Below are 71,148 nucleotides of genomic sequence, written 5' to 3' on the forward strand. Positions count from 1 at the left end.
AATCAGAAGCAGGCTCCAGGCTCTGAGCTGTAAGCACAGAGCCCGAACGCAGGCTGCAAACCCATGAGCTGTGAGATCATGTCCTGAGCCGAAGTTGGACACTCCACCAATGGAGCCCCCCAGGTGCCCCAATAGAACAACCTAGTTTGAATAATACTGGCTTAATTTTAATAGTATAAACACTCTTCATATTTAATGCTGACCTTCCCCCTTCACATTGTTATGGTCATAGATCACACATTTATGTTTTATGCCCACTAAGAGACTTATGATTATTATTTTATGCAGTTGAATATCAAATCATGTAGGAAAAATTACAAACCGTAACAGAAGTGAAGTAATACTATCTTTTATAGTTACCTATTTACTTTTACTAGTGTTCTTTATTTTTTCCTATGGCTTTGATTTACTGTGCAATGTACTTTCATTTCAGCCTGAAAAGCATTTTTTTTTTTCAAAAAATTTTTAACGTTTATTTATTTTTGAGACAGGGAGAGACAGCATGAATGGGGGAGGGTCAGAGAGAGAGAGGGAGACGCAGAATCTGAAACAGGCTACAGCCTCTAAGCTGTCAGCACAGAGCCTGACGCGGGGCTCGAACTCACAGACCACGAGATCATGACCTGAGCCGAAGTCGGACGCCTAACTGACTGAGTCACCCAGGTGCCTCCTGAAAAGTATTTTTTGTAGAGCAGGTGTACTGTTAATGAGCTCTGTCAACTTTCCTCCCTCCTACCCACCCTTCCTTCCTTCCTTCCTTCCTTCTTTCCTTCCTTCCTTCCTTCCTTCCTTCCTTCCTTCTTTCCTCTCCCTAAAAGTTATTAGACCTCCAGAATTTCTAAACAATTCATTTCCTTTTTTTTTTTTTAATGTTTGTTTATTTTTGAGACAGAGAGAGACAGAGCATGAATGGGGGAGGGTCATAGAGAGAGGGAGACACAGAATCTGAAGCAGGCTCCAGGCTCTGAGCTGTCAGAGCAGAGCCCGACGTGGGGCTCGAACTCACGGACCGTGAGATCATGACCTGAGCTGAAGTTGGACACTTAACTGACTGAGCCACCCAGGCGCCCCATCATTTCCTTTTTTTTTTTTTTTTTTTTTTAAGTATATTCATTTATTTTGAGAGAGAAAGTGCAAATGGGGGAGGGACAGAGAGATGGAGAGAGAATCCCAAGCAGTCCCCCACACTGTCAGCATGGAGCCTGATGTGGGCCCCGAACCCACAAACCATGAGATCATGACCTGAGCTGAAGTCGGACACAACCAACTGAGCCATCCAGGTGCTCCTTTATGTGGAAATGTCTTCATTTCACCTTCATTCTTGAAGGATAGTTTTTTTGGATATTGAATTCTTGGTTGACAACTTTGTTCCTTTCAAGTTTATTAATACCCCCCCACCCCCCACCCCTCCACTGCCTTCTGGCTTCAGAGAAATCAGTTGTTAATCCTACTGAGGCTCCTTTGTGCATGTGGAATTGTTTCTCTGTTGCTTCTTTCAACATTTTCATTATCTTTGGGTTTTGGCAATTTGACTATAATGTGTCTCAGTGTGGGTCTCTTTTAGTTTATCCTGTTCGGAGTTCACTGAATTTCTTAGACAAGTATTTTCATGTCTCCTCAGATTTTGAAGTTTCTAGCCATTATTTCTTCAAATACCTTTTTCTGCTCCTTTCTGTCCTTTCCTTCTTGGAATTGTATAATGTGTACTTTGGTACTTTTGATCACATTACATAGGTTTCTTGGATCTGTTTTTCTTCATTATGTTTTCTTTCTGCTTCTCATACTGGGTAATTTCAGTTGCCCTTTCTTCAAATTCACTGATCCTTTTTTCTGCCTGTTCAAATCTGTTGAACTGCCCCAGTGAGTTTTTCATTTTAGTTATTGTAGTTTCAGCTCCAGAATTTGTTTGGTTTCTTTTTATAAGTTATGTCTCTTTATTAATATTCATATATCATTTTATTGATTTCCTTTAGTTTTTTTCTCTAGAGCTTCTTTTAGCATATTCAACATATTTAATACCATTAATTTAAAATCCTTGACTAATAATTCCAGTGTCTGGACTTCCTCAGGAGGGTTTTCTGTCAAGTTATTTTTTTTCTCTGTGAATGGGCCATACTTTACTGTTTCTTTGTATATTTTGTAATATTTTTTGTTGAGAACTGGACATTTTGAGCATTCTGAAATTCTGAGTCTCCCAACTCTCAGAGATTGATGAATCTTGCTTGTTGATGGCTAGAGCCATCTGTGACTTTTTCAATTTATTTTTTTGCAAAGTGTTTATTCTTTGATGTGTGTGGTTCCTGATGTTTCTGTTCTGTTCTGCTATGTGCGTGGTCATCCAGCATCCTGAAAAAGATTTTGTTAGGTGTCTGTCTCCCAAAAATGGAAGAAACAAGCATTATCTCTAATCTTTCTACTCTCTCCCAGAAACTATTTCAGCATTTAAAACAATGGCAGCTAAACCTATGCCAGCCCCTCAGTGATTGAAAAAATGGCAATAAACCATCAAAACACACAACCCTGATATTTGGAGGATCAGGCCCTTATTGTCCATACTGGCTCTAGCAAGCCACACCAGGAATTCAGACTGCTATCCACATGGCTGCATGCCATGGGATAAGAGGTGGGCATGGTAGGTGGAATTTCACTGAAATCTGCTGAAATTTACTACCGTCTTCATCAGGTTCACTCCTGGAAGCTGCACATAAGTGTTTGACTAGACTCTGGTGTTCCAGAATAGTTACTTCAGACAATTCTTGTCAGCCAAATAGCTGTTTAGGTGGAGGGATGGATTCCTGCATGACATGGACACTGATGTACATAAGCAGGGTGGCTGACCCAATATACCATGTCACCAGCACTGAATCATTGTAAACATTTATCTTCTGTGTCAGGATGTAAACTTGAGCAGAGCATGTCTGAGTTCCACACATCCCCCCTGTACAGGATATTGTAATTTTAACCTCTGCTTGCTAATTAAATAGGCATGACTTTGGCTGGTGTTGCATTTGATTACTCAGGAAACCTGTATTTCTCTGTGTTGGTTTTTATAGGAACCATCTCTCCTTTCATATCTTCTGCCCTGTCGCTGCTTGTGGCCCAGATGTTTTCTCATTGGGTTGTTTGTTAAGAACCCCTGTTCTGGGGGTCCTTCCTCCCATCAGTGTCAATGTCCTCTAAACCAGTGGCATCCCCAAAGGATTGTGGCCTGGAAGGGAGCATTAAAGCTCTGGGTGGGAGGGCTAGTGGGGCCAGGGAGGTGTGGTGAGGCAGTGTAGTCTGAAGAAGCATATTTAATGGAAATGCCTGGAAAAAAAAAAAAAAAGATGCTGGTGGTTTTCATTGTGCAAAACTAGAGAACATTTGGTTTGACAAGTTCTCTTGGCTGTTTGGTTTTGGCTTAAGAGGGCTGGCAACATGAATTGGTGACACATTTTCACAGGGGCCAAGTGTCAAGCCCATCTAAGAATGAGAGGGAGTGCAGGCAAAGGGACTCATTGGTTCTGGATGTTTCCACTGGGCCATTTGTACAGTCATGCCTGGGTGTCTGGTGGGTTAACTCCTTGCAGGTGTCCTATTGCCTCCTCAGCTCACAGGATTAGAAACTGAGTTGTCAGCCTGCTGATGGCAAAGGGCCTTTGGGAACAATGTCATTTCAGACCACAGGGTGATTATTAATAATTGTCAATAGCTCTGGGCAGTTATCAGGGAGATGAACTACTGGTGTCAGAGGATCAGACAGCTGAGGACCCTGGCCTGTTAGGGAAGACTTGAGTCAGTATCCCCAGGTAAAATAGGTAATAGCACCTAACCCAGAGGTCATGGTAAGTCTGGGTAAGGTTATGCTCACAGTGTGCATGTGTGGTACCCATGCCCACACCTTTGTGGGTGGCCCTGTACATACCCCTAAGGCAGAAGGACCCAGGCAGGGCATCAGATCTGAGCCAGAGGGCCACTGATAGCTGGATCTGGGCCCTCCCACCCTTCCTCAAGGGCTGGACCAGTCTGCAGGTGCCCCCTGAGTTTAGTGACCTCTAGGCTGTCCATGAGTCCCTGCTGGAGGTGGCCGTGTGGCCTTTCATGCTGAGGAGGGAAATGAGTCCTCGCTCGGTACCAGCTGTGCCCTACCCTGCCTCAGCTTGTTTCCTGCACGCATTGCATGACTGTGGGCTGAGCTTCTCCATGATCACTTAGGGTTGGGGAGCATTTCTGTCTCCTTGTGGTGGGTGAGCAGCTCCCCTAGCCTGTTGCTCTCTGTGGTCCCCTGCCTCCCATGATAGCTGCACCTGTTCAGAGTTGTACTAACTGCCAATACAGACTAGACAGAACTGAATGCTAGGCTGGTCTTCCTGTAGATTTCATTTAATTTTCAAGGTAGCCCTGTCACGTGGATGGTGATATTCTCATCTACATGTCAGAAGCCAAGGCTAAGGAAGGGATGTAATTGGATCAAGGTCACAGAACAGACAGAAGTGGGCCCAGGATAAGACCCACTTGTGCAGAAAGGATTAACTTGACACCAAGAGAGGGGTAGCCTTTGCCCTAGGATTCTGGGGGGCTGGAGTGTCCTCCCTGAGTGTTTTTGTTTACTCAGAGCCAGTCTATGGTAACATTATGGTTTATGGTAGGCGCTTTTGGCCATGTGGCATCTACTCAATCTGTGGAGAGGCTGGAGATCAAGGTCAGTCGTGCAGGTGGTCATGTGTGTCAGTGTCACCAAGCCCCAGTAAAAACTCTCAATGCTAAGGTTCAGGTGAGCCTCCCTTCTTGGCAATACCCCATGCACATTGTCACACATCAGTGCCAGGGAAGTAATACTGCCCATGACTTTGCAGAAGCTCAACATTTGGTATTTTTCCTGGATTCTATCCCTGTGCAATCCCTTGTCTGAATTTAATGTGTGTCTGTCACTTGTAATACACTGTGACCATGTGTATATCAGGTTTCAAGGTGAGTTCTAGGAGTCTTTGTAGCAAATTACTGAACTTGAGGGTGATCTTGGGAATCCCCAAATTTGTTATTGGTGTCAGAGGGGTGGGCAGTCTTGGGGACCCCTGTACTTCACGTGCATTTCTTAGCTCAGGAACTTTTATGCATGAAACCAGTGTTCCCCAAACTCACCCAGATGGGCCAGAGTAATGCTGTCCCCACCAACTGGTGGTTTTTCCTCTGCTCTAGGGCAAACCCAACTCCTAGGAAAGATCCTCTTGGGCCTTTACTACTAGCCCCTCTATACAGAGTGGCCTGAGCTTCCCCAACATGTCCTCCAGGAGTGCTCCTGCCTCCCTTAGGGCCACCTCTGGACTGCCCGGCCTCAGCCAAGCTGGGTCCTGGTGTGCAGTCACCTTCCTGCAGAGAAGTGATGGATCATGCAATTATGCCCCCACACTTGACCAGGTTGTCATCAATGCACGAACACACCCATCTCAATATACCTTCATAGCTCTGTATTACAGGATCTTTCCTAATTGATCAGGAAGAGGTGACATGGTTTTGTTTGAAATTGGTGTGCTTTAGCCTTTTTCAAGCTTTCCCCATTGTATTTCCCCTTATTGGGAACAGCTGACTCATGCCCTCTGCCCACTGATTTGTAGTTGATCCTTATGCCAAAATTACTGATCTTCCTTCACCCACAAGTAGGTGTTCTAGTCACTTCTTTTTTATTGGAAAATATGTCTGATTATACACAGTACACAGAAATAAAGTTCCAGGTGTTTTCTAAGTAACAGAAAACTTGAGAACTGTTAAATTCTTGGTAGCAGTAAGGAGAAATAAGATAAAAGTTTAAATGCATAAAATGGAAAAACTTCTAAATAAAAATAAAAAAAATCCAAAGTAAGTGTGGAATACTGTTAACCAGTCAGGGGTGGGAGGTAATGGCGATTAACAGGGTGAAGGGACCCCAAAGTCATTCTGGTGCCTGATACCACTTCCAAAAAAAGGGAGACTGACCATATGTTCTGGCAGGTTATATACTACCTCCTGGTCCTTGGAGAGGTGAGTGGCAAAAACGCATGGCCCAGGCATCCTCCCCAGGAAGAAGGGCACTGAAGCCACCTCCCAGCTGCAGAGACACTTGAGCCTTATAGTCACCAGTGGGCAATGGCGGCTGATAGCAAGCAAAGGCAGAATGATATTAAATTCACTTCATTTAAGAAGGTAAAAAAGCCAACTATATATTTTGATCCCCCTGAAAACCCTAGGTTTGGGTTTAGTGATCCAGAACGATCTGTACTGTGTAATTTATGTTGTCCTGTGACACACAGCGTCTTCCCAAACAAGTATTTCTGTACATTGTATTTAACTGAACTCCTGTTCTCATCTTGACTGGAATATGCCTATTTCTTTTTTTTTTTTTTTTTTTTTAACGTTTTATTTATTTTTGAGACAGAGAGAGACAGAGCATGAATGGGGGAGGGGCAGAGAGAGAGGGAGACACAGAATCGGAAGCAGGCTCCAGGCTCCGAGCCATCAGCCCAGAGCCCGACGCGGGGCTCGAACTCACGGACCGCGAGATCGTGACCTGAGCTGAAGTCGGCCACTCAACCGACTGAGCCACCCAGGCGCCCCTGCCTATTTCTTATTCTAACTCTTCCACATGATTAGGAATTGTACCCCGGGTAGTGGTGGGCTCTGAGGGGCAGCCACTGAGTCAGATGCCAGCTAGGAACTCAACCAGCACGGGGCGGAAGCTTCCCTCTGTGGGAATTTATGAGCTAGCCCCTCACTGGTCTCAGCTCCTCTTAAGTAATGCTTCTGTGAACTCTATTGATCTGGAGTTTCATCTTAGTGATTTCAGCTACTGTCTGCAGTAACATCTGAGGGACTTCAGCTTCCCTGAAGGGACACTGTTGCTCTCTCCTCTGAAGTAACCACCCAGTGATCAGCTCCTCTGAACTGCCCCATGACCTCAGACTCCACTAGTCTCTCCTCGGGGGTTTCAGCCATCTCTGAAGAAACACCTGTGTGATCTCATCTCCTAACATACGCCTCAGTGACCCCAACTGCTCTGCAGTACGTGTTAGTGACATCAGTCCCTTTCAGAAGGAGCCTATCTCCTCGCTGAGGTAACACCGGCTACTTCAACTTCCAGAGTTTCACCTGTGATGTTATCTTCTCAGCAGTATCACAGCGAGGGGAAAAGGAGCTTTTATCAGTGTCAGTGTGTTGCCGTGCCCTCGAGGATCAACTCTGGTCCTTCATTTCTCCTGAGAGGCTTGAGAGAGAGAGAGAACTTAAAAATTATGAATAAACTAGATTCATTTTAGTATATGATAATGTATACCAGAGTCTTCTTGGCATGTAAAAAAATAAAAACCTCAAACACAGGAATGAAAATTTTAGATCATAAAAAATATGTATCAAAGAACGGTCTTTTCAGTAAAACTTTTGGGAAACACCACAATGTGTAAAGAGGCACCCAGCTGGTGTAGCAGCTATAAGGTCTGGGCTCTGAGGGCAAAGCTCCCTTCCTACCCACATGGGGTCCAGAGACCCAAGACGTCCTATGAGTTCCAGAGCGTAAGGTCTGTAAGTCAGAAGGGTGGGTTTTGAGGCAAACATCCATTTTTGAGTTGAATTTTCACTAAAAAGTTAGGACATCCCTTCTCATCTTGAATAAAGTTCAAACACCAGATGAAGTGTTTTCTCACTAATATTTAGACTTTTTCTTTTTTTCATACAAAACAAGTGGTTCCACACACTTAGCATTTCTAGCCATATTACATCATGATACTTGATGACAATCTTTTTTTATATCATTTTATCCACACACTTTAGTGTTTTCACAGAATACCGCACATAATCCAATTCTAATTTTAGAGGAAATAATTAGAATAGTTACTGTTTTTAGGAAAGGCATGTAATATTCTAAGAAAAATCTTTATTTAGAATGTAAGCAAGTTTCATTGTGATAGTAATCCCTAGGTCTTCAATTCCTTCAGTTTCTTCCAATAAACTTTCTAATGTTAAAGAATTATGGGTGTCTTTACCAAAATTTACCATAGTTGTGTCATTTACTCTTCAATATAACTTCAAGATGTGGAGAAAAACAAAACAGGCATGCTCTATCATTCTTCCATGGGAACATGCTCAGTGCTTCTCTTTGGAGTTACTTGTGACACTAAATGACCAAACAATGGCATCCCACGGAGCTACCAGAACCTTCTCCTGGGCTGGGGGGGCGGGGGAGGGGAGTTCTCCTACTGGCAGAGGAGGTCACAGCTTCCTGTGCACCTTCTGGTGCTGGATCAGGTGCCCGTGCTGGTTGAAGGCGCGCCCGCACTCCCCGCACTCGTAGGGCCTCTCGCCCGTGTGGATCCTCTGGTGCTGGATGAGCACGGAGTACTGGCTGAAGGCCTTGCCACAGCGGCTGCACTCGTAGGGCCGCTCCCCAGTGTGGGTCCGCAGGTGCACGATCAGTGTTGCTTTTAGGCTGAAGGCCTTGCCACACTGCGCACAGCGGAAGGGCCTCTCGCCCGTGTGGATCCTCTCGTGCTGGACCAGAGACCTGCGGGCGCTGAAGGCGTGTCCACACTCGCCGCACACGTAGGGCTTCTCCCCGGTGTGCACCCGCTGGTGCTGGGTCAGGTGAGAGTGCTGCACGAAGGCCTTCCCGCACGCATAGCACCCGTAGGGCTTCTCCTCTGTGTGGATGCGCTCGTGGTTCATCAGTGTGGAGCGGTGGCTGAAGGCCTTCCCACACTCGCCGCACTCGTAGGGCTTCTCCCCAGTGTGCACGTTGTGGTGCTGGATGAGGACGGAGCGGTCGCTGAAGGCCCGGCCGCACTCGCTGCAGGTGTAGGGCTTCTCCCCGGTGTGCACCCGCTGGTGCTGGAGCAGCGTCCTCTTCACGCTGAAGGCGCGGCCGCACTGTGCGCACTCGTGCGGCTTCTCCCCGGTGTGCACCCGCTGGTGGCTGCGCAGGACGGTGCTGTGGTTGAACGCCTTCCCGCACAGTGGGCACACGTAGGGTCTTTCTCCCGTGTGGATCCGCTGGTGCTGAATAAGATGCGAGAGCTGAGTGAAGGACTTCCGACACTCAAGACACTCATGTGGCTTCTCTCCCGTGTGTATCTTGTGATGCTGAGCAAGATCTGAGCTCACTCGAAAGGCCTTTCCACATTCGTTACACTCGTAGGGCTTCTCGCCGGTGTGGATTCTCCTATGTTTACTGAGGACAGAGCTCTGGCTGAAGGCCTTCCCACACACACCACACACATAGGGCTTCTCTCCAGTGTGTGTTCTCTGATGCTGGAGGAGATGGGAGCTCCGACCAAAGCATTTCCCACACTCGGTGCACTTGTAGGGTCTCTCCCCACTAGGAACAGCCTGATTCTGAGAGAGAGGCACACTCTGGCTCAAGACCTGAACTTCAGGTGGGCCAACAGGGCTTGGACTCACACAGAAACTCTGCTCAGGTTCGTAACTTTTTGGATCAGTCCACCCTTTGGGTGCTTTCCCCAGGATCACCGATATTTCCTCTGAAATAAATGGCTTCCGACTCACGTCCCTATTTTGGTTCTCTCCCTTGTTTTCATATTCTGAAACAACAAAACCAAAGTAAAAATGTTAACTCAAATGTCAACCCACTCAAAACAGCAGAGCAAAGTGCAACCTGAAGGTGTTTAGCTGACAAGAGGTGGCCACCAGGGGTGCGGTCCCTGAATGCCCATGGCTACACATTTTCCGCAGTGCAGAAAAATCACAACTGTGTCCAATATTTACAAATGTGCCCAGGCTCACAGGGCAGTTTAAGGGACAGGTGTGACCTGTAGTCTTGAGTCATCCCCGCCCCCCACCGCGTGAAGTGCACGTGTCACACAGCAGCAGGGCTACAGCCCATTACCACCTGAGTCCCGCCTTCCTTGGAGTCCTTGTGGTAGGAATAAGCGTAGGACCCCACCCATGACTGCAAGGAGCTTTGTGGGGCTGACAGCAACACAGGAACAGAGAAGCCTAGTGTCAGGCTGGTAGATGTGTGAACTCTCGTGTGCATGTCCAACAGACACAGGACCAGAAGACTTATACACGGGGGACTGTGACCTCTTCTTTGTGGAGAAGGCACTGGGGGGCAAGATGAAACAGAGACACAATGGGAGTCTTGCCATGTCTAGGCTGGAGAGGAGTCCTGTAGGGCAGCAGTGAGCATTGCAGAGAAGACTAGGGTAGAGGTTTGTTAGTACCAGGTTGGGGGATCTACAGGATGTGCTGATAACTTTTTAAAAAAAATTTTTTAACATATTTATTTTTGAGAGACAGAGCATGAGCAGGGGAGGGGCAGAAAAGGAGACACAGAATCCAAAGCAGGCTCCAGGCTCTGAGCAGGTGTTCAGCACAGAGCCCGATGTGGGGCTCAAACCCACAAAGCATGAGATCATAACCTGAACTGAAGTTGGACACTTAACTGACTGAGCCACCCAGGCACCCCAATTTTTTTTAAGAAAGCTCTACGCCCAATGTGGGGCTTCAACTCACTACCCCAAGACCAAGGATTACGTGCTCTACCGACTAAGCCAGCCAGGTGCCCCTGAGAACAGGTTTCTTAGATCTTGGAAACCAAACCGTTGAGATGACAAGATGCCACTCAAAGACCCAAAACTTCTCAGGGGTGTGAGAAGAATGACTTTTTCACTGGTTCATGTGGGTAAGAACTGGGTATTCTCAGCTTAGACAGGGGCCTGGGTATTCTCACAAGACAGGGGCCTGTGTAAGTCCTTCCCTACCTGAATCTGGTGGCAAGTATGCTTCATTCCGGGGTTCTTTACCAGAAATGATGTGGACCAGCAACGATTTTCCAATTGTGTCCTATCTGTAATAAGGATATTTTCAAGTCCAATAAGCCCCCCACCTTGCTGGTAACAGCATTACTGGGATATAAGCTTCACTTTTTAGTAAGTTCCTAACTTGGTCTGGGAAGACATATGCTATATAGTGGGTCACCTGGTACCCCAAGCCAAGGGACCTTCTAAAACGACTTCTGACTGATGTTTAGAAAAAGATTTGGGCCAAGGTGGCCCATAAATTAAATATGCTTGGGGTGCCTGGGTGGCTCAACTGGTTAAGTGTCAAACTCTTGATTTCGGCTCAGGTCACTATTTCATGATCATGAGATCGAGTCCCATGTCAGGCTCTGCGCTGCGCATGGAGTCTGCTTAAGATTCTGTCTCCCTCTTCCTCTGCCTCTCCCCTGCTCATGCGGTCTCTCTCTCTCAAAAATAAATAAACTTACAAAAAAAAAATAGGACTACAAGAAATTAAATAAAAAAAATACACTTGTTTTAATTTATGTTGCCTTTTGACAGACAAGGAATGGTTACCTTGGAGGGACAAAGACATACCAAATGTTAATACTTCTTCTAGAAGTTGGAAGCAGCCAGACTGAAGCAAACCCTCAGCAGAGGGTCATCTGAGAAGAGGCAGGAGTGGGAAGTTGGGAGATTCCCAAGTGTGAGGGGCCTTGTAGAGGCTGGGGTCCCACTCCAGGCTAGATTAACCTGCTCTCCACACCCACCCCAAATTCAGCAGCATTCTGGACACAGATACTCAGAGTTCTTCACCTCGACACGGGGGCTCATGTCCATGGTCTTCCCCCTAGGGGCTAGATCCAGAGGAAGCCTCCTTTGGTGGCTCAGGACTGCAAGAGGAGAGCACAAGCACCCACCTGAACCCTTCTCCTCGACAGAATGAAAGCTGCAAGTCACTGGGCAAAGGAAAGCAAACTTCTCATTCTAGGGCACAGACAAACATCCCAATGGCTGGGAAGGGAAAACTACCCTTTACTCCTGAGGGAGGGGCAGGAAAATGATCATGAGCCCAGACATTGAGAAGTCTGCTTCAACTAGGGGAAGGGCTGTGACCCAAGAATACAACACCTGCCTAAAATTGAGGATAGATCAGAACAGTGGAGCACGCGGTCATCTCCTCCTGCTCCTATCGAAAAGGCCAGCAAGCACTGAGTAACAAGCAACAGAAGACTTCTGCTGGGGGTGGGGGGTGCCGGTGGCCAGAGCACAGAGGAAAAACCTCTCTTGCAGGCACACCTGGAAGACTGAAAGTCCCCACCCTATGCACAAGGAAATGCCAGAAGAACGGGAATCCAGTGGTATACTGAAGGCAACTATGGGAACAGAACCCAGCCAAACTCCTGACTCAGGCTTTCACACTAACCACCTAGTAGGAGGGGCTATGTTCCCAGACAGATATACTATTTACTTCTATTTCTCCTGTCTTAATTAATGATAGGTGACATTCAATAAAATATTATAAGACACCCAAGAGAAAGGAAAAAGACTGCTTGTGTGTACACACACACAGAGTCAAGAGAATAAGTGACCAACAGAACCAGAATTAGAGATGACCCATACGTTGAACAATGTGAATGATCAGATGGGGAACCTCAGCAGATAGATTCTGTAAGAAAGGACTGGAAATGCTAGATGTAGAAAATATAGCAACATATGAACGCCTCTGATAGGCTCATTGCGGACTCAACCCAGATGAGGAAAAGACCAGTGGGCTTGAAAATAGGTCAACAGAAATTACCCAAAAAGAAACGCAAAGACAAAAATGTATGAAACATAAAAATAAAATTGATATGGATCAATATCAAACGGCCTAACCTGCATGTAGTTGGAATTGCAGAAGAGAAAGAGAACAGGGAAGTAAAAATATCTGAAAAGATAATGGCTGAGATTTTCCTAAAAATAACGGAAGACATCATAACACAGATTCAAGATATTAGTGTCACACATTTTGTTTTGTTTTTAATATGAGAGAGAGAGAGAGCGAGAGCGCAAGTGCAAGTGGGGGAGACAGGTAGGGGGAGGAGAAGAGAGAGAAAGAAAATCTTAAGCAGGCTCCATGCTGCCATGGGACTCAATTCCCAAGCCCTGGGATCATGACCTGAGCCGCAATCAAGAGTGGAATGCTCAATCAACTCTGCCACCCAGGCGCCCTACAAACATGTTTTTAAAAAAAAAAAAAAATTTTTTTTTTTAACATTTATTTATTTTTGAGACAGAGAGAGACAGAGCATGAACGGGGGAGGGGCAGAGAGAGAGGGAGACACAGAATCAGAAGCAGGCTCCAGGCTCTGAGCCATCAGCCCAGAGCCTGACGCAGGGCTCGAACTCACGGACCGTGAGATCGTGACCTGAGCTGAAGTCAGACGCTTAACCGACTGAGCCACCCAGGTGCCCCCAAACATGTTTTTAAAATACCAACTAGAGGGGCGCCTGGGTGGCTCAAGTCAGTTGAGCATATGACTTCACCTCAGGCCATGATCTCACAGGTCCGTAAGTTTGAGCCCCACATCAGGCTTTGTACTGACAGCTCAGAGCCTGGAGCCTGCTTTGGATTCTGTGTCTCCCTCTCTTTCTGCCCCTCTCCCGCTCATGCTCTGTCTCTGTCTCCCTCAAAAATAAACATTAAAAAAAAAAAAAAAAGAAAAAAACCTGACTAGATACATCATATTCAAACTGCCAAAAACCAAAGAGACCATCTTAGAGGTAGAGGAAAAACACATACAACACAGAGGAACAAATGTAAGAATTACAGTAGACTCCTCATCAGAAACAAGTCAGAAAACAATGGACTGACACCCTTGAAGGGCAGAAAAAGAAAAAACAAGTCAATTTACAAACACCAATGGAGAGAACATCCAACAATCAAATCCAAACTAATGTTAAAGGAAATTCTTCAGGCTGCAGAAATATACCCGACAAAGCTGGATTTATACAAGAAATGAAGGCTTTTGGAATAAAATGAAGGTAAATATAAAAGACTATGTAAAACGGTTTTCTAAATCACTCTAAGAGAATTGTCCAAAGCAAAAATGATTACACACTAGAGCACCTGGCTGGTTCAGTTGGAAGAGCATGGGACTCTTACTCTTGGGGTCATGACTTCAAGCACAATGTTGAGTGTAGAGATTACTTAAATAAACCTGAAAAAAATAGTTGTAATGGAGCAAATGTTTGTGTCTCTCCCCGCAAATTCACATGTTGAAGCCCTAACCCCCAATGTGATGGTATGTGGTGGTGGGGACTTTGGGAGGTAATTGAGAGTTAGATGAGGTCACAAGGGTGGGGCCCCCATGATGGCATTACTGCCCTCTAAGAAAAGACCTCAGTGAGCTTACTCACTTTCCCCCCACAGGCACACAGAGGCCATGTGAACACACAGAAAGTGGCCATACTGCAAGCCAGGAATAGAGCCCTCACCAAATTCTCACTTTTTTAATTTTTTAGCATTTATTTATTTTGGAGACAGAGAGAGACAGAGCATGAACGGGGGAGGGTCAGAGAGAGAGGGAGACACAGAATCTGAAACAGGCTCCAGGCTCTGAGCAGTCAGCACAGAGCCTGACACGGGGCTCGAACTCACGGACCGCGAGATCACGACCTGAGCCGAAGTCGGATGCTTAACCGACTGAGCCACCCGGGCACCCCAACTCACTCTTGTCTTGGACCTCCAGCCTAGGGAACTGTGAGAATGAAATTTTTCATGTTTAAGTCACTCAACCCATGGCATGGCATGGTTATGGCAGCCTGAACGGACCAATAAACAAGTATGCTACCCCAACAGTCTTCTAACACATATGAAACGGTGTTTGCGTTCTTTGAATGTTTGGAGATGTATATTGTGAACCCTAGGGCAGCCACTAACCATCTGTTTTGTTCCCTCTTCTTTCTCCCTTTAAAAAAATTAAGTTACTTCTCATGATTCTATCTTATCTCCTTTGTTGGCTTCTTAGCTTTAACACTTCTTTTGATTATGATATAGCTTAGTGATTTTATTCAAGTTTATTATGTAAGGGGTTCATTGGAGTTTCTTAGATCTGTGAGTTTATGGTTTTCATCACATTTGGAAAGTTTTCAACCATCATTTCCTAGAATATTTTTTCTGATGCTCCCACCTCTGCTTTATTGGCTTCAGCTATATATATTAGGCAATTTCAGATTGTCCCACAGCTCACTAATGTCCTGTGGTCTTTTTTTCCTTCCTTTTCCTTTTCAGTAGTTTCTAGGATTTTTGTTTTCACTAATCCTTTCTTATGCAATATCTAACCTGTCACTAATTTTACCCAGTAAACTCTTCATCTCATGCATTGTTTTCATCTCTAGAGATCAGAACTGGGCCTTTCATGTATCTTCCAAGACTCTACTTAACATGCTGAATATTCCCTCTAGTCCTTGAACATACAGAATAAATTTATTTTGTTTTCATGTCCTGGTCTTCCAAATCTTTTTATTTTTTTAATATTTATTTTTGAGAAGACAGCATGTGAGCAGGGGAGGGGCAGAGAGAAAGAGAGAGAGAGAGAGAGAGAGAGAGAGAAAGAGAGAGAAAGATATAGAAACCAAAGTAGGCTCCAGGCTCTGAGCTGTTAGCACACAGCCCAAAGCGGGGCTCGAACTCACTGACCATGGGATCATGACCTGAGTCTAAGTCAGATGCCTAACGGACTGAGCCACCCAGGTACTCCTCCTGGTCTTCCAATTCTATCACTGATGTCACTTCTGGTCCGTTTAACAGGACTGTTTTTTCTTCTAATTATGGTTTTCTTACTTCTTTGAATGCTTGATAATTTTTTATTAATGCCAGATATTATGAATTTTACCTTGCTTCATGTTGGATATTTTTTATTTCTAGAAATTGTCTTGAACTTAAGTATTCTTGGTTAAGTTACTTGGAAGTAGCATGTATGGTTCTTGCCTTTGAACTTTGCTAGACCAGAACAGAATAGTGCTTAGGGCTCTTTCACCAGCCCTCCCCCTACTCCCCCCCCCAACACACACACACACGTTAGTTCTCTAATTGAGGATTCCCTGTGAGTTACAAGTTTCCCACTCTTGCCGTTGGGAGCAGATAGCATTCCCAGCCTTATGTGAGCATTGGGCACTGTATTTACCAGCCTATAGCTCTGCAGGCTAGAATTCCATATGGGTTCTCTGCTCAGTGTATCACAAGGCTGAAAAATAAAGTGTTAGACTGAATACTCATGTGGAGGCTCAGGGAGTAAATGCATTTCAAAGTTCATTCTTACTGTTGTCAAAATTTAGCCCCTTGTAGCTATAGGACTAAGAGGACTGTTTCCTTTGCCACCCTCACCTCCTGATTGCTACCTGCATTCCTTGCCATGTGGCCCCCTCCACCTTCAAGGCAGCAATGGTGCATCAAATCCTTCTTCCCATTCTTTGAATCTGGCTTCGGTCTCCAACCCCCAGACCCCCCAGACCCCGATTTAAAGAGTTCTCCATTCCTTAAAGGCAAAAGCTTAACGTAACATAATCACGAGAATAAAATCCACATTCACAGTCTTGGGGATTATGCAGGCAGGGCAGGTCCTGTGCTGAGAGAGAGAGCTCCGGTCTTTCTTCCTCTTCTAAGAACACTAATCATAGCAAATCAAGGTCCTACCCTTACGAGGTCACTTAATTACTTCCATAAAGCCTCCATCACCAATACATTTACACTGGGGTCAGGGCTTCAACATATGAATGGGGGAGGGGCACAAACATTCATTCTATTATGAGGACCATCTTAAATCCTGGTTACCACAGCTACTACTCCTTCTAAAGAGGCAGCTCTTTCCTGGCTTTGGATTTCCTTGCTAATACTCAAGAAGTCTTCCTGCAGATCTCCAGAATTCTTTGTCAAACAGACTCCCCTGTGGGACTTCTGGCCTCCCTGGCATCTCGGGACTCCTGGCAATAATGTCCTCAAGTCTGGGACACCACTGGGCTCTGCCAGGGTTCCCCTCCTTGCACTGGGATCTTCTCCAAGTGGTGAGCTGGGACAATTGTAGGGATCATCCCTTTGTTTCCTGTCTTTTGGGAATTACTTTCCTTCACTGACTGACTTCCACCGAGAGAATGATGTCCAACATCTTGAGAGCCGAGGTTTCATATACATTGTCCAGTTTTTCAGTTGTTTCAAGTGAGAGGGTAACTACCATCTCTGTTTACTCCATCTTGGCTGGAAATAGAAGCCCTTGTTGTTGCTGGGTTTTTTAATAGTTTTATATTAAAGGTTGGATCTCTAACCAATAACTTAATTAGGCATATTTCTGAGATTTCTAGAATTTTGTGTTACCTGGTGTTCTGCAACTTAATTTCCTCTCAAGACTGTGTTCCTGATCCGTTATATTGTTCTACAACAGTTATCAAATCCCTTTCACTACAGTACATTCTGTTCTATTACAACACCATAGCTTATTTATCTGTCTAGCCTACTGCTGATGAACACTTGGGTCATTTCCAGATTTTTCTATCTTGAAACATGCTTCTTTGAAGATTCTTGTACATGTTTCTTGGGGTTTACACACAAACGTCCTTACTGTACACTTAAGAGTGGAACATCTGCCATAGGGATCCAAATTTTCAACGTCATTTGATAATGGCACACTGGTTTCCAAAGTGAATGTGCACGTTTACATCATCATTAGCTGCCTTATATTCTCAACCAAACTTGATAATGTCAGATCTATTTTTTTTTGATACTGAAGGTCTAACACGGTATATCACAGCAGTTTTAATTTCCATGTCACTGATAAATAATGAGGCTGAGCACGTTCTCACATTTATTAGCCCTTTGATTTCCTCCTCTATAGAACTTGTTCAAGTTTTGTGCCCACTTTTCTTATTTGATATTTCTGCATTTTTAAAATTCTCTTCAGAGCAATTATTAAGTGTATATACTGTTTTGAAAAATGGCAATACCAATAAGTTCTTCATTTAAAAAATCTGGGTTTATGGCCAACAAAATTTTTACACACCTCATTTTTTAGAAGTTATACTATATGTTTTTTAAACTGGAGAACACATGGTTTAGTTTGTTTTTTTTTTTTACTTAAGAAGACTCATCTTCATAAAGTTAGCAAGCCAAAGAAATAATTACCCATTTCCATTGAAAAGTATTTCTTCTATTGTTTGAAGCTTCCTAAATAGGTAGTGTCTTTCCTGATGCCAAAGTAACGAGATGAGCAAAATGACTTTAATAAATAATTGTACAAAAGGTTACTCAATCATCCATGGCATAAAAGCAACACATGACCAAACTTGCAAGAGCAGAGCCCTCACTTTCAGAACAATACAGCTTCAGCTGTTGTTTCAAGTACAGACTAGGAAGAATGTTTTACAGTGGACAAAACAAAGGAAAAAAAAATTCCACTGAAACAAAATTTTAATTTAAAAAACCCCTCTCCATGATTTTGTATAGAGTGTATGTACTGTATAACAAGAGCATACATTCTGCATCAGAGAACCCCAGGAATTTCTTTACGTTCTGGTGAATCATCAGCATTAACACCTTCAGGGATTGTACTGGGTTAAAAAGATAAGACATACACCTACCCCATGGACAGGGTGAACTGTCTTGCTGCCTACAAGCTGCCATGTGGTCACGTTTGGAGTTATCTGCAAAAAGAAAAGAGAGTTAAGAGAGAACAAAACAGTTTTTAAGAGTAGGAACTCCTGGGGCACCTGGGTGGCTTACTGGGTTAAGTGATCGACTTCAGCTCAGGTCATGATCTCACAGCTTGTGAGTTCGAGCCCCGCGTTGGGCTCTGTGCTGATAGCTCAGAGCCTGAAGCCTACTTAGGATTCTGTGTCTCCCTCTCTCTCTGTCCCTACCCTGCTTGCACTCTATTTCTCTCTCTCTCAAAAATAAACAAACATAAAAAAAAAAAAAAAAGAGCAGGAACTTCCTCCACTGGCTGTTACAGCAGGTAAGTGCAATTCACAAAGTTAAGACCACAGGCTCCTCGGGCAGAAGAGGCCCCAGGTGGAAGCTACTCTTGCTCTCTGTCACCTGTCAGTGTGCACAGCTGCCAGGAACTGATCAGTCCAACTGAAGGAGAGCCAGCTCCCTTCACTCACCTGAATGGCCAATGCCCAAGCCCCCAGTCTCCTCAGCCCCTTGCCCATCCAGGACCCATGGCTCTTCTCCTCGCTCCAGCTGACAGATCACGTTGGGCTTTGATCCTGGAAGTCCTGCTCATGGGGAAGGAAGGCCTTTTGTCAGCACAACATCTGTGAACACCCCTACCCCACCTGAGTGATCTGTAGGCATGAGACAGAGAGGTGTGATGTCCCTCTAGAGCTGTAACACCTGGAGGCAACCCCAAACCCCCCACCCCAGGTCCCTGCCCTTGGCCAAGCACAGAGACACAGAAGAGGCCTGCTGAGGGGCCATACCCAGTGACACCACGTTGCCATAGGTCTCCATCATCACGTGTCGGTAGAGGCCCCGCTGAGCAGGGCCCAGGCGGTCCCACTCCTCCTGGGAGAGGAGCACAGCCACATCCTCAAAGGTCACCTTGGCCTGGAATGACAGGGGCTGCTGAAGGTTGGATTGAGTCTCCATGTCTGAGATGGAGCAATGTGGGTGGGGGGAGTGAAGATGCCCTGGGTCGGGGGGAAGGGAAACACATGCGAGCAGATGGGTGGTATCAGGAAGGGGCCACATTGTTCAGGAGATACAGTGACACTCAGGCTGTCACCCAGAACCCTGGACATGGGAGGGTTGTGAGGAAATCCAGGGGTGCAACAAAGGCCCTGGAGGCAGCTCACCTGGGGTCCTGCTGGTGGTGGTAGGAGCCTGGCTGCTGCCATCGCGTGATCCCTTGAGGTTTCCAAGGAAGATGGAAGTCAGAGGAGCCTGTGGGGCTGAGGAAGAGGAGGGAGCACATGAGGGGCCCACCCTTGCCCCCACAGACCCTGAGTTCTGAGGGAGTCCAGCCCCCACTGTGAACTCTTCCCATGGGCCCAGCCACAAGGTTTTGCTCTCCAGACCTGGGGTCTTTATGATCAGCTAGGGAGCTAGCAAGGACTCTGAGGCACCTGCTCAGGCCCACAGTCTAGGCACAAGGGCCCATGCCAGAGCATTCACAGAGGTGTGAAATGTTCATCAGGTCTGGTGTGGGTGCCAGGCCAGGCTGCCTCCACAGACAATCTCCCAGTGAAGACAGGCTTTCCTCAAGGTCCACACTCCTGTGGGGGCCTCACCCCAGGTCCGGCATGCTTGGCTTGACCGTAACTCCTGTGGCCCCACTGATGCCTCAGTCTCATGTGGTTGTGCCCCAGTTGCCCTGATGCTCCACTGAGGCTGGGGTCATCAGCCTGGTGGTGGCTCCACCAGGGACTGGGAACGGAGGCAGGACAAATAGTTGATTCTGGAGGATTAAGTACAGAGTCACCCAGGGATTTGGTCTGAACACCTGATGTGGAGGCCTGGGGGTGAGCAGGTTCTGGGGACTTATCAGGCTAAATTAAGCTGAGATGTCTATCATACTCAAAATACGGGGGAAAAAAGGGGGACCAAAGGCTCTCCTAATGGGGGAATGGGGTTCACATCTTTTGGAGTGCCAAAGGGTGTCTATAACAGGGACACAGAAGCCAAGTGGGCAGACAACTCTACGAAAAATGGTACAAGATGGTGATCAACCTTCTCATGCATGCAGCTCAGCAGGTACCTCAACAAACAGGGTGCTTCATCTGTTTGTTTGATTTCTTTGTAGAATATCAGATGTATGTGTAAGTTTGCATGGACAACTTTTGGGAATACAAATCCTGAACTCCCAACTGCAGCTGCCTCTGCGGAGCACAATGGTAGACTTATTCACCAAGAATGTCCATTCCCCCCAAATCTGTGTGTGCTTGTGTCAGTGCAACTCTAATTAGGATTCCAACAGGTGCCTTTTAAAGGAGTAAAACTACCTTGAATTCACATGAACGATAGATGCTGGATAATAGATTAAGAATAAAATTTGAAAAAAATGGGTGTGAGGCAGGGTGGGCCTGCCTCACCAGATCTCAGAACAAAGATGAGGAAGCCATTTCCACCACCCACTCCACCTCCTGCCCTCTTGGCAGTGTATCCAACACCCACATCCACTCGACCAGCCCACAGACTTGCCATCTCTCATTGTCAGTCATCTTCCCCATGGTCTCGTCCAGATACCTCTCCATGAGTGGTCTCCGTACCCCCACCCCACCAGAAAGTGGCCCTGGTCAGGGTCTCCCATGACTTCCATGTGGTCAGATCCTTGCCCCTTGTTGACAGGATGACACTGGTCTCTTGTGCTCCTGCAAGTTGGTCTCTACCAAGTCTCCTGGACATTGCTCCCTCAGCCAAGGCCTCCAGCCATCCTCACCTGTTTGAGAATTTGACCTTCATGTATAATACAGCTCTGGTCCTATGGGAACCTGGCAGAAGTAGTCATTGGCACTATGGCCCCACTGCAACTAGGCCAGGATCCAACGATAAACACCAATAGGAACCTCGTTCAGGGCCTTCCCAGTGGGTACAGATGACACAGGAGGCATGTGGCACATGTGGCCATAAGGCCTTAAGCCAGACCAACTCCTGCTCCTGCCCGTGCTTCTTCCTGCCCCACATCCTGCACATATCTGGCACTGGCCATGGTTATCCTACAATCCTGAATGTTCAGTGGAGCCTAGGGTCTCCTTTTTGGTGCAGTTGAACTGGCAATCCCCTTCCCTCCAACTCAACATCTTCATGGAGATGTTCTTTGGCATCTCAGACACTTAACATCTAACACTAGGCTCCTATTTCTGCCCCCAGCTTGGTCTGGGCACCTCTACCCAAGACTTGATCCTGAAACTACCTTTCCTCCTCATTCTTTCACACTCTACTCCAAATCCACTCTCCTAGTGCACCCAGAACCTGGCCCTGTTACAGCAGGGTCATGCATCTGCCTTCCATGGGAATAGCGACTGTCCTTGGCTTCAACTAACTTCCTGGCCCCTCCATGGCTATGAGGCTGCTCAGAACCCTGCTTGAACCTCCCCTCTGCCAGGGAGGCTCCCTCCCTTTAGCTGGTGCTTGGCCACATCACCTTCTCATTGAGGCCCTTCCTGACCCCTTATCTTGAGGGCCTCTGCCTTGCCCAGTCCTCCTTCTCCCTTCCTGTCCCAGCAAAGCAGCCATCAGGCCAATGTTTGCTGAGTAAGTGAATGAAATTAAAAAATCGACGAGACCATACTTTACACCCTGTCTCAGAAAAGCCACCTAACAGTTACGTAGATGAACCAGACATGCCATTAGACAGTGGGAACTCCGCTGGAATGGATGCAGGCCCGAGGATGGTGTGACTGCCAACCCACAGTCCTTTCACACACAGGTCACAGACCCACTAAGAGAAAGATTTAGGTTGTGCTAGATAGACGACAGGTAAATGACACCGTGGGACACAGAGAGCATGTCCAAAATGTTCCTCTTTCAGAAACAATGACTCCAGGGCCATGAAGGGTATGTGTGTGCTTTGTCCTCACCCGTAAAACAGGAAGATCACATCCCTCCTCTGTGGGCCTCAAGAGGAGACAGTGCTCAGAACCACTGGGCGCAGAGTCAGATGCCGCTGGACCAAGTGTTATCTCATCCGATTAGACTAACTCCAAACAACCAGGCTGTCAACACGAGTGAGAAACAGAGGTGGGTGGAGAGGGCAAAGGAAAAGATTCCTACCTGGCGGGGGGAGTCCTAGAAAAGCACAAAAACAAAGGATCTCTACCTAGATGACCTTCACACATTACCAAGTTAAAAAAAAAAAGCATATCACATAGTATGTGTTATACTATCACACAGTATTTTTACTACGATCTGAAGATTTGTGTCCTTTCAACATTCATAAGGTGAAATCCTAATGCCCAGTAGGATGGTGTTAGGAGGTGAGGCCTTTGGGAAGTGCTTAGGTCATGAGTCTGGAGTCCTCATGATGGGATTAGTGCCCTTGTAAGAAGAGACTCCCACAGAGCTTTCTCACTCCTTCCACCACGTGAGGTCACAGCAAGAAGTCTGCAACCTGAAGGGGGCCTTCCCCTGACCGTGCTGGCACCCTAATTTGGACTTCCAGCCTCCAGAACTTTGAGAAATGTCTGTTGTTTTATAGGCTACCCAGTCGACAGTAATTTGCTCTGGAAGCCCAAAGGAACTAAAATGACTGTATTCTTTTGTTTTTTTTAAATTTTTTTAATGTTTATTTATTTCTGACAGAGAGCACATCAGCGGAGGAGGGGCAAGACAGAGGGAGACCCAGAATCTGAAGCAGGCTCCAACCTGTCAGCACAGAGCCCGACGCGGGGCTCAAACTCACGGACCGCGAGATCACGACCTGAGCCAAAGTTGGATGCTCAGCCGACTGAGCCACCCAGGTGCCCCGACTGTATTCTGATTAAAAAAAAAAAAAAAAAAAGAACAAAATAAACACAAGAAGTGATACTAATTTTGAACAAGTCTGTGACTTCAAGCAAAGACGTACAAAACACTGTGCATCTCAAAACCAACAACTGTCAGGCAGGAAAACAGAGTCATCCAGGGTACCCAAACTGGCTTTTAACAAGCCGCCCTCTCCCCAACCCTGACCTCCATGATTCTGATGCCCTGTGATGCTCTGTGAGAAAAACACAGTTTAGACAAGAAGACAGAACAGGTGGGCACGACAAGTCCTGTTTGGATGACCCCCCAAGCCAGAATCACCACCACCGAGTCCCCTAACAGACTGTGAGCAAGGCCATGCCACCCCCACAAAGGGCAAGCACAGAGAGCACCGCCCATCCACCAATCACAGTCATTCTTCAGATGCAGGAATTCCATTTTTGGAAATCTCCTCAGGGAATAACCCAAACAAAACCAGAACACATCCGTGTTCTCAGCAGCCCTGGATGCTTAATGGGACAGAAGCCACACTGCAGTGAGACACTCAGCCAAACAGAATCTAGCTCTCACGATGACTGAGCAGCCAGCTACGTGGACAGGAACTAAAGAAGGGGCTGCAGAGATGCAAAGAGCTTAGAGTTTAAAGTTTACTATTATTGTTTTGTTTTGTAAGCTAAGCTTTAGGAACTTACCACCCTTGTTGGAATCCCTGATAGATCTGACGTAAAAGAACACACATGTCTGTCCAAAGAGCTCGCGCACAGTGACAGGCTGGCATGGGCATACTAGACGTGCGTGGTCTGGGGTGAGAGGCTCCCAGGATCTTCTTCCCTCAGTCTTCACCATCCTCACCCACAGGCTTTCCTGGTGGAGTGCCCTGCCCCGCCTCCACGGTGGAAGCATCTTCACAAAGGGCAGCTCCAAGCCATTTGCGAACACAAAGCACAACCCTGCGATCTTCCATAGTGAGTGATCAAGCATCCAAACCAACAGCTTTCTTATACACTGGCAACACCTAGTCAGAAAACGTATAGGGGGCAAAGTTCTGTTCATAAATGGCAACAAGGAACAAGCTTAAAATGAACTTTAGAAATGTGATGTTAATTCTGCCCACCGTATCCACAAAACCAAGGTGCCTAGAGCCAGTGGGCCTGGAGGAAAAGCAGTGGCTACAGAACCGGGCAGAGCAGGGCCAAGTCTGTATAAACAAATGGAGAACAGATGAGACAATTCAAATTGCTCAGGAAAGATGATTCAATAAATGGTGTGAAGACAAGATTTTTTAAATGCTTTAGGAAAAGCAAAATTAAGCCTTTACATAAAATTCAACAAATCTCCCAGAAAGTAGAGGGAGGCAAAGAGATTTAAACAAACAAACAAACAAACAAATTTGGCCAGAAAAAATTAGATCATCTCAGTCTAATAAATCCACTAGGCTAACTAATGAGTAAGAGTTGAAATTTTAGATCACATTTTAAGGACTTGAATACAAGTATAGATACATTTGTATTATTTTAGGTGGGAAGGGCTGTTCTAAGCAAAATAGCAAAAGCAGAAACCTGCTGGGCAGAGACTCCCACATTTGCTGCATGAAAATTAATACCTTATGCACATCAAAGCCACCAAATTCCAGAATGGGCCCAAAGACATGTAAGAATTTAATGCATGACAAAGTTGGTTTTCCAAATCAATGGAAAGATGAATTATTCAGTAGGTAGTGTTAGAAATAGCATAGAAGGAAAAAAATGAAGCTGGATTCCCAACTCACCCACACCAAAATAAATTCCAGATGGATCCAGCATTGCACAAGTACCAGAGAAAAACAAGAGTCTATTTTAAAAATAATCTTGGCGTGTGGAAAGCCTTTTAAGACACAGCAAAGCTCAAAAGCCTTCGGAGTAAATATGTTACGATTAAAAACTTGAAATCTCTTCAAAAAACCCCAAACCAGAGCAAAGCACCATAACTGGAGTCAAATGTCAGTTTGTGAAGAGTGTTTTCAACATATACGGAAAAGAGTATGAGCTGGCAGATCACAAAGGAAATACAAAGGAAAACAAAAAAGGAAATACAAAGGCACACGAACAGTTTCAACCTCACCAGTCATCGGGGAACGGAAATTAAAACATTCATGTGACAACAATGCGGGGCGGGCGGTCTTAAGGCCCCAACCTCCCCCTCACTCCGCCTCCGAGTCCACCCTGCACACACCGGGTGTGGAAAACCGACGGAACGCACCGCCACGAAGGCAGTTTGCAAGTGAAAAATCTAACAAGTATCGACCGATAGAGCATGGCCACCCCTCTGCCCCGCGAGCTTCCCTTTTAGGTGAATAACAGAAAACAGCGCACGCAAAATCCAGAAAGGGTACAAAGGAAACCAGCCAGTGCTGCCTCTGCGCACACTGGCAGACTGTTCCCAACGACGATTTCCAGTTTTTCTATTTTTCTCACACGTTCACATTTTAAAAAATGCATGTTATTTTCTATTGAAATCTTAAAAAGCAAATAATAAACTAGGGATATATTTGCAAACCATGTTAGAAAAGGTTGGTCTCGTTCACTAAAAAGGGGCTCTTACAAGGTAGTAAGGAGAAGAGCACGGATAGAAACATGGAGAAAGGATGTAAAATTAGGAAAGTACTTTGAGCCAACGAGATACCAGCGCCGTTCGGACGCGGAGAAACGGCTTACTGCGAACGGCACAGGCGCTCCTGCCGCCGCGGGGTCCGGATGGGCTTCTCAGCCTCTGGTTCTGTATTTTGGGGAGACCTTGGGCGAGCCGGGGACTCGCGGGTCGCTGACCACCCTTCCCGGGGCAATCGCGCCGCCGTTCTCTTCGCCGCGGCCCCGCCGCAAACCTCCACCTCCTGCCAGCGCTCGCCGTCCGCGGGGGAGGGGGCCCGGGAGGGTCGGAGGGGGGCGATGAGGTGTCTCAGGGCCTGGGGTGGGGGTTGGATTCCGGGCGTGGCAGGGCCGGAGGGCTGAGGGCCCGGAGACTGGGTCGCAGGCAGCCTGGTGTGTGTCAAGGGTAAGGGGAGAGGGTTCTGGGGCGTGGCAGGGGCCGAGGGGCGGGGGTCGGGAGAAGCCCGGGTGTGAGGAGCGGAGAGAGGACTGGGATGCGGCAAAACGCTGGGGGAGAGGGGGCTCAGAGTGGGGTCCGAGGAGGGGAAGGAGCCCACCGCGCGCCCGCAGGAGGAACCCGGCAGGAGGGGCGGAAGCGGAGCGTGCCCGCGGGGAAGTGCCCTGTCCGTGAGGACGACCCGGCTCCAGCGCGCGTGCTGGCAGAAGGGCCCGGGCGCCAGTGCCCACGCGCACCCCCAACTCACCTTCCACGCCGCAGCCTCACGCGCGAAGGGACGGATGCCCGCAACGCACTCAGACAAAGGGGACGCCCCGCCTGGTCTGCGCATCCGCCAATCCCTGGGGGCCCCGCCTCCTCAGTCCCCGCCCACGCCCCCGGTCACCAGTCCTGGAGCGGACACCTCCCAGTCGTCCCCGCCTTCCCCGCCGGCGCCATTTTCCTGACTGACAGCGAGGCCGCTTTCTGCGGAGCCACCGAGAGGCGAGATCTCCCGCGCGCCTAGAGAGGCCATACCGCGTTCCGTCCTCGCATTTACCGCACTTCCGGCGGTCCTGTGGAAAGTTCTAGTGAAGCTTCCGAGCATCGGACCCACGGGCCACCTAGTGCCTGTAGAGTCGGGTTTCAGGCTTGTGGCCAGGGGGGTACCTTTTCCGCTCCTAGCCGGGTGCCACCCCCTCTGAACGTGCCTCCTCGTTGCTGTGCCCTGGGACCCGCCGAGGACCTAGCGGTGGTCGTCACGTGTGACAGTGACCGCCTCCTCAACCACCTGCACAGCTGTTCACGGACTTTTTTGGGGCCGGCGGGGGGGGGGGTGGGGTGGGGGGGGTCCGTGAAGCCTCCGTCCGTGAGGGCGTTGCACGGTGCGGTAGCAACTCCCGGGAGAGGAGGCTGAGACAGCCACGGCTGGAATGCTTAGTCGTGTTCTAGAAAAACTAGAACGGTGAGGGCTTTCTTGGAGGAGCGGTTGGGGAGCCGGAGGAAGAGTTGGCCATCTCGCCTTTTCTGATAAGCGACCCTGGGTTGGGAGTAGGACTCCCTAACTTCAGGCAGGGATGGGAAGAAAAATTAAGGAGGAGGGGACAGAGAGTCCCTCAACAGTGACACCCTTTCCTCTTTCCTTTTAGCTTTTTATTATAGAAACTTTCAAAGATAGGCAAAGGTAGACAAAGTAGTGTAATGAACCCCACGTGTCCATCAAACAGTTGAAATGGGCAGTCTCTTCACCTATTTCTCTGGTTATTTCTTTCGTCAATCCCGTAGAGGAGGTCATTTTCTATAATAATTATTATCATATTTGCCTAAAAGATAAGGGCCCCTAAAAACGTAATTACAAAGCTATTATCACCCGTGAATGTTAATGATTATCCTTTATTATCAAATGTAGGAAACTTTTTTTTAAATGTAAAAATACATCATGAGTTTACAGTGATATTTCAAACTTAGGGCTAGGTGGCTATTAATTTTTAAAATTTTATGTTTGTATCTTTTTTTCCCCTCATATTTAGGATCTTGGGGGGCGTCTAGGTGGCTCACTCAGTTGAGCATAGGACTCGTGGTTTCAGCTCAGGTCATGATCCCAGGGTGGCGGGATCCAGCCCTCTGTCAGTCTCTACCCTAATCAAGGAGTTCTTTAAGATTCAGTCTGTCTCTCCTTCTGCCCCTCTCCCCCACTTGCACGTGCATTGTCTCTAATTTAAAAAAAAAAAAATCTTGGATCCTGATTATCTTAACACAATATATAATTATGTCAGAATAACAATGCCAATATTACTAATGGTATGATTATTGAGAAGTGTAACATTCTTTTGCAGTTCTTTCTGTTGTTAGGTTATATCCCATGCTTTAAAGTAAATTAAGGGCCGCCTGGGTGGCTCAGTTGGTTAAGCGTCCAACTTTGGCTCAGGTCATGAGCTCACGGTTTGTGAGTTTTGAGCCCGGCGTTGGGCTCTGTGCTGACAGCTCAGAGCCTGGAACCTGCTTCAGATTCTGTGTCTCCATCTCTATCTGCCTCTCCCCAGCTTGCATTCTGTTTCTCTCTCTCTCTCTCTCTCTCTCTCTCTCTCTCTCTCTCAAAAATAGGTATAAAACTTTGAAGTCAATGAAAATAATTTGTTTCTGTGGGATTATATATACTGGCTCATTTGTTTCATTTTGCTTATGCTCTTTAGGGTTAAGTTTTTCAGGTTTTTATTTTTTTTTTTAACTTTTTTTTTCAACGTTTTTTATTTATTTTTGGGACAGAGAGAGACAGAGCATGAACGGGGGAGGGGCAGAGAGAGAGGGAGACACAGAATCGGAAACAGGCTCCAGGCTCCAAGCCATCAGCCCAGAGCCTGACGCGGGGCTCGAACTCACAGACCGCGAGATTGTGACCTGGCTGAAGTCGGACGCTTAACCGACTGCGCCACCCAGGCGCCCCGTTTTTCAGGTTTTTAAAAAAATGTTTATTTTGAGAGAGAGCATGATGGGGGAAGGGCAGGGAAAGAGGGAGAGAGAGAATCTCAAGCAGGCTCCACACTGTTAGTGCAGAACCTGATGTGGGGCTCCATGTCCTGGATAGTGAGATCATGACCTGAGTCAAAATTAAAATGCTTAACTGAGCCACCCAGGCGCCCCTCAGGTCTTTTTTTTTTTTTTTTTTTTAATGATTTTATTTTTAAGCAATCTCTACACCCAACCTGGGGCTTGAACCCGCAACCCTGAGATCAAGAGGGGCATGCTCCACTGACTGAGCCAGCCAGATGCCCCCAAATTTTCAGGTTTTTATAAAAATTTTTTCATGATTATGTAAAACATGTATATGGCTCCAGAGTCAAGTCTACAAAACAATGTACAGAGAAGTCTGACTTCTCTCCCTGTCCCCACAAACCTGTTACCTTCCTCTCCCTATCAGTAAGCATTTTTTTTTTAAGTGTATTGATTTATTTTGTGAGAGACTGCAAGTGGGAGAGGGGGAGAGAGACAGGGAGATAGAGGATCCAAAGCAGGCTCTGTGCTGACAGCAGACAGCCCAATGCGGGGCTCAAACTCCCGAACTGTGAGATCGTGACCTGAGATGAAGTCAGATGCTTAACTGACTGAGCCACCCAGACTCCCCCTGTATCTTCTGTTCTGCATTTTGGCTTTTGCACCTAACAGTATCTTGGAGACCTCTCATTAGCAGTGTCTAGGGATATTCCTTGTTCCTTTTTGCAGCTATAACTCCCTTCTTTTGGGAATGTACCATAGAGTATTCAACTAGTCAGCTATTACTGGACATGTGGGTTGTTTCCTGTCTTCCTATTAAACTTAGTGCTACAGTGAATAGTCTTATGCAGATCTTTGTATAGTTCTGCCAGTTTAATTTTGGGTTAGATTCCTAGAAATTGCCTGGTCAGCAGGCATTTGTAATTTGTTTTTGCTGTATGTTGCCCAGTTCCCTTTTTTAGGGTTGCACCATCTTGCATTCCCACTGTGATGTGTCCTCACAACCTTGTAAGCCAAGTATTTTGTCAAATATATGTAATCTTCCTGAGAAGAATAGCATCTCAATGTGGTTTCCTTTTGCATCTTTTTTTTTTTTTTTTTTTTTTTTGTGGGTGGAGTCAGGCATCTTTTCATATATTTAAGCATCATCTTCACTTATTTGTCTGTGAACTTGCTTCTTTTCCTAGTTGGTGGTCTCTTCCCTCTGGTTTTAGAAATGCTATTATGTTAATCCTTTGTGACATAAGTTGCAGATATTTATAAAACTCTATTATCAATGCACCAATTTATCAGTTAAGATTAAAAATTACAGGGGCGCCTGGGTGGCGCAGTCGGTTAAGCGTCCGACTTCAGCCAGGTCACGATCTCGCGGTCCATGAGTTCGAGCCCCGCGTCAGGCTCTGGGCTGATGGCTCGGAGCCTGGAGCCTGTTTCCGATTCTGTGTCTCCCTCTCTCTCTGCCCCTCCCCCGTTCATGCTCTGTCTCTCTCTGTCCCAAAAATAAAAAACGTTGAAAAAAAAAATTAAAAAAAAAAAATTACAAAATAAGCCCTGTATAGTCTTTTTTGATGCAACCCAACAAATTAATAAGGAATTTGATACCAGAGAGATGGTTATAAAGAATAGTCTTCAAACTACAATTTAATTTCTGTTATCTAAACCTGATTTCATTAACTATCAGTATTCAGTTCATCCTCGATGTAGTTAATGTTCATAGTTTACAGGATACTTAGAAATGCCATGTTCAGAGCAGAGGAAATTTCTTAGGGGAAAATACAGTATAAAGCCGATAATATATTGTTTAAAATATTTTAAAAATTGCAAAAATATTTTTTAAATATTTAAAAAAATGTTACTGCTGTTTTTCTTTTTTATGGCTTTATTGAGGTATGAATTGAAAATACTTTAAGTATACACTTTGATGAAAATTTCGACATAAATATATACCTGTGAAACCATCACCACAATCAAGATAATGAGCATATCTATTAGCCCTAAGTGCATCCCCAGCTGTTGCTGGTGATTGATCTGCTTTCTGTCACTTTAGCTTATTTTGCACTTCCTGTATATCTGATTAGATATAAATGGAATCCCAAAGTAGATATTTGGGGGGATGTGTGGGTCTAACTTTCTTCACTCAGCATAATTATTTTGATTTTTATCCTTATTACTGTATATAGCAATAGTTTTTTTTCTTTTTCTTTCTTTTTTTTTTTTTTTTTTACTCTTGGGTAGTATTTCATTGTAAGAATATACCACAACTTGTTTATCCATTTACCTGTTAATGGACACTGGGTTGCCAGTTTTTGGCTACTGCAACTAAAACTGCTACAAACATTTATGTACAAATCTTTGTGTAGACCTATGTTTCACTTCTCTCGGGTTTACATCTAAAGTGGCTTGGCTGGGTGGTATCGTAGATGTGTGTTTAACTTTTTTTTTTTTTTTTTAACGTTTGTTTATTTTTCAGACAGAGAGAGACACAGCATGAATGGGGGAGGGGCAGAGAGAGAGGGAGACACAGAATCGGGAGCAAGCTCCAGGCTCTGAGCCATCAGCCCAGAGCCCTACGCGGGGCTCGAACTCGCGGACCGCGAGATCGTGACCTGAGCTGAAGTCGGACGCTTAACCGACTGAGCCACCCAGGCGCCCCATTAACTTTTTAAGAAACTACCAGCCTCTTGTCAAAGTGTTTTTACTACTTTGCCTCCCCAAGCAGATGTGACAGCTATAGTTGCTCTACATATTGCCCACATTTGGTGGAGTCATTTGTTTTGAAAGTGGCCATTCTAGGGGATGTGGGGTGGTGTCTTGCCGTTTATTTTGCATTTTTCTAATGTTTAATGATATTGAGTGTCATTTCTAGTGCTTACTAGCCATCTGCGTATATTCTTTGGTGAAGTGCTGATTCAAATGTTTTGTCCATTTTTTATTGGATCATTTGTCTTCTAATTGAGTTGTAGGACTTCATTATAGTATGGGATACAGGTCATTTGTTGGGATATGTGTTTTGCAAATATTTTCTCCCAGTTTGTGCTTTGCTTTTTCATTTTATTTCATTTTGAGGAGCAAAAGTTTTAAAATTGATGAAGTCCTGTTCATTGATTTCCTTCCTTGAAATTTCATGCCTTTTTGTATCCTATTCAATAAATCTTTGCCAAAGTTAAGATCACTAAGGTTTTCTATTATGTCTTCTTCTGGAAGTTTCTTTTTTTAATTTTTAAAATGTTTATTTATTTATTGTTTTAGAGAGAGAGCATGAGTGGGGAGGGGCAGAGAGAGAGAGGGAAACAAAGAATCTGAAGCAGGCTCCAGGCTCTGAGCTGTTAGCACAGAGTCTGACGCAGGGCTCGAACCCACAAACCGTGAGATCATGACCTGAGACGATGTGGGACGCTTAACCAACTGAGCCACCCAGGTGTCCCATGGAAGTTTCTACTTTGCATTTTTGGTTGACGATACATTTTAATTCTTATATATGATGCGGTGTAAGGATTGAGGTTCAGTTTGTTGGTATATGGTTATTCTATAGTCCAAGCACCATTTGTTGAAAATAAAGCCCTAATTTAAAAATAATCATTTAGGGACACCTGGGTGGTTCAGTTGGTTAAGTGTCTGACTTTGCCTCAGGTCATGATCTCATGGTTCATGGGTTCCAGCCCCGCGTCAGGCTTTGTGTGGAGAGCTCAGGTCCTGGAGCCTGCTTCAGATTCTGTGTGTCCCTCACTCTCTGCCCCTCCCCCTCTTGCCCTCTGTCTCTCAAAAAATAAAAAATAAATAAAACGTTAAAAAATTTTTTTAAACAGGATTTATTTTGTTATATGATGTGAAGAATGGATCTAATTTTATTGTTTTTCTAAATGGCTATCTAGTTATCCAAAACACTACATATTTTGAAGTTTATCCTTTCCCCATGGATTTAAGATGCTACCTTTTACTTATATCAAATTTCCATATCGGAATGGTCTTCTCTTTTTTTAAATATAATTTAAAAATTTTTTTTTAATTTTATTTTTTAAAATTTACATCCAAATTAGCATATAGTGCAACAATGATTTCAGGAGTAGATTCCTTAGTGCCCTTTACCCATTTAGCCCATCCCCCCTCCCACAACCCCTCCATTAACCCTCTGTTTGTTCTCCATATTTAAGAGTCTCTTATGTTTTGTCCCCCTCCCTGTTTTTATATTACTTTTGCTTCCCTTCCCTTAGGTTCCTCTGTATTAAAGTCATCATATGAGTGGCTCCATATATATATATATATATATATATATATATATATATATACACACCACATCTTTATCCATTCATCCATCGATGGACATTTGGGCTCTTTCCATACTTTGGCTATTGGTGATAGTGCTGCTGTAAACATGGGGGTGCATGTGTCCCTTCGAAACAGCATACCTGTATCCCTTGGATAAATACCTAGTAGTGCAATTCCTGGGTCATAGGGTAGTTCTATTTTTAATTTTTTGAGGAACCTCCAGACTGTTTTCCAGAGCGGCTGCACCAGCTTGCATTGCCACCAACAATGCAAAAGAGATCCTCTTTCTCTGCATCCTCACCAACATCTGTTGTTGACTGAGTTGTTAATGTTAGCCACTCTGACAGGTATAAAGTGGTATCTCGCTGTGGTTTTGATTTGTATTTCCCTGATGATGAGTGATGATAAGCATTTTTTCATGTGTCGGTTGGCCATCTGGATGTCTTCTTTGGAGATGTGTCTATTCATGTCTTTTGCCCATTTCTTCACTGGATTATTTGTTTTTTGGTGTTGAATTTGATAAGTTCTTTCTAGATTTTGGATACTAACCCTTTATCTGATATGTCGTTTGCAAATACCTTCTCCCATTCTGTCGGTTGCCTTTTAGTTTTGCTGATTGTTTCCTTCACTGTGCAGAAGCTTTTTAGTTTGATAAGGTCCCAATTGTTCATTTTTGCTTTTGTTTCCCTTGCCTCTGGAGACGTGTTGAGTAAGAAGTTGTTGCAGCCCAGGCCAAAGAGGTTTTTGCTTCCTTTCTCCTCGAGGATTTTGGTGGCTTCCTGTCTTACATTTAGGCCTTTCATCCATTTTGAGTTTATTTTTGTGTCTGGTGTAAGAAAGTGGCCCAGGTTCGTTCTTCCGGATGTCGCTGTCCAGTTTTCCCAGCACCACTTGCTGAAGAGACTGTCTTTATTCCATTGGATATTCTTTCCTGCTTTGTCAAAGATTAGTTGGCCATACGTTTGTGGGTCTGTTGCTGGGTTCTCTGTTCCATTGATCTGAGTGTCTGTTTTTGTGCCAAATATAATTTTTTAAGTTTATTTATTTGAGAGACAGTGTGAGTGGGGGAGAGGCAGAGAGAGAGAGGGAGAGAGAGAGAGCGAGAGAGAGAGAGAGAGAGAGAGAGAGAGAGAGAATCCCAAGCAGGCTCCATGCTGCCATCACAGAGCCCAACACAGGGCTTGAACTCATGAAACTGTGAGATCATGACCTGAGCAGACACCAAGACACCCCTTAACTAACTGAACCACCCAGGCATCCCAGGAGTGGTCTTCTTTTTCTTCTCCTCCTCCTCCTCCTCCCCCTCCTCCCTTCCTCTCTCCCTCCCCCTCCCCTCCCCCATCTTCTTCTTCTTCTTCTTCTTCTTCTTCTTCTTCTTCTTCTCTTTTTTGTAATGTCTGTGTTTTATATAATCTCATTGTGAGGCATCTACATTGCCAGTCTCTTCAAAGAGAGTTAATTTGTGAAATTATTTCAATAATAATAAAACAATGATTTATATTATTGTCAAACACTTTCAAAAGGTCTACTGCTCCTTTGCTCCTTCTGCATATTTTTTTCCTTTTAAAAAAGTTATTTATTTAAATTCAAGTTAGGGACACCTGGTGGCTCATTAGGTTAAGGGTCCAACTTTGGCTCAGGTAATGATCTCACGGTTTGTGAGTTTTGAGCCCGGTGTTGGGCTCTGTGCTGACAGCTCAGAGCCTGGAGCCTGCTTCAGATTCTGTGTCTCCCTCTCTCTCTGCCTCCCCCCCCCCACTACCACCAAATAAAAACATTAAATCCAAGTTAGTTAACATGTAGTGTAGTATTGGTTTCAGGAGTAGAACCCAGTGATTCATTGCTTATATATAACACCCAGTGCTCATCCTGACAAGTGTCCTCCTTAATGCCCATCACGCATTTAGCCCATCATCCCATTCACTTCACCTCCAGCAACCCTCAGTTTGTTCTATGTATTTAATAGTCTCTTATGGTTTGCCTCCCTCTGTTTTTATCTTATTTTCCCTTCTCTTCCCCTATATGCATCTGTTCTGTTTCTTAAATTCCACATATGAGAGAAATATATTTGTCTTCTCTGACTTATTTTGTTTGGCATAATACACTCCAGTTCCATCCACATTGTTGCAGATGGCAAGATTTTATTCTTTTTGATTGCCAAGTAATATTCCATTGTATATATATACTGTTTCTTCTTTATCCATTAATCAGTTGATGGACATTTGGGCTCTGTCCGTAGTTTGGCTATTGTACATACCAGGAGTGGCCTTCTAATTGATGTTCTAACATGTGGAAATGCTCAGAGCCTATCCCATGGACACAGAAGAAGACCCTGCACACAGAATAAACCACATGGGGTACCTAGGAGCCAGGATGCCCCCAGGCCTTCATCTTACTTCCAGGGAAGCCCAGTGGCCAGTGACGATTGTCTGGCCCATGCCTGCCAATCTCCCTAGGAGAATGGTCCAGGTAAGACTCTGCTCCTGTCACAGCTGTCCTGGCATGGACTGCATTGTCCTCAGCCATCAGGTCCCTGTTCTCCCCTCAGATTCAGGAGTTCCCACCAGATCCATGGAGGTTTTAGGATTGGCATGGATTCTGGCCCTTTTCTGCACATACCATGCTCCACAGTTTCCCTGCTTCACCTTGTGTGGAGGGGTGCCTGTGGATGTTGGGGGAAACTCAAATCCCTCACCGATTTAACTCCAGAAGTTGCAGGAAACACTTCGTGGGGCACGAACTGTGGGGTTCTGTGAAGGGGATCTCCCAGGACTCTACCAAGCACATGAATCTCTTGGCATAGTTGGTACCAAGCCAGCTACCAACTATTAGGGCTGCTTGTTATTCTTTTTTAAAAAAATTTTAATGTTTATTTATTTTTGGGAGAGAAAGAGACAGAGTGCGAGTGGGGAAAGGACAGAGAGAGAGGGAGACGCAGAATCCGAAGCAGGCTCCAGACTCTGAGCTGTCAGCACAGAGCCTGATGCGGGGCTCAAACCCATGAACTGTGAGATCATGACCTGAGCTGAAGTCGTATGCTCAACCAACTGAGGCACCCCATTAAAGGAATTGGGATTGTTGGATGAAGGTAGGAATAATATCTGGGAGTGGAAATAAAGAGCAAGGAGAACATCCAATCTCTGGTTCCAGTGGTACATGGGGGAGGGAGAAGCCTTCAGGAGAACCATGTGTCAGGGGGCAACCAGGTTTTAGTTTGAACAGGAAGCTGAAGGAAGCTTTCAGTGAAGTCACAACACAGAGTAATTTGTTTATGTCCGTAAACCAAAGAGCAGAGTAGAAGGTGTGGGGGCCAAAGAGTTTCTATATATTTTTGAAGGTATGGAAATATTTATTACTTACATAATGGAGGTCTTTTGGGAGAGTAGGGAAGGCCTCTCAGAATGGTCTGAAATGGCTTAAGAGAGCAAGTAAGGGATGTTAACTTTGGGTCTTTATTGTGGTCAGTAGGTATGGTGGGTGGGAGGACTGCCAAGCATAGGTGAGGGCTTGTGTGGTTTGAATCTCCTGCTGGTGTCAAAAGAGAGAGCACCAGCTTTCTTTCTCTCTTTTCTTTCTTTCTTTCTAAATTTGTTTTTAAATGTTTATTTTTGAGAGAGAGAGAGAGAGAGAGAAAGAGCGAGCCGGGGAGGGGCAGAGAGGGAGTCACAGAATCTGAAGCAGGCTCCAAGCTCTGAGCTGTCAGCATAGAGCCCTATGTGGGGCTTGAACTCACAAACTGTGAGATCATGACTTGAGCCGGAGTTAGAGGCTTAACTGAGCCACCCAGACACCCCAAGCACCAGCTTTCTTATCAGCTTGTCCAAATGTGGGCATGGAGAAGTAGGAGGATGAGGTTCCAAAGCTATCAGCAAACACTAAAAAATGGAACCAGACCATTCATTATAATTCATCTCTGATGTTTGATGACTCAAACACTAATTGAATTAGTACTCGTTTAAATAAACTATATGGCACTCTCTGCAACCTGCAGCCTGAGGTTGGTGAGGGAGATGAAAATCCCACTAAATGGCTTTTTCAGGAGTCCAGCATTGTTTTCTGAGAAGTGACATGAGTGCCTCAGCTACTCCAGAGGGGATGAGGGTGTCCTGGTGAGACCTTTTACTTAGGCCTGAGCATAGGTAGAGAGATATCTTGACCTTGATTGATATTTTGGGGCATCTATCTGTGGGGTAAGAGGTTCTGAGAGTTCTTTACCCTAAAGGGGGCAACTTTTAAGGCAATGGCACAAAAGTTTGTAAAAATGTGGAGATGGGGCTATTCATTAGCCAGGCCATCCAGTGCTAAGATAATTGCCGGAAATTCAGCCCAGCCAGTTGTGCTGACGTTTGGATCTGGTTCTTTATTAGGGAAGTCCTGGTTAAGAAATAAGGAACAGTAGCTCCCCACTGCACTCCATCACCTATGATGGTTGGCAGTGCTGCTTGTATAGTCTGTGGATTCCCTCTGCTGTTCACTTACTTCATCCCAGGTGGCTCTCCAGGTAGCCAAAGGGTCTGGGGAGGGCTGCCCTCCAATACCCTGGCATCTGGCAAGGGACAGAGGACAGAGGAGGCTGCCCCTTCTGCAGGTGGAATATACCAGGGGGCCCAGGTTTGGCTTTATACTGTACCAAGGTGGCCTCAGCAGTTGTATTGAGCTCATGGTGTACTACTTCCATAACCCAGAACACAATGGGCAGCTGGGTACAGAGATAAAGTCACAGACTCAGGGCCTGTGAAAGCCTCCATTTCTAGGAGGTTCCAGTATGTGGCCAGCAATTGCAGCTCTGGTAGCATGTAGTATAGGGCAAGGAAGGTAGTTTCTTGGATCAGAAGCCCTTGGACAATTTATGGCCATGATGGGTGGTCCGGAGACTCTGGGAGATGTGAAAGGAGGTTGTTGAATCCCCTGTGATGGAAAAGTCTTGGTGGGAGGGACACTAATGGGAATGTGGTGTTGGAAGCTGGACAGATTCTAGAGGATTTTGTTGGAGGGGGCCCCAACCAAGGTGGGCTGATTTGCAAGTCGCAACATAAATGGGGTTAAGTAAAATCTGTAGATGAGGAACATGTTGCCTCCAGAACCCCCAAAAGATCTAAAAGAGTTGTGGGTGCTGATAGGGACACTGATTATTTCTGAAGCTTCAAGGATGGAGCAGTCCTTGGTTTACAAAACATTTTTGGCAACTTAACAGAAGTGGCAGGGCCTTGCACTACATTTGGGGGCAATGGCCCATTCCCTTTGGTGAGCTGCTTTGTATTTGTATGTCCTGAATAAGTGACACACAAATGAATGTCAATTAAATCACCTTGGAGGAGGATGTCATCAATGTAATGTCACATCTGTGCTCCCAGAGGAAGGTGGATGCAGTCAAGACTGTATGTGACAGTGAGGCTGCTGAGGCACCCTATGGGCATCCTAGTAAAGATATATCATGTTCCTTCAGAGGTGAAGGCAAACTGTGGCTGATAAAGGCTGTGGACGCCATTGTCTGGATGTCCTGTTCACAGTGCCAACTCCAACTTTTACCATCACCTGCATGGTGGATGGACCCCACCCAAAAGTTGGTTCAGATGTCAAGACTGACAATGCCACACATACCAAGAGGGCATGAGATGGTTTATTACTCACATAACTGAGGTGAGCAGGGCAGGGTTCCTTGGGGAGGCCCAAAGTGGCTTAAGGAATGATGGAAGGGCACTGAACTGGGTGTTTTCTGTGCCTGGGATGAGGCTGCAGTACATACTGCACATTTCCTGTTAAGTGGGACTTGAATGGTTTGAAATCTGCTGGCACCAAGGGGATGGCACTCAGGCTTCTCTCTCAGCCCGTTTCCCAAGAAACATTTCCAAGGACATCATCAAAGTCAAAAGAAAGAAATTGTGGCTGACCATTTGTTTCCCAGACTTTCTCTTTGGAAATGTGACATTCCAAAATCAAAACTCTCAGGCTGCAGATAGCAGGCCCCTAAATGTGGTCAATTCTGCCCAGACACTGGGTATGGACAAGGGTCCAGTAGAGCTTGACACTCACTCCTCCTTCCTGTCTCCAGACTCCCACAGCCATGCCTCAGCCCCAGGAGTCTCCCAACAGTGTGGAGGCCAGGGGAAGGAGAAAAAGGAGTTGATGAGGGAGTGATACAGAGGACATGCTTGCCCCTAGAGCCTCTTCTCCACACAGCAATGGCCCTGTTAAAACGTTAAGTCATCCAAATCCTCCAACATCTCCTTTCACCCAGAGTAAAAGCCGAAGTCCTTGTCATGGCCACGAGGACTTTTGTGATATGGCCCATTACTACCCATCCCATCTGCTTCTCCCTCTGCTCACTCAACTCCTAGCCATACTGAACTCCAATGATTCTTGAACACTCTAGACCTGTTCTGCTCAGGGCCTTTGTACTGTGTGAATGGAAAAACAAAAGTTGTTTTTCCCAGTTACTGCCTAGGCATTTTACTGTATGATAACCCTATTATCAGAGTCTGGGCATTTAGATAAGAACGTGAATTCAGTGCTCACCACCCTAACCACTTCCTAAGTAATAGGTGCCTGCTACCCTGTTCTCTTATTTCTTGCTTGCTCATGACCTGGGATGATGAACTGCCCTCCATCATTGTGCTCCCTTGCTTCTGGGATGTGTGTGTAGCAAATCTTGTGACTTTACTTCCTTTGTGTAAGTGTATTGAAACTGTGCCTTCAATCAAAAAAGACTCTGGGTTTTCACTTTCCCAAAGCAGGAGCTTGGATAACGAGAGAGTTACCTGCCAACCCGTGTGGGTGGCTTGTGAGTCCCACCTCAGCCAGTCATAATCTGCACATTCCTAATACCCCAGATCTGGCTTCCCAATAAAACCAGCTATTCTTGCCGTCAACCCCACTCCCCCATTTTCACTGGTCATTTTCTCATTTGCTTCAAGTTGTCACTCAAAGGGCATTGTGGCAAGGCCTGCTCTGACAGCCCCCATTTAAAACAGAATCTGCCAAAACACCCACACCTTGTTTCCTGCTTTCCTTTCACCTCATGACAACCATGACCATTAGGCCATTTTTCTCTACCCACTGACCTCAAGGACAGACTTGTTTCTTGCTGTGTCCCTATGAATGGCATGTAGTAAGTATCTCACAAGTATTCACTGGGGGGTGGGGGTGGGGTTGTAGAATCCAGGCTGGACAATGGGGAATGTGAAGCCAGAAAGGATTGCCTGACAGTGAGACAGAATGAGGGTTAACAGATGGAGGTCTCCATGGAGTAGAAAGATGAGCAAGTGAGGATAACAGAGCAAGGCTGTCACCAAACTGCAAGTGTGACAGTTTGTTATCTAGCATATTGCCTTGGGAAAACAGGGCTGAAGTGGAGGGGAGTGAGTGAGTAGTGATGGGCTACCCTGATGGCCTCTGAGAGAAGGGTAGGCAGCCCACTGTAGCCCAAGCCCATGGAACCAAGCTGCGCACCCTTGATCCAACTTTCACATACTTCTCTCTTCAAACCTCTCCCTCCTCATTTGCAGCTGATGATTCTGCCTCTACATCCTTGAAAGCAGAGAAGTCAAGCCCTTATCTTCCTACCTCAACTGCAAACCTGACTACATCTGCCCATTAATGCCTTTCCTCCTGAACCATGAGGGAAGTGCTTCTCCGTCCACCCATCCTAGGATACTCCTAAATTGAGACCTGGTGGCTGGCACCCAGGGGCCTCTCTCGTGGCAGATGTGTTGCTTCTGGGCCAACTCCCCCTGCTCACGGAGAAGGGCACAGCTCTGGGAAACTGAGGAGAGGCCGGTCCCCACCTACTGGGGGCACTCACAGGTCCTCCATAAATGTCTGGCGATGAATGGGCCTGGGAGAAAACAACCTGGGAACTTGTGGGGAGAACAGGAGGGGCATGGAGAGGGCAGGCCTCTGTGGGGCCAACAGCCAGGACCATAAGGCACAGAGCTGGGAAGTTGGGAAACACCTGCATGTGTACTTGTGCAGCAACCCTGAGCGGAACTGTAAGCAGAAAGCATGACCTCAGACTCAGGCACAAGGGCAAGGGGGGCGAAGGGGTCCTGCATCCAGTGACTGTATGGGAGGGTCAAGAAAGGGTGAGGAACTGGTGGTAATGACTACACACCACTTCTGGGAAGGATGACTATAATTCAAACTGAAAAGCTCGACCTGATATATGTAAACAGAGTATCATTATAACTATAGAAAAGAACTCACTATGACTAATTACCAAATAAAAGAATTACTGTTGTTATTTTGAACCAAATGTCAGTTTACTTTTTTGGTTCTGTTTGATTATAGTAATAAACTCTATTCATGAATATGCATCTTCTATCATCCTTTTCCTCCTAATAAATGTGGCAGTCTGATAACAAAATGTATAAACAAAACAAGCAAGAAACAAGAGGTCACAGGAGGCTGGAATGATGACAGGGGAAGGAGGGTTGAGGTTTTTTGGACAGTGGGATATGGGTTTACAGGGCAGCAAGTGAGCCTGGCTTCAAGTCTGGGAAGTGGGTGAGGCTGGGACATGGCCAGAGGAGTCGGGAATGGAGCTCTGTTTCACTCCCTAGCATGGATCAGCTGGTGTTTGACCAACTTGGACCGCTGGCTGAAGGCTTTCCCACAAGCAGAGCAGTCGTAAGGCTTCACGCCGGTGTGGATCCTTTGGTGCTGGATGAGGACCGAACGCTGACTGAAGGCTTTCCCACACTCACTGCACTTATATGGCCTTTCGCCAGTGTGGATTATCTGATGTTGAATAAGGTGTGAACTCTGGCTGAAGCCCTTACCACATTCAACACATGTGTATGGCTTCTCGCCAGTGTGAACTTTCTGGTGGTGAATAAGGTTTGAGCTTCGGTTGAAGGCTTTACCACACTGGTTACATTCATGAGGTTTCAATCCATTATGGATTCTCTGATGCTGAATGAGAGTTGAACTCTGGCTGAAGGTTTTTCCACATTCGGTACATTCATAGGGTTTCTCCCCAGTGTGAACGCGCTGGTGAAGGATAAGGTTGGAGCTCCTACCAAATGTTTTTCCACATTCCCGACACTCATAGGGTTTGTCACCCGTGTGCACACCCTGATGCTGAATGAGAGCCGAACTGTGGCTGAAGGCCTTCCCACAGATGCTACATTCATACGGCTTCTCTCCTGTGTGGATTATTTGGTGCTTTCTGAGCACTGAGCTGTAACTAAAGGCTTTTCCACACACATTACACACATGAGGTTTTTCTCCAGTGTGAATTCTTCGATGCTGAATGAGGCTTGAACTCTGACTGAAGGCCTTCCCGCAGTCACTGCACTTATAGGGTTTCTCTCCAGTGTGAACCCTGTGATGCTTAATGAGGTTGGAGACCCGGCTGAATGGTTTGCCACACTCATTACACTCATAAGGTCTCTCTCCAGTGTGAACTCTCTGATGCTTCCTCAGGTGTGAGCTCTGGCTGAATGCTTTCCCACACTCATTACACTGGAAAGGCTTCTCACCTGTATGAATCCTATGGTGTTTAATGAGATTTGAGCTCCGCCTAAAGGCCTTCCCACATTCGTTGCACACATACGGCTTCTCTCCAGAATGAATTCTTTGATGCTGGATGAGGTTTGAGCTCCGCCTAAATGCCTTCCCACATTCACTGCATTCATAGGGTTTCTCACTCATGTGAGACTTCTGGTGCTTTTTAAGGCTTGAGTTCTGGCTGAAGGCTTTTCCACATTCATTGCATACGTAAGGCTTCTCACCACTGTGGTTAATCTGATGCCTAATGAGGTTAGAATGCACACTGAAGGTTTTCCTGCACTCGCTGCACTGGTAGGGTTTTACACTCACATGAGACCTCTGATGACTTTTAAGAAATGAATTCTGACTGAAGGATTTTCCACATTCATTGCATATGAAGGACTTCTGTCCAGCATGGATTGTCTGATGCTGGATAAGATCAGGGTTTCCTCTGAAGGTTTTCCCACAATCATTACATATGAGTGGGCTTTCGGCTACGTGAAGCCCTTCATGGCTAGTTAACTCCACACTGTGTTGGAAGCTGTGGCCACACATGTCATACATATGTGTTCTCTCTTCTGTAGGAATTCCCTGAGATGCCATTGGGTTTGGGCTCAGACTGAAGCTTCTCACAAAGTCATTACAGCCTAGCTCTTTCTCTAAGGTGCTGCTAAGGAGCACTGCCACTGGTGTGAAGCCCCGCTCCTGGTAGTGGGACTGCACCTGTTTCTCATTGTCAGGGGCTGCCCAATCTCCCTCCAGGACATCCTCACAGAGTTCTCCAAGCTCAGAAGCCTGGGAAAAATCACTGGTATAGTTTTCTGATACTTCTGCCTGTGATTCCAAATCCTCAGAAACTTCTCTCTTCTGAAGAAACTCCTTGTCCTCAGTCCTGGTGTCCCAATCTGAAATAACAAACACAGTCACTTGGAAGAAAACAGGAAAATACAGATGACACATCTGGGAACGTGGGACCCATTAGGGGTGGTAGTCCTAGATCTCTCAAGGGGGCCACAGAGGGGGCTGGGATGGCTTTGAGGGGACAAGGCTGCAGGGCATTCAACCTACAAGACTGACCCTCACTCCCCTGACCCATATCTCAGAAAATCACCTGTAGTCCCCCCACTGGCTCAGGCCAAAATCCTGCCCCTCAACTGTCCCTTTCCTGTCTCACAGCAGGTCATCAGCAAGTCTTGTGAGCTCTACCCTGGAGCGCCTCAAATGCAGGCACTCACCATTCCCACCATTACATGCCTTATGCTATATTGTTAAACACTCTACCGTTTTTTCTTTCCCACAATGTTTCTTGGGCCAGTATTTGTTTTCTTAGCACCAACTAATGGCATTCAGGCTTTGCCTCAGAAGTCGCCAGTACAGAGAGGCAGGCTCTCTGCTGGCAGGTGCAGAGGGACCTGTTCCGTTCAGAGAAGCAAGGGTGGTTCTGATTGCATAGTAGGCTAAGAACTGCAGTAGGGACTTGCCTAAAATATCAGATTCTGTCCCGTCAACAAAGAGGCCTTCAGAGACTGAGCCCTGTCCTGCCAAAGCAACGCTTACCCCCTAAAAGCTGCAATTCTAACCGGCATTAGCTGGACAATTCTGTGCCCTGGTACAATGTTTTAAGCTGCTGTGTCCATCTTTCTGAAGGCAGAAATGTGCACAACGTTCCTCATCACACTAGAAAGGCTCTGCCTGGGTGGCTCAGTCTGTTAAGCATTCGACTCTTGACTTCAGCCCAGGTAATGATCTCACGGTTCAGGCTTTGTGCTGACAGCTTGGAGCCTACTTGGGATTCTCTCTCTCTCTGCCCCTCACTTGCTCTCTCTCAAAATAAATAAAAAAAACATTAAGGGAAAAAAAGGCTCTGACACCTCTCCCTCTTCTCCCTTCACACCTGAAGGAACAAGGAAACCCTCACTCCCCTGGATCTCTCTCTCAAAGATCTTAAGTTTCTGTCTCATTCAAATGGAGACACCCAGACCACTCTGTTGCAGTTTTTTCCTGCCTGGATGTGTAGTAGTTTATCTGCCCTCCCACCTTTCCCTCCTGCCCAGACAGCCTAGTTACATCAGAGCATTTCAACATCCTCCCAGGCCCTTCCTGAGCTCACCCTCACCTTTGCTGTTATTCCCTGAGCAAGATGGATGCACTCACCTTACGATCTACCCCACTTGGAACATCCTCCCCAGATAGTCCTCATACTCTTTCCTTTACTTCTGCCTGGTCTCTGCTCAAACACACTTCACTGGGCATATCTTCTTTGACCATTGCCCCTTCTTGCTGTCTCCTGTACAGCCCTGATTGCTTCCTTACAGGGCTCCATGTCCTGGGACTGGGGCGGCTTCTGGCCATAGTCAGTAGTATTGAGTATGTGGGTGAAGGCCACCCCCCACTCTGCTTCCTTATGCTTATTGCCCTCTGACCTGCCCCTCAGTTCAGGCCAACACTGCCTTTCCCCACCTGCAAGTTCTAGAATCTAACACAACAGCATTCTGTGTCCCTGCCTCATCTGGACACTTCTATTCCCCTTGGAGCCACCAGTAATCTCAATGCAGACTTGGCCTGGCCACACAATCATCCTACCTGCCTGCCATGCCCACACATCTGGTAGTGACAGTTTATGCTCCAGACACACTGTGTAGTGGCATCCCCAGCTGGAAGCCCCTACACACTCCTTGCCCATTGCATGGAGTCTGTCCCAGACTCTTATGGAACTCAGCCACATGGCTGGCTTAACACATGGTGCCGTGCTTTACCCTTCTGCTGACCCTCGGGCAGACCCTTCATCACTTGCTGCACACAGGCTGACCATATTTTTCCATGAGTCTCAGTGCCCCTCAGGTCAGGAGCCCTGGCTCTGGGGTGTTTAGGAAATGTCCACATGATGCTGGGCCCTTAGGAGTAATGGGGGGAGGGCTCAGCGAGGACTGCAGGGACAGACAGGGAGGCTGCTATGGGAAACAAAGGTCTGGACAGAATGGCCTAAGGCTCATTACGCCCTCCATGCCCCAGTGACTGACCTAGGGAGCCTCCCACCTTCTTCTGGCTGTGTGTGGAGAAGGGACCAGAAGGGGATGACATACAGGAGCCAATGAACCTTTTCCATAAATGGTTGGAGAGTACCCATTTTAGGCTTTGTGGCTGTATGGTCTTGGTTATATGGTCTGCTTTGTTACAACCCTGAAAAGAATGTCAAAACCATTCTTTGCTTGCAGGCCATTAAAAACAAAACAAAACAAAACAAAACAAAACAAAACAAAACAAAAAACAAAACAAAACAAAACTCCAATACTGGCTAGCTGGATCTGGCCTGTGGGTCACAGTTTGTTGACACTAAGATTCCTGGTGTGGCTCAGGAGATGGTGGCCATGAGGACTGATTTTCAGGCCCAAGCCACTGTTGACCTGGAAGCTTTTATTGAAACAGGAGACAAAACTGGGTCCTACGGGTGAGGATGGTGAGATGTCACTTCGGATTTAGTCAATCTGATGTAATTCTTCTCTACAACTTAAGAACTGTTGGAAACGATGAAAGTGCCTCTTTTTAAAGGAAATATAAAATAAAAAAATGTGGTTTCCCTTAAGAAAATCTCTTTCTCTGAGACAGACAGAGACAGAAAGAGACTTGAAACCAAATGCAGCTGTTTGTACTGTCCTTGCCATTCCCATGACTGATCTCCACTAAAGAAAAGGGTGAGGACTCTGAGTCCTTCTAGAACACAACAAACTTACCAGTATTTCCTGAGAGGAAAAAAACACTCTTCAAAGATCTTTATCATAGGTGGCTTCCAGGTTTATGGAAAACAGCTTAGGTAAGTGCCCAAGTCAAAGCCATGCTCATGTGACTACCGCACATGACTGTGGTGCACTGGCTACTGCTGGTGGCACAGCAGTGACCTCACCTAGCACCTCACTCAGCACCTGCCATACAGACTCCAAGTGGCATCATACTCAGCTGGGGGCTCCACTAGTATTCCATCTCCTGAGCAGCTTTCATCTCACTTTACTTCATTTATTGAGGTGACATTTACAAAAATTGTTTTAAATGAACATTTCAGTGGCACTTAGTACATTTACAATGTTGTGCAATGACCACCTCTATCACCAACCATTTCCATCACTCCAAAGTAAAGCATCTTACCCATTACAGTTTATCTTATCTCCCCTCCCCAACTCCTAGCAACCATCAATCTGCATTTTGCCTCTATACATTTATCTATTCCTGATTATCTCATAAGAATGGAATCCTCTTACATGTGACTTATGTCTGGATTCTTTCACTTAGTCTAATATATATATATATATATATATATATTTTTTTTTTTTTTTTTTTTTTTTTTTTTTTTTTTTTGGAAATTCATCCACACTGTAGCATGAAGCAGTGTTTCATTTGTTTTTTGTTTTTTTTTTTTGGATGAATAATACTCCATTGTATGGACATACTACATTTTGTTTATCCATTCATCCACTGATGGACATGAGAACTGTTTGCTTCTTTGGGCTACTGTGAACATTGCTTCAATAAATATGATATACATGTGTTTGAGTACCTGTCTTCAACTCTTTGGGTATGTATCTAGCATTGCTGGGTCCTATGATAATGCTTAAAAAAAATTTTTTTTTTAATGTTTATTTTTGAGACAGAGAGAGCTCAAGCAGGGGAGGCGCAGAGAGAGAGGGTGACATAGAATCTGATACAGGCTACAGGTTCTGAGCTGTCAGCACAGAGCCTGACACAGGGCTCGAACCCACCAACTGCGAGATCATGACCTGAGCTGAAGTCCGATGCTCAACCGACTGAGCCACTCAGGCACCCATATGATAATGCTTTATTTAAACTTTTGAGCAACTGCCAAATTTTATTCCATAGTGGCTGCACCACTTTATATTCTCACCGGCAAAGTATGAGAGTTCCAATTTCTCTACATCCCTGAAAACACTTGCTATATATTTATTAAACCATCCTAGTAGATATGAAGTGGTAATCTTGTTGTGGTTTTGATTTGTATTTCTTAAACGACTGAATACATTTAAGCATCTTTTCATATGTTTTTTGGCCATTTGCATGTTTTCTTTTGGGAAGTGTTTATTCAAGTTCTTTGCCCATTTTAAAATTGGGTTGTCTTGGGGCGCCTGGGTGGCGCAGTCGGTTAAGCGTCCGACTTCAGCCAGGTCACGATCTCGCGGTCCGTGAGTTCGAGCCCCGCGTCAGGCTCTGGGCTGACAGCTTGGAGCTCGGAGCCTGGAGCCTGTTTCCGATTCTGTGTCTCCCTCTCTCTCTGCCCCTCCCCCGTTCATGCTCTGTCTCTCTCTGTCCCAAAAATAAATAAAAAAACGTTGGAAAAAAAAAAATTAAAAAAAAAAAATAAAATTGGGTTGTCTTTTATTGTTGAGTTGTAAGAGTTCTTTTTTTTTTTTTTAATACATTTTAGGACTTTATTATTTTCAAAATGTTTATTCATTTTGAGAGAGAGAGAGAGAGAGAGAGACAGAGAGGGGGAGAGAGAGAGAGAGAGAGAGAGAGAGAGAGAGAGAGAGAGAGAGAGAGAGAATGAATCCTAAGCAGGCTCCATGCCATCAGCACTGAGCTTAACATGTGGCTCAATCTCACAAACCATGAGATCATGACCTGAGCCAAAATCAAGACTCAGATGCTTAACTGACTGAGCCACCCAGGCACTCTGAGTTGTAGTTCTTTATATATTCTGGGTACTAGACCCTTATCAGAAATACACTTGGCACAGAATTTTCACCCATTCTGTAGGATGTCTTTTTACTTTCTTGATAATGTCCTGTTTTGTTTTGTTTTTGATTTTATTTTAGAGAAAGAGAGAATGCATGAGTGGGGGAGATGGGAAGAGGGAGAGAGAGAATCTTAAGCAGGCTCCATGTTGATCTCATGACTCTGGGATCATGGCCTGATCTGAAAGTAAGAGTCAGATGTTCAATCGATTAAGCCACCCAGGCCTCCCAATAATGTCCTCTGATACCCAAAAGTTCTAAGTTATGATACAGTCCAACTTACCCATCTTTTTCTCTTACTGCTCATGCTTTGGTGTCATATTTAAGAATCTATTGCCAAACCCAAGGTCGTAAATTTACCTGTTTTCTTGTAAGAGTTTTATGACTTTATTACTTATATTTAGGTTGGTGGGCCGTTTTAAGTTAATTTTTGTATACAGTATGAAGTAGGGGTCCCAGTTTATTCTTTTGCATGTGGATATCCACTTGTCCCAGCATCTTTTGCTGAAGAGTTATCTTTTCTCCCTGAATGGTCTTGGCATCCATGTTGAAAATCAATTTGTCATAAATGTCTGGGTTTATTTCTAGGCTCTCAATTCTATTCCATTGACCAAAATGTTTTGATTACTGCAGCTTTGTAGTAATTTTAGAAACTAGTAAGTATGAGTTCTCTCACTTTGTTCTCCCTTTTCAAGCTTGTTTTGACTGTTTAGGGCCTTTTGTAATTCTATCTGAATTTGAGGACTATTCAATTACTGCAAAAAAAAAGGCCATTGGAATTTTGCTAGGATTTGTACTGAATTTGTAGATTGCTCTGGATAGCATGGACATTTTAACACTGTTAAGTCCAATTCATGGACTTGATGTCTATTTAGGTATCTGTTAATTTTTGTCAAGGCTTTGTAATTCTCAACACACAAGTCTCTCACTTCCTTGGTTAAATTTATTTGTATTTGTTTTTTTCTTTTGATGCTATTAAATGATGCTAGCTGTGGGTACTTCACGAATGCCTTTTTACATGTTGAGGAGGTTCCCCTGTATTGAGTTTTCTGCTGTTTTTTTTTTTTTTTTTTAATCACAGAGTGTTTATTTTGTCAAACACTTTTTCTGCATCGAGATGATTACATTCTATTAGTTCTATTCATTCTATTAATGTGGTAAGTGACATTGGTTTCGTTATGTTAAACTACCTTTAAACATTTTTTTTAAAGTTCATTTATTTTTGAGAGAAAGAGAGAGTGGGGGAGGAGCAGAGAGGGAGAGGGTGAGAATCCCAAGCTGGCTCTGTGCTATCAGCATGGAACCTAGCACAGGGCTCAATCCCACGAACCGTGAGATCTTGACCTTAGCCAAAATCAAGAGTTGGACACTTAAATGACTGAGCCACCCAGGTGCCCCATGTTAAACTACCTTTGTATTCATTCCTGGGTTACATCCCACTTGGTCATGGGATGTATTCTTGAGTCACTCGGGTAATTTTTTTTGTTTTTAGGAATTTTTTTCATTGATGCTATATGATCTATATGATTTGTTGGTGTAGAACTGTTAACAGTCTTCTTTTATACTCCTGTTTTGTAAGATTGGTAATAATGTACATTTCTGAATTTTTAAATTTTTGTGTCAGAGGTTTGTCAATTTTAATCTTTTTAAAAAACCCAACTTTTGATTTTGTTGAATCTCTACTGTTTTCTACTTTCTATTTCATTCATCTGTGCTCTAATGTTTATTATTTCCTTCCTTCTGTTACCTTTGGGTTTAGTTTCCTTTTTTTTTTTTTTGGTAGTTCCTTAAGATATCAAATTAGGTTACTGCTATAAATTTCCCCTTTGGCACTACCTTCCTTGCATACCGTAACTTTTTGTTTGTTTTGTCTGCAGACATTTTCCAATTTCCTTTGATTTCTTCTTTGACCCCCTGGTTAAGAGTATGTTGTTTTATTTCTACATATTTGTGAATTTTTCAATTTTCCTGCTGTTATTGACTGGAAATAATACTTTACATGACTTCAACTGTTTTCAACTTATTAAAATTTATTTTTGGCCCTAACATATATGGTCTATGTTGGAGAATGTCCATATACACTTGAGAAGAGTATGTGCACTTTTGGGTGGTGTGTACATATATGTCTGTTAGGTCTGATTGATTTATTGTGTTGTTCAAGTACCCTATCTCATTATTGATCTTCTGTCTAGATGTTCTATCCATTTTTGGAAATGAGGTACTAAAGTCTCCAACTATTAATGTAGAACTATCCATTTCTCCCTTCAAATGTATATTTGCTTCATATATTTGGGAGTTCTCTTTTTGCATGTAGAAGTTTATAACTATCTTCCTGACGAATTGATTTCTTTTATCCAAACATAAGTTCCTTCTTTTCTCTTATAGTTTTTAACTTAGTTTATTTTGTGTGGTATTGTAGCATAGCTCTCTTTTGGTTACTATTTATTTGCATGTAATATCTTTTTTTCACCTTTCACCTTAAACTTATTTGTGTCTTTGGATCTAAAGTAAGCCTCTTGTAGACATTATAGTTGGATCATGCTTTTTCATCCACTGTGTTAATATCAGCCTTTGGAGAGCTTAAACCATTTACAATTAAAATAATTACTGATAAGAAAGGATGTACTTCATTTTGCTATTTATTTTTGGTATCTCACCTTTTTTTGTCCCTTGTTTCCTCTATTATTGTCTTCTTTTGTGTTATTTTTTGTAGTGTACCATCTTAATTTTCTTCTTTCTTCCTTTTATGTATATTTTAAAGATATTTTCTTTTTTTTTTTTTTTTTTTTTTTTTTAATTTTTTTTTCAACGTTTTTTATTTATTTTTGGGACAGAGAGAGACAGAGCATGAACGGGGGAGGGGCAGAGAGAGAGGGAGACACAGAATCGGAAACAGGCTCCAGGCTCCGAGCCATCAGCCCAGAGCCTGACGCGGGGCTCGAACTCACAGACCGCGAGATCGTGACCTGGCTGAAGTCGGACGCTTAACCGACTGCGCCACCCAGGCGCCCCTTAAAGATATTTTCTTAGTGGTACAATGGGGATTGTACAATGGGGACAATTAACATCCTAATATCCTGAAGCAATGTAGCATGGTCCCCCCATCCCAGCTGTTTTAGTTTTTATTCCTCCAGCTTTACTGAAACATAACTGACATACATCATCATATAAGTTTAATCACAATGTGATTATTTGTATACTGATACATGTACACTGTAAAATGATTACCATCATAAGGTTAGTTAACACATCCGTCACTTTACAGTTACCTTTTTTTTTTTTTTTTTTTAAGTGATCTCTATACCCAATGTGGGGCTTGAACTCATGACCCTGAATTGAACAGTCAGATGCTCTACTGACTGAGCCAGCCAGGCAACCCCTTTTATTGTGGTAAGAACTTTTAAGGTCTACTCTCTTAGCAATTTTCAAATATAGAATATAGTTAATTATAGTCACCATGCTGTACATAATATCCCCAGAATATAACCATCAAGTATGAACTGATATCAACTTAGCCACAGCAGCATACAAAAACTCTGCTCTTATACACCTCTGTTCCCTACTTTCATGTTGTCAGAAATGTATCTTTATACGTTGTGTTTAATAACACAGATTTATAATTATTTTTACAAATTTGTCTTTTAAATCATTTAGGAAATAAAAGTAGAGTTATAAACTAACAATACAATAATAGTAGTTTTTATAATTACCTATACAGTTACCTTTACCAGAGATTTTTATTTATTTATATAGCTTTTAGTCCCTACCCAGTGTCCTTTCATCTTAACCTGTAGGACCTTTAGCATTTCTTATAGGGCAGGTCCACTGGTAATAAACACCCTTAGCTTTTATCTGGAAATATCTAATATCATTTTTTAAAGGGTAAATCTGCCAGATATGGAATTCTTGGTTGCCAGTTTTTTTCTGTCTCTCAGCACTTTAAATAGGTCATCCCACTGCCTTCCAACCTCCACGGGCTCTGATAAGAAACTGGCTACTGCTCTTATTCAGGATCTCTTATAAGGGACGGGTCACTTTTTTTGTTGTTTTCAAGATTCTGTCTTTTGACAATATGATTATGAGTCTTTGTGTGAATCTCTTCAAATCTATCCTAGTTGGGAGTTTGTTGCACTTTTTGAATGCATATATTCATATCTTTCATCAAATTTGAGACATTTTGGCCATTAATTCTTCATATATTCTTTCTGCCCCTTTCTCTCTTTTTTCCATAACGTGTATGTTGGTTTGACTGATGGTATTCCATAGGTCTATTAGGCCATGTTCATTTTTTTTCAACCTTTAGTCTTCCTGCTCCTCAGACTGAATAATTTCAACGGTTCCACCATCAAGTATGCTGATTCTTCAGGTTTGTCTGCTCCAATCTGTTGTTGAAACCCTCTAGTGAATCCATTTGTTATTGTACCTTTCAACTCTAGAAGTTCTGTTGTTTCTTTTTAGAATTATGTAACTATATATTGTGTAATTATATAAATCTAAAACCTCTAGGTATTTTATTTGCACATTGTTTTTCTGGTTTCTCTTAGTTGCATGAGCACATTAAAGATAGCTGGTTTACAGTCTGTCAAGTATCTGTGCTTTTTTAGGGACACTTTCTGCCACTTAATTTTTTTTCCTTTGAAGGGCGAGCCTTATTTTCCTTTTTCTTTGTATTCTTTGTAATTTTTTGTTAAAAGCTGGACATTTGAATATTTATTGTGATAACTCTGTAAATCAGTCTCTCCCTCCTCCAGGGTTTGCTGTTCCTGATTGTTGAAGGCTACAATCATCTGTTCATCTAGTGACTTTTCAAACAAGTTTTGCAAACTAAAATAAGTCTGTCATGTGAGGTCACTGAGGCCTCTGTTTCTTTAGCTCGTGTTCAGCTAGTCTTTTGACAGAGATTTCCTTGAATGCTAACAGTAAAAGAAAAGTAATACCACTCTCCCATTTTTTATGCTGGGGTACTATTTGAATACTATATATAACTATCTTAGCTTTCTGCTTTTACTGAACTTAGAGATGATCCAGAGGTGAAGTTATGATTTTCAGAGGTCTTTTCAGAGCACATTTCCTGTCCTGGGCATGTATGTGGCTTTCTACATTCCCTGATATACTGGGGTGCTTTTGAAAGTCCTCATTTCCCCAGCTTTTCCTCCTAGGCTTTAGGTGGTTGACTGTACTGTTAAGTGATATCCTAGGTGGTTGGGGAAGGTAGTTCCCCTTAGAATGTTTTTGAGTCCACTACTTTTCTGCCCTGAGTAAGTTCTGAGTTAGGCAAAACAGAGACAAGCACTTTGCATCAATACTTTATCCTACCCCACATAGCTTAGGACAAACAAAATAATTTCTAAATAGGTCTTTTTTGCTCTCTTTGGAATCAGGGACCATGATCACACACTGGGAACATAAGCTGCTCACTTTACGACTGTTACTGAGCCAGGGAATGTTTGCGGACATGAGCAAGTAAAAACACCACAGAGCTTTCCTATCATTTTTAAGTTGCCTTTTTCTTGATTTGGCATTCACTTGGTTGCTGTAAACCTATTTTCTAGATTCCTGATGAAGTTGGTCCTGGCAGTTTCTGCTTGTTTTTGTGGAGGACTGGGTATTTGGAACCACCTACTCCACCATTTAGTTCCACAAGTAGCTTTTTATTTTTTTAAATGTTTGTTTGTTTATTTAGAGAGAGTGAGCAGGGGAGGGGCAGAGAGACAGGAAGAGAGAATCCCAAGCAGGACTCCATGCTGTCAGCACAGAGCCCAACATGTGGCTTAATCCCATGAACCATGAGATCATGACCTAAGCCAAAATCAAGGGTCAGATGCTTAACCAACTGAGCCACCGAGGCTCCCCTCCCCTCACAGTGGCTTTTAAAACATGCGCCTAGGTGGCTCAGTCAGTTATGCGACTGACTTGGGCTCAGGTCATGATCTTGTGGTTTGTGAGCTGGAGTTCCATATCGGGGTCTGTGCTGACAGCTCAGAGCCTGGAGTCTGCTTCAGATTCTTTCCTTGATCCCTCTCTCTCTTCCGCTACCCTGTTCATACCCTTTCTCAAACAAAAATAAAAACATTAAAAAAAATTTAAAACATAAGTTACCATCAATCTGTTCTTTTTTAATGGAGCAGGGTTTGGCCTCTCTCACCATTCTCTGCCTAGCATACCCTTAATCACTCGGTTCACAGTCTGCCTCTGTGTGGGACAGTCAGCAGACCTGTCTCTCAGGGCTACTTCACTTCCTGGGACCTCATCATGTCTCTCATCCCCTAACACTCTCCTGCTCCAAAACACCCAGGACTGCCTTGTACCACCTCTGCTTATTGGGGAAGGTCACTGAGAGGATGCGACCACTGGTTGACTTACGAGCTGAATCCAGGCAATTGGAGGCCCCTCATCCTCTCACTTGTCCTTGGATGTACATACTGCTTGCCTTCCCTGCTCCCAGAAGCTGCCCCAAGGACAGACCCTTGAGACAGTGATATGGTGCTGAGAACATCTGGACAGTACATATGACTAAACCCAGTTAAGGCCCCTATATCAACTTTTAAGATTTGGCAGGCAGGTGCTGGGATTTACTTGTATTGCAGCCACTCATGACAAGCTTAAGTAAGTTCTCTTGCTTATTAAACTGCCACCTACCAATCGGGGTGGCCTGCCTTGTTATTCAGCTTCTCCTTCCCCTCCATGTATAGGGGCCAGTTTAAGTTATACCCAGGAAGTTAGTTGTCAAGGTCTGTCAACCAACACTGCCATTATCCCAACCTTCCCTGGTCATACAGAGTCTGTACATTGCCCGGATGTCCTGAGAATAACCACAGGTCCCTGTATTTCAGAGTGCCTTTTGTAAAATAGCCAACATCAGATCCCGGTAAGGAAAGTGAACACTACTATCCACCCTAATCACTGCTGAGAGGTCCATGAAAAAGGCAAGCTAGTTGAGGGATCTTTGGAAAAGGACTCTAGCAGTGTTCTGAAGTGGATGAGAGTGGCTGAGCAGTGTGAACACAGCCAGAAGGGAGCAGGACGAAAGCCTGAATTAGGGCAGTACCTGAATCAGGTAGGGCAGTAACTGAATCAGGCAGTACCTACCTGCCTGAATGCAGGCAACCATCATTAGCCTGGAAGTTGGGCTGGGCAGGCCTCAGCTGGTGACCATCATACCACACCCCTCCAGGTCGGGTGGGGGAAACATGTGTCCTGCTCTGGCACCAAGACAGCCTGGGGCCAGGCCAAATTCCGTTCTGATCTCTAGCCCTGGCCCTCAAGTCCATGAGGCACCCTATCCCTAATGATGACATGGTTGCCTTCTAGGGGTAAGCACAGGGTGACATGTAAAGTCCCTCTAGAATGAGGGCACCAGTGGGGGACTTGCTCCCAGTACCTGGCCGCTGATGGTGAGAGGGGGTGGTTCCTGGCTCAGTGTAGTCACAGCAGTGGGGATCACGGAGTGTTGATCCAGGGTGGGTCACAGCAGGAGCATCACTCACACACGCCTGGGCTGCAGGGATCCAAGGGGATGGTCTAGGAACTGAGGGCTCCATTTCTGCCTCTTCAGAGCGAGCTCTGAGGCTGGGCATGGCTGGGACCTGGAGACCAACAAGGATGTAGGTGAATGTGCAGGGGGCCTAGCTCCAGGGATCCATCCTCCCACCAGGTAGGGGTGTCTTTTTCTACTCCTACAGACTGAGACCAGAGGAGGGCCTGCTGCTAGGTCTCAGGAAGGGGTAAGATGCTGACCCCAGGGCAAGGTGAGCACAGTGTCCCCCTAGAAGGGATCCTGCCATGATAGAATAGTCCCACAAAACCTGCACCCACCATGGGCCCACCCCTAATTCCTGACACAATGTCCTGAAGGTGGACCATCTGATCCATTCATGGCGGACCACCATGGTATCTGAGTTGTGTCCTCCTGGCAGCATCCACAGTGGGTATCCTGTCTTCCCACTCTACCAGTGGCTCCCTCCCAGGCTTCTCCTTATCTCCCTCTTCATGTTCGTACCCCAGGGTTCACTTTTGAACCTATACCAATTTCTTTGATTAAGGAAGGCATCAAGACCCTTATGTGAAGATTCCCAAGCTTGGGCTCATCTCCAGCTCTAAATGCTCCTTCTGAGAAGATAAAATATTCTCAATGACACATGATGGGTCTGAGTTAGTGATTTCCCCCACCGCTCCCACTGCCCTGTCTCTTCAAATGCACCATGCTCTGCTCAGTGGCCCACACGTTTGTGGCAATACCCCTTGGCCCCTTATTCACACTGAACCATTGATAGATTATAATGACCCCTCTGTCCTTCAGAGACTGAGAAGACAAATCAGGAAATGCTGGCAGAAGCCCACTGTGGACACTACTTGCTTACTGGGTAGTGGGAAGTATCAGCCTTCCCAGTTGTGTTGTTTTGTTTTATAAGGCAAATGCCTGAATTAAGCTTTGATTGCTGAGGCATCCACTGCAAAGAGGCATCGATTTCAAAGATGGTTATTGGAGAATAAATGCATTGCCAGCCACTGGACTAGATAAAAAGCCTGGCTGCCTCCCCTGACTGAGACTCCTTTTAGCAATCTCGGTTGATTCTGATAACTGGTCATTTGGGTCACTCGTCATTTTTCTCTTCCTGAACTTTAAATTCCCACTCTTATGTTTTAAATTCACCAATAAAGAGTAGCCTACAAAACCCTAGGTGTCCACCTTCAACTCCAATAAAAGCAGAAGCCTAGGCCCATGCACTTCTCTCATTACTTGCCACCTCACTGTGTGGCTCCAGGTGTGCTAATCTATAGGCCCTTGTTTTGAAAGTTTCCTGATGGTTTTTGTTGCAGGTAAGAACCACAAGGGTTGATCCAACCAAATCATTGGTTTTTGACAGGCTGAGACCGCAGGAAACAGAGGAGGAAGGAGGAAGGAGGAACACAGCCAGAAGGGAGCAGGACGAAAGCCTGAATTAGGGCAGTACCTGAATCAGGTAGGGCAGTAACTGAATCAGGCAGTACCTACCTGCCTGAATGCAGGCAACCATCATTAGCCTGGAAGTTGGGAAGCCTGGAAGAAGGAGGAAACAGAGGGAGGAGCAGCACCCTGGGGCAGGGAGGCATTTAAACCAGGCCCAGGGAAAAGGGCTTAGGCAATGCCTGGTTAGAGAGGTAGGAGAAGATGGGGCAAAGATGTGGACAGAGCTCAGAGGCAGGGTCATTGGGATAGAGACTATCAGGGCCCTTGGCTGCCTGAGTGGTGAGGCACTGGCCACATTTCTATATTAGGACAGACAGAACTAACCTGACACTGGTGCTCAGGGGAATGGCACAGACAAGATTCAAAGCAGGGACAGCACTGACTTAAGGTGTCTGTCTATGCAGCAGCAGAACAGAGCAGATGCTGCTTCCATGGGGGGAACCTTCACTCTCCCTCTTCCAAGGGGAGACTCAGTCATTTGCAATATTCATTCAGTTCACTTTATTTTAAAGTTCATTTATTTTGAGAAAGAGAGTTTGCATGCAGGAGGGGCAGAGAGAGAGGGGGAGGGAGAGAGAGAATCCCAAGCAGGCTCCGCACTGTTAGCATGGAGCCTGATGTGGGGTTTGAACTCGTGAACCCTGAGGTCATGACTTGAGCTGAAATCAAGAGTTAGACGCTTAACTGACTCAGCCACCCAGGCGCCCCAGTTCATTTTATTTTAAAATTCTTGAAGGCGCACCTAGGTAGCACAGTTGGTTAAGCATCCTACTTTTGACCTAGGCTCAGGTCGTGATCTCACAGTTCCTGAGTTTGAACCCCGCACTGGCGTCTCCTCTGATCGTGCAGAGCCTGTTTGGGATTCTGTCTCTCCTTCTCCCCTGCTTATGCGTGTGTTTGCTCTCTCTTGCTTTCAAAATAAATAAACTTAAAAAAAGAAAATAAAATTCTTGAAATTATCATCACTGTCACTGAATGGAGGCACAATCATATGGCTCAAATATGAACAGGCAAAAAAGAACTTCCTGGCCAGCCACTGAGTTCCCCTTCCCAGTTGTTAATGTATCCTTCCAGAACAGTCTATGCTCATTTTACACCTTGTTTTTCTCACCTCAGTATATGTGGGAACTTGCCCAGGAGGCTATAAACCCAATCTATTGGGTCAATCTATGGTAAACAGAACGTCCCTCAACACCCATGTCCACATCCCACTCCCCGGAACCTGTGGATATGATACACTACACAGCAAAAGAGACTTTGCAGAGAGAATTAGCTTGGTGGACCCAATCTAATTACATGAGCCATTGCTGGCTCTGAGATGCAAGGTCTCTGTGCAAAGATTGGGACCTCAAGAGCTAAGGACAGTCAGCAAGGAAACAGACACTTCAGTTCAATAACCCCAAAGGATTCGATTCTGCCAACAAGCCTGGAAGCAGATTCTCTCAGCTAAGAGCCCAACAGGGTGCTGAGCAGAGACAACTGGGAAAGACAAGCAGACAGCAGCCCACTGCAGGCATCCACAGGATGGACACGGCTCATCCCTCAGCCCCACTCACGTGGAGGAGAATAAATTCCTCTCTCCTCAGAGCTTCTTCGCCACCTGAAGAGTGAATCCATCACCCGAGGCCTCCAGGCGACAAGCGACAACCTCACTTCTCATGCAGCTCAGTACAGTTCTGACGTTCGCACCCAAGTCCAGAGGCCTCTCCCGAACCCCAACCCCCATGCGCCAGACACCGCACCCCTGCCCCGTCGCCTAAGGCAGCTTCGCCACGCAGCTTTGAGGCAGGCTCCGGGGCGGGTCAGGATCGGCCGTCCTGGGCACCCTCTGGGGGGCGCCCCTCAGGCCCGCTCCGGGGAGGGGCCTCCGAGGCCCCAACCCCGCCCAGGCCGAGCCGCCCGCCTGCCCCTCTTCCCACGACGCCCCGCCTAGACCACCCGTGGCCGGCACCCACCGCTGGGGTATCGGAGTCACGCGGGAGCGCGGTCCAAAACGTGGGGGTTTCGCCGGCTCGAACTCCCCACTCCGGGTAATCTCTCCCGGCACCGCCGCAGAAGTACTGCGGCTGGGCCCCGAGACGGACCCCGGAAGTCCCTCTCCCGACTTCCGGGCCAACGTCGTCGCTCTAGGCGGCCGGAGGCCAGAGCGACTTGGTGGTCCCGCCCCTGGTCCGGCGCGGAGGTGGAGCTCCCTAGCTTTCCTGCTTCAGAGTCGACCGAGCCACCAGTGCGGTGGCGACTAAATGTGAAAATACGACGGTTAGAAATGCAGAAGAATGAGCCGTGCCGCTGTAGTGAGACTTGGATGCCCAATTCCTGGAATGAAACAGACTGCAGCTTGATGAAAACATGAGGGCGCACGTGGTAGAACTGAATCCCTAAATCAGTAAATGATGGGGCAGATAGATGGAAAAACTGAAATTCCTTACATAGATAATACACATTTAGTGGGAGTGTCCATGGAACATTTACAGAAGTTGATTATACACTTAGACATTAAGAATACGAGTTTTAAGGTATGTATTTGACAGGCAATTATCAAAGTTAGAAATATATAAAGTTGACTTAAAAAAGTCAGTATTGGAATTTACAAATAGCCTACATAACCTTTTAATAAAAAATGATACTAGCTAGAAAAGTACAGGTAATGCATAAAGCAACGAAAAGCGAAACACTTAATTCTCAAACCTATGGGACCTAGTATAACGTGTAAAAGATATAAAATTCACTGAATATTTTTCGGAGAAAAATATATAATGTATTGACAAAATAAAGGAAATTAAAAAAAAAGGAAGTTGTCAAGTTTTAATGTTTGTAGGCCCTGCATGGACTCTCATGGAAGCTATATTTTAACATCATAGTCATCAAAACTTCAAAGCATGAGCTCAGTTTCTACCCTGAACACATCATAGTCTGCTTCATTTATAAATAACCTAAAAGGAAGCATTCCAAATATAAAGAGAAAAGCAAAACCAAAACCTTTCCAGTTCCCATAAGATTAAGGTCATACAGCTCTGCATATACTAAAAAGATAATCTCTGTAACTTTCTGAAATGATTTTTGTCCAATGATTTGTAACTAACTTCTTATTAAAAAAAAAAAAAGTATATAACCCTGCACCAAATATTCTTTCCCAGGAGCACTCTCTTCTTTGTTGTTGTTGTTATAGGGCATAAAACTGTCTTTTTTTTAAAGTTTATTTATTTTGTGTGAGAGAGAATCCCAAGCAGGCTCTGCACTGACAGTGTGGAGCACAATGTGGGGCTCGAACTTATGAACCTGTAAGATCATGACCTGAGTTGAAATCAAGCATTGGAGGCTTAATGGACTGAGCCACCCAGGTGTCCTGGAGGACTCTCTTCTTTGTGAATATTGTGTACCCAGGGCAGCTGTCCTAATTTGGACTCAGATAAAACTCGCTTTAAAAAAAAAAAAAAAATTTTTAACATTTATTTATTTTTGAGACAGAGAGAGACAGAGCATGAGCGGGGGAGGGGCAGAGAGAGAGGGAGACACAGAATTGGAAGCAGGCTCCAGGCTCTGGGCCATCAGCCCAGAACCTGACGCGGGGCTCGAACTCACGGACCGCAAGATTGTGACCTGAGCCGAAGTCGGACGCTCAACCGACTGAGCCACCCAGGCGCCCCAAAACTCGCTTTTTTAAAGAGATTCTAAACGTTTTGTTAATATTGCGTGCATTTGATGAAATTAAAAAAAGGAACAATACATTGCTCTGCACCAGCAATAACCAACAAGAAAATGTAACAAAAAATGAAATGTACTCCACGATAGCAACAAAAACCATAAAATATTTGGTAATTAACAACGAGCACTCAAGACGTCTGGTGAACACTTTGAAACTGTAGTATAGGACACAGAACGTGATGTTAGTCAATAGAGAGGTATTTCTTGTTCTTGGATCAGGTAATTTAATATTTCAAAGATGTAAATTCCTCCCCACCCCCAATTTAACCTATAAATTCACTGCAATCTAGTCAAAGTTCTACTTGGTTAGGAGGAAACTCAAAATGTGCGTGGAAAAAGAAAAATCATTGAATAGCCAAATCAACCTAAAAAGGGAAAGAGGAGGATGTGCTATTAGTATTGACAGAAGAAAACACAGACAGCAGAAGCAGGACAGTGAAGAGATTAGTGTCAGACTTCTGTGGAGGTAGAAATTCAATAGATGATAATTCTGGCACCACAATCAATGGCAAAAGAGTGGGTGGGTTCTTTAGTAGAAGGTACTGAGAAAATGAGCTCACTCAATGGAGAAAAACAGAACCAGATCCCTACCTAACAACACGTGCAATGTTAGTCTCTAAATGAATTAAAGACGTGATATGAACAGAAATGAGGTTAGCAGAAAAACTACACAGGAAATATTTTGAAACCCTGGGATGAAAGAGATGCTCTGCTGATCAGCTATCAGAGAAAGACAAATAAATGACAGTGAGATATGACTTCATACTGCTGGGTTGGAGAACTTAGAAGCCTGGATCACGCTAGTGTTAGCACTTGAGGTTCAAATATTTTTCTCTTATGTAAAATCACAAATTTTATGGCAGGTTCCCTAGGCAGTGATCAAGGACCCAAGTGCCTCCCCTGAGGATGTTCTGCCCGCTGATTTGGAGGAGAGGAGAAGAACAGATCATAGGGATAATGAGCTGCTTCTGCCACAGTCTTTCCATGTGGTCACCTGCTGCACCAGGATGCAGCCCCTGGTCAAGAGGAAAAACCCAAAGTTCTGTCCAATCCCAAATGCAGCTCAGTCCAGTCCCTCTGGACAAGGTACAGGCTCTCCAACAGGTTCTATCACTGAAGGGCCAGTTGTGTGCTGCCCCCCCCCCTCCCCCAACCTGGAGTGTGGAAAAGGAGGAGAATGGGAAACACACAGCAGCATTCAAACTCTGCTTGGCACTGTCCAAGGTAAGTCTGACACGTGGTTATTTAAATAAAACTGTGTAGGGGAACCTGGGTGGCTCAGTTGGTTAAGTATCTGACTCTTGATTTCAGCCCAAGCCCACGGTTTGTGAGTTCGAGCCCCACATTGGGTTCTGTGCTGACTTCACAGAGCCTACTTTGAATTCTCTGTCTCCTTCTGTCTCTGGACAGAACCCTATCACCCAAACTCAGCTGGGAGGAACTCCCTGGACTTTGGGCCTCATTAGGTCTGACTTTACTTTCTGGGGTGTGTCCTTGTCCATAATCTTCATGGTCAACTGCAAAGGAATGTGAGAGGCTGCCCTAGCCACAGCTGCCTAGCTTTGCAGGGGCTTCCTGATTGACAGCTGGGTCCCTGGGTCAGCTTCTTACATACATACTCCCACTCAGCTCCACATGCAAAGGCCTCATCTAGTCATGGGTTTAAGCCTGAGGATTCTTGTCTTTTATTTGTTGGTCTCTATATGCTCATCATCCTTCTCTGCCTCTCCAGCTCAAGGTGGCTACCTTGAGGCCACTTGCACCGCCAACTGTCCCTCAAATATTTGCAGAATGACCTTCCACAAGCAAGACACAGGCCCACTCTCTTGACTGGGTTGTCTTCACATGTATTGGATCTGGTGCAGTCAGAAGAGCCTTCTGCTTGGAAGGACTAGCACTTGGTTTAATGCTGGACCGACCCCTGTTATCTGGCTAAGAACTCAGGATTTGAGAGGAATGTGGGGCACACACTTGGCTGCCTTTTCAGAGCCTTGCTTTCTCAAAGCTTCATGTGGGGTTCAGAAGCAACTGGTATTTTCAACCTGAAAATGTGGAATTGGCTTTGGAACTAGGCTGTGGGTAGAGGCTGGAAGAGTTTTGCTAGTAATGTGGATGTTGAGGGTGATTCCGGTGAGAACTCAGAAAGAAAATGGGAGTGATGTAGAGAAAGCTTCCATCTTCTTAGAGAATACATAAATAATCATGAGTAGAATGTCAGAAGAAATATGAATGGTAGAGGCCTTTCTGATGAGTCTCACATGGAAACAAGAAACATGTTATTGAAAACTGGAGGAAAGGTGATCCTGGTTATAAAGTGGCAAAGAACTTGGCTGAATTGTGTTCGTGTTCTAACATTTTGTGGAAGGTAGAACTTGTAAGCAATTAAATTGGATATTTAGCTGAGGAGGTCTTTTTTAAACAAAGCCAGTTTTTTTTAAGTGTATTTATTTTGAGAGAGGGAACACACATGAACAGGAGAGGGGCAGAGAGAGAGGGAGAGAGGGCATCCCAAGCAGGCTTTACTCTGTCACTGCAAATCTGGATTCAAGGCTCACTCTCACAAACCATGAGATCATGACCTGAGCTGAAATCAAGAGTTGAATGCTTAACTGACTGAGCCACCCAAGTGTCCCTAGCTGAGGATATTTCTAAGCAATATTTCTAAGTATTGAAGGAGTGCCTTGTTTCCTCCTGACTTCTTATAATAAAATGCAAGAAGGGAGTGATGAATTGAAGAAGGCATTGTTAAGGAAAAAGGAATAAGAACATAAAAAATTGGAAAATTCTCAGCCTGTCCATATTGCAAAAAAAAAAAAAAAAAAAAAAAGTAAGTGTGTTCAGAAGAGAACAGCAGGAATGTGGCTGGATTATGACTTGATAAAGAGCTTATGGGACATGAGCAAAAACACTTACAACTTTCATTGAAGTGGACAGAGATGGGATAAAATGAAGGAAGGTTGTTAGACTTCTAAGATCCTATAGGACTGAACCACAGGGCTACTTGGCTACAAATGTGCACTATTCTGCAAGACAAGTGAAGAATGACCCTAAAGCTGATACAGAGATCACCAAAGCTGTCTTCTCAGTTTCAAAGGGGGTGCCTATTACCTTGGTTTCAATGGGCCTGGAGCCTTGGTCAGGCTCTGCAGGACTTTCTGGAGACTTCAGGATGCCACCTGTTTGGCAGAGCCACAGAGGAAAGACTGCTGCCCTGGTGGATCTGGAAGGCAGAGCCCTGAACCTGTAAGGATTATTCTTGAGCCTTAAATATAGTGATATTTTCCCTGCTAGGTTTTCAATTTGCTTGGAACTCATCACCCCTTTCTTCCTCCCAATTCTCTCTTTTGGAATGGGAATTTTTTTTCTGTGCCTCCCCCATCATTGTCATTTTGAAGTATATAACTTACCTGGTTTCATAGGTTCTCAGCTGAAGAGGAATTTTGCCTCAGGATTCATACCTCAGGTGTCACTTATATCTGACATAGATGATATTTAAATTTTAATGTTTATTTATTTTTAGAGAGAAAAAGACAGAGCATGAGTAGGGGAGGGAGGCAGAGAGTGAGGGAGACACAGAATCTGAAGTAGGCTCCAGGCTCTGAGCTATCAGCACAGAGCCAGACTGGGGCTTGAACTCACAAACTGTGAGATCATGACCTGAGCCAAAGTCAGGCGCTTAACTGACTGAACCACCCAGGCACCCCTGACACAGATGATATTTAGATGAGACTTTGGAATTTAGACTTTAAAGTTGATGACTCTTAACTTAATTAGTTAAGACTTTTGAGACTGTAGGAATGGAAATAATGTATTTTGCATGCAAGAAGGACACGAATTTTGAGGGGCCATGGAGGGAGTGCTATGGAATGAATGTTTGTGTCTCCCAAGTTCATATGTTGAAGCCCTGATCCCCTATGTGATAGCATTTGGAAGTGGGAAATTTGGAAGATAATTTGGTTACATGAAGTCATGAGGATGGGATGCCTGTGATAGGATAAGTATCTTTATAAGAAGAAGAAGAGTATGCTCTGCTTGTGCTATCTCTCTCTCTTTCTCCACTCCCTCTCAGTCACACTCTTGCTCTCTGTCATGTGAGGACATGGTGAGAAAGCAGCCATCTTCAAGTCAGGAAAAGGGCCCTCATCAAGAACCTGATCATGATGGCACCCTGATCTTGGACTTCCCAGCCTCTAGAACTGTGAGAAATAAATGTTTGTTGTTTAAGTCACCCAATCTATTGTATTTTGTAATAGAAGCCAAGCTGACTAAGACACTAGTCAACTTTACTTGAAATCTGGGTCTTGGGGTGCCTCGGTAGTACAGTCAGTTAAGGGTCGACTTTGGCTCAGGTCATGAGCTCACAACTCGTGAATTCAAGCCCCACATTGGGCTCTGTGCTGACAGCTCAGAGCCTGGAATCTGCTTCAGATTCTGTGTCTCCTCTCTCTGCCCCTTCCCTGCTCATGCTCTGTCTGTCTCTCTCTCTCTCTCAAAAATAAATAAACATTAAAATTTTTTTTAAAAAATCTGGGCCTTAGAGGTTTGCCACATTTAACTGTCTTTCTCAGAATAGAGAATTTCCAGGATGCCTGGGTATCTCAGTCAGTTGAGCATCCAACTTCGGCTCAGGTCATGATCTCGAAGTTTGCGAGTTCAAGCCGCATGGAGCCTGCTCTGAATCCTCTGCAACCACCCCCCGAGTCCCTCCCCCACTCACTCTGTCTCTTTCACAAAAAAATAAAGTAAAAAAAATGGAGAATTTCATATGGCATAGGAGTCACCACATCTGAGTTCACCAGTCCTGAATTTTCCATATAAATGATAAGTCAGCCTCCTCAAGTTGGGAGAAGACAATAAAATGAAGAATATGTGTGGAAATGAACAACAATAAATCTTTGGCTATATTGACTGAGAAAAAGATAAAAGACCCAAACTATTATAATTAGAAACAGAAATGGGGATATTACCTCCAATTTGATGGAAATAAAAAGAAATACAGGAGAGGGCTGTGAAGGCACCTGGCTGACTCAGTCAGTTGGGCATCTGACTCTTGATTTCAGCTCAGGTTATGATCTCATGGTTTGTGAGATTGAGCCCCAAGTTGGGCTTCGTGCTGACAGAGCAGAGCCTGCTTGCAATTCTGTCTCTCTCCTCTCTCTGCCCTCATTCACGCGTACACACACACACACACACACACACACACACACACACACACAGAGTCTCTCTCTCTCTCTCTCCCTCTCTCAAAATAAATAAACATTAAAAAAAGACGCTTTGAAAAAAAATGAGTGCTGTGAACAACTGTATGTCAACAGACTGGATAATCTAGATGAAATGGAAAAATTCCCAGAAATACACAACCTACTAAGACTGAACCATGAATAAAGAGACAATGTGAATAGTCATAAAATAGGAGATAGGAGATTGAAACAGCAACCTCCAAAAAGCCCCGGACCTGATGGCTTAACTGGTGAATTCTGCCAAACATTTAAAGAAGCATTGACACCAATTTTTCTTAAACCTTCCAATACATTCAAGAGGAGGGACCACATCTTAACTCATTCTATGAGGGCAGCATAGCCAATCTGAAAAGACTAAATATAGCATGATCCCAGCTGTAGGACATTCTGGAAAAGTCAAAACTATGTAAACAGTCAAAAGATCAGTAGTTTTCAGGGGCAGAAGGGGGCAGGTAAATAAGTGGAGCACAGATTTTTAGGGCAGTAAAATACTCTATATGATACCATAATGATGGATACACGTCATTATATAGTTGTCCAAATCCAAAGAATGTACAATAGCAAGAGTGAATTGAAATGTAAACTGGGTGCCTGGGTGACTCAATCAGTTGAATGTCCAACTCTTGATTTCGGCCCAGGTCATGATCTCACAGGTTGATGGGTTTGGGCCACATGCTGAGCCTCTCTTTCTGCCTCTCCCACCTCCTCTCAAAAATAAACATTAAAACATTATTAATAAAAAAAGAAACGTAAACTATGGCTTTTGAGTGTGTTCATGTAGATCCATCAATTGTAACAAATGTTCCAGTCTGGTGGGCATATTGGAACTGGGGGAGGCTGTGATGCGTGGGAGTTTGGGAATATATGGGAGCTCTCTGTACCTTCTCCTCAACTTTCCTATGAACCTAAAACTGATCTTAAAAAACACAAACATCACTCAAGGAAGGGAAACCAAGGTCCAGCCCACCAAAGAGACAGACTCTTTCCTTTTTAAGTTTATTTATTTATTTTGAGAGAGACAGAGAGAGAGAGAGAGAGAGAGAGAGAGAGAGAGCGCAAGCAGGGGAGGAGAAGAGAGAGTGGGAGAGAATCCCAAGCAGGCTCTGAGCTGTCAATGCAGAGCCTGATGCGGGGCTTGATCCCATGATCTGTTAATCATGACCTGAGTGGAAATCAAGAGTTGGACACTTAATCAGCTGAGCCACCCAGTAGCCTCTCCCAGTTTTCTTTAAAACTTTTAAAAAAATTAATCTGTACACCCGACGTGGGGCTCAAACTTATGACCCCAATAGCAAGAGTCCTATGCTCTACCTAGTGAACCATCCAGGCACCCCATCATTTCCACTTTCCTAAAACAATTGCTGGAGCAGAGGACCATTCTCTGATGAAATGGGAACATCCTCAACCTATGAGAATGGGTTGGTCAGGGCATGTGGTCAGGTGACGACTAGGGCTTCTATCCAAAACTAACAGCCCATATTCTTAGCATGTTGGAAGGGAGCTAAGAGAGCTCAGGACCCCTAGAGGACAGGCCTCACTCACATTGGTTCACCTTGCCACCTCAGGTGTCTCTGGGCCAAGGTTCTCCCTGGATCAGGGCTACTTAGAAATCACTGCTGAGCTCAAAAGACATACCACAAACCACTCCATCTTTCCCCAGGGAGCAGAATTCACAGAATGCAGTACAGATTGTCCCCCAGATCTGACATCTGGACTCCTTTTCAATAGGGGACACTGAAATGTCAAGTGAAGACCAATGCACAAAATGCTTCCTTACTTGGGACTGATGGAAAAGGATCAGTAGAAAGTGTTTTCATCACCTTCAAAATGAGTAACATGAAAACAAAAGAGATCTCAACAAAGTTAATGAATGTAGACAATCTACAGTAGGAGGACAGTAAGAAGTAGGCTCCAAACTCTCTTTTAGTCTCTTTTTGTCTTTCAGCAGGAACACAGAAGGAGGAAGAAATGAGTGGGGGCTTTTAAAGATGAGGCTCTGGCACACCTGGGTGGCTCAGTTGGTTAAGCATCTGACTTCGGCTCAGGTCATGATCTTGTGGTTCATGGGATCGAGCCCCACGTCGGGCTCTGTGCTGACAACTCAGAGCCTGGAGCCTGCTTCAGATTCTCTCTCTGTCCCTCTCCCACTTGTGTTCTGTCTCTCTCTCTTTCTGTCTCTCTCTCTCTCTCTCTCTCTCTCTCTCACAAAAAAAAAAAACATTAAAAAGATAAAAATTTAAAGGCGAGACTCTGCTGGTCAACCCTGGGCTCCCACAAGTTTGACCATCTCTCTCTCTACCAGGCTCAGATCCCTCAACATGGAGGACACCAGTTCCTAAAGCCAGTCCTTCTCAGAAACCAGAGCATCCTGAGGAACTTGTCAGGGGAATAGGGACCAGGCACACTGCTTGCTCTGCTCTGCCTTCTGTGGGAGTAACAAGTGAGGGAGCTGAGCAGGGGTCTTTACCCTCTAGGGACAGTGACACATAGTGGATATTTCAGAGGCAAAATTTTGGGGTCTTGGCTTTGGACAAGTTATTAAAGTCCCTAATTTTTCAGAATCCTCCCTTAAGAGGTCACTTGGTCCCACAGATTTTTGTCATGGCCACTTGGGATATATGTGTGGAAGCACCTTCCACATGACCCAGCAGTCACAGACTGAGCCTTACTGATGTGGCCATTGACACTTTGACCTTGAACACTAATACCTGGTGGCACTCAGGGTTGAGTTTTGAAGTAGCCTACACCCAAGACAACTGCTCAAGCTCCTGAAAGTTCCCTTTGCTCCTCTCTTCAACACTACAATCTGTTTTTCTATTTCCCAGCTGTGAGACTGGCCTGAGAGGCCCTCAAGTGGCAGTGGACAGGCCTCCACCTCAGAAAAGTCATTTGTGCCCTCTATTATCTCAGGGTTCCTCTCCTTAGCTTCCCCATGCATTTCCAGGGCCTGTACAGCATGTGGTTGACCTGGGAGGGAGAAGTATAGGGAAAGGGGGGGGGGGTGACAGAAGCAATGAGATAAGGGATAGAAGGACTACAAGAAATCAAGGATGTGGGGAAATGGAATGTTTGTCCGCCCCATCTGGCCTGTCTGCCCCCTTCTCTCCAGGATGCACTTCTCACGTCTTGTCTCTTACAGACGTCTTGTCTCTTGTGTATGCTCCCCTTGGAGGGTCAAGAAGTTGGGAAGGTCTACTGGGTGGGGTCACTGCACACTCCTAATGGCTCCACCCTGGGGAGCCCCTTGCCCCTGAGCGCCAGATGTTTGGCTCCCTCATAGTGCCAGCAGTATCACCATAGGCCCTCTTGAGGGCACCCTCTTCTCCATGCGGGGACTTCGGTGTTCCTAGTCACAACATCATGCTCTCCTCAAGCAGTCCTTCCTTTTGAGGATTAGGTTTCATCTCCCCAATGGCCTGCCTCTAAAAGCTCACTACAGGTGCATGCACTTTACCCATCAGATCTTAGAGCCTAATCTTTGTGATCTCATGTCTTCCTGTGAACTCTTCTCAGGCCACTCCCCTCTGTACCTTTTCTCTTGATCCTTACATAGACTCATTAATAAGTTGGCCTTAGCCCTTTCAGCTTGGGGTGTTTGCAGAAACCTGTCTGCACTTGCCACCCACATGCAATCACCCCCAGCAAAGCCTGGCTTCTACCCCTCTCCCTCCTTCCCACAGGGATTTGCATGCAGTTTCAATGGATATCCTAGGTATGAAACCCTGGGACACTTTTAGTCCTTATTGTAAAGGACTTATGTAGTATTTGATGCAGTTATCACGCAGGCCTTTAAATTTTTTCCTGCTTCAATGTTACCAGGATCTTATTTTTAGTCTGATTCTACAAATGAGTTCCCTCTCTCCTTGATGGACTCCATTTCCTCTATCTGCCCTCAGTGATGCTTTTGCCCAGGACCCCAGCCCCTAACTTTTTACTCCAAACTTCTGCCAATATACAGAACCCCTACATGGCCCAGGGCACCATCACTTCCTCACCTTCTTTCATATCCATCTCCATACAAGAACACACCAACTTTACCTGATCCACTCAGACACTTAAATAAGAAATGAGGGGTCATTCTTGATCTTATTTCTTCCTCAGTCTCTAAATCTGTCCAGTCAGGAAACAACAAAACTAAAAGGCAGCCTACAGAATGGGAGAAAATATTTGCAAACAACCTATCTGATAAAGGGTTAGTATCCAAAATCTATGAAGAACTTATAAAACTCAACATCCAAGAAACAAATCACCCAATTAAGAAATGGGCATGGGGCGCCTGGGTGGCTCAGTCGGTTAAGCGTCCAACTTCGGCTCAGGTCATGATCTCGCAGTTTGTGAGTTTGAGCCCTGCGTCAGGCTCTGTGCTGACAGCTGGGAGCCTGGAACCTGATTGGATTCTGTGTCTCCCTCTCTGTCTCTGCCCCTCCCCGACTTGTGCACTCTCTCTCTCTCTACCAAAATAAATAGATAAATAAAATGTAAAAAAAAAAAAAAAAAAAAGAAAAGAAATGGGCAGAAGACATGATTAGACACTTTTCCAAAGAAGACATCCAGGTGGCTGATACATGAAAAGATGCTCAACATCACTCATTATCAGGGAAATACAAATCAAAACCATGATGAGATACCACCTCACACCTGTCAGAATGGCTAAAATTAACAAACAAGAAAACAGGTGTTGGCAAGGATGCAGATACCAGGGAACCTTCTTGTACTGTTGGTGGGAATGCAAGCTGCTACAGCAGCTCTGGAGAACAGTATGGGGGTTCCTCAAAAAATTATAAATAGAACTACTCTGTGATCCAGCAATTGGACTATTTGGTACTTACCCAAGGGATACAAAAAAAAAAAAAAATACAGATTTGAAGGGGTATATGGACACCAGTGTTTATAGCAACCTTATCAACAATAGCCAAACTATGGAAAGAGCGCAAACGTCCATTGACTGATGAATGGATAAAGAAGGCACACACACACACACACACACACACACACACACACACACACACAATGGACTATTACTCAG

General features: G+C 45.0%; 2 protein-coding genes across 9 annotated transcripts; both read right to left on the reverse strand.

Moving 5' to 3' along the window:
* Positions 1–5,637: 5,637 nt before the first annotated feature.
* Positions 5,638–26,626, reverse strand: ZNF250 (zinc finger protein 250). Of its 7 annotated transcripts, none has more exons than XR_006198397.1 (7): positions 26,510–26,626; positions 19,575–19,670; positions 19,200–19,341; positions 18,882–18,995; positions 18,357–18,419; positions 7,102–9,542; positions 5,638–6,109 (listed from the first exon to the last, which is right to left on the reverse strand). XR_006198397.1 is itself a non-coding variant. In XM_042923972.1 (7 exons), the coding sequence occupies exons 3-7, from the start codon at positions 19,614–19,616 to the stop codon at positions 8,218–8,220; spliced, it is 1,686 nt and encodes a 561-aa protein (XP_042779906.1). In that variant the 5' UTR covers positions 19,617–19,670; positions 22,299–22,433; positions 26,510–26,626; the 3' UTR covers positions 7,637–8,217. The 7 variants fall into 7 exon arrangements, 5 of the variants coding, with proteins under 5 accessions (XP_042779906.1, XP_042779909.1, XP_042779910.1 ...); XR_006198398.1 differs by lacking the exon at positions 5,638–6,109 and having other exon boundaries at positions 6,574–7,216; positions 8,002–9,542; XM_042923972.1 differs by lacking the exon at positions 5,638–6,109 and adding an exon at positions 22,299–22,433 and having other exon boundaries at positions 7,637–9,542.
* A 14,590-nt stretch (positions 26,627–41,216) lies between these two features.
* On the reverse strand, positions 41,217–59,263 carry ZNF16 (zinc finger protein 16). Of its 2 annotated transcripts, none has more exons than XM_042923614.1 (3): positions 59,133–59,263; positions 55,609–55,813; positions 41,217–43,391 (listed from the first exon to the last, which is right to left on the reverse strand). In XM_042923614.1, the coding sequence occupies exons 2-3, from the start codon at positions 55,802–55,804 to the stop codon at positions 41,545–41,547; spliced, it is 2,043 nt and encodes a 680-aa protein (XP_042779548.1). In that variant the 5' UTR covers positions 55,805–55,813; positions 59,133–59,263; the 3' UTR covers positions 41,217–41,544. The 2 variants fall into 2 exon arrangements, with proteins under 2 accessions (XP_042779548.1, XP_042779549.1); XM_042923615.1 differs by lacking the exon at positions 59,133–59,263 and adding an exon at positions 58,734–59,106.
* Positions 59,264–71,148: the final 11,885 nt, after the last annotated feature.

This window comes from Panthera leo, chromosome F2 (assembly GCF_018350215.1).
Source record: "Panthera leo isolate Ple1 chromosome F2, P.leo_Ple1_pat1.1, whole genome shotgun sequence".
Taxonomy (NCBI): domain Eukaryota; kingdom Metazoa; phylum Chordata; class Mammalia; order Carnivora; family Felidae; genus Panthera; species Panthera leo.

Excerpts from the sequence above, each read along its gene's own strand:
- ZNF16 (XM_042923614.1), bottom strand. The coding sequence starts at position 55,804 with ATGCCCAGCCTCAGAGCTCGCTCTGAAGAGGCAGAAATGGAGCCCTCA. Across the intron at positions 43,392-55,608 it reads CTCTCACCATCAGCGGCCAG|ATTGGGACACCAGGACTGAG; the intron begins GTACTGGGAGCA and ends TTGTTATTTCAG.
- ZNF250 (XM_042923972.1), bottom strand. The coding sequence starts at position 19,616 with ATGGCAGCAGCCAGGCTCCTACCACCACCAGCAGGACCCCAG. Across the intron at positions 19,342-19,574 it reads CACCACCAGCAGGACCCCAG|CCCCTGTCATTCCAGGCCAA; the intron begins GTGAGCTGCCTC and ends AACCTTCAGCAG. Across the intron at positions 18,420-18,881 it reads CTTGGGCATTGGCCATTCAG|ATAACTCCAAACGTGACCAC; the intron begins GTGAGTGAAGGG and ends TTCTTTTTGCAG.